This window comes from Triticum urartu, chromosome 2A (assembly GCF_056163025.1).
Source record: "Triticum urartu cultivar PI428250 chromosome 2A, HENAU_Tu73, whole genome shotgun sequence".
Taxonomy (NCBI): Eukaryota; Viridiplantae; Streptophyta; class Magnoliopsida; order Poales; family Poaceae; genus Triticum; species Triticum urartu.
The window spans coordinates 750,619,235-750,686,189 of record NC_141874.1 but is presented as its reverse complement, the minus strand read 5'-3'; the positions used below and the strand labels follow the sequence as shown (position 1 = coordinate 750,686,189).

The following is a 66,955-nucleotide window of genomic DNA, read 5'->3' as shown; positions in this document are numbered from 1 at the left end:
CTACATTATATGCTGCGTCAGCCCAAACAACAGTCAATTGCCAAGAATCATACCTACACATGACACGACGCATGGACTACAGAGTGGGAGAAATAATTGGCTTTTCAAAGCAAGCTATTCTGTTTTGGAGCCTTTTTATTCAGTTTGTATATGCTCAGTTATGTGTACAACTCCCGGGACTGGATCGTTTTTTCACATGCATGGGACTATATTGTAGATGATATATTTCATCTGATTATTTTTCTGATTTTCAGCTGCACCTATTTTAATGGTTATATGGATTGGATACAATTTGCTATAGGGCCTCTTTCATAGGCAAGGAAATGTCTAGAGCATGCAACCATTAAAATATTGACAATACTTTCAAGGATGTGTGGGGAAGGTGCATGCAGATTGGTGTTTTATTGACACAATTTTTCAACCTTGCCAACCCTGATTCATGCCAGTTGGTGTTTACTCTAGCAGAAGTGTGCGGAAGGTGCATGCGCTTGATGAAACAGGGTGATGCCCACCATCATTATAAGTCCACAAGTCGGTACATGGAGGGGAGCAAAAGCGGCGTGCTAGAGTGTGATGACATAGCCTTGGGATGGATCATGTTTTGTTGTGACTGTGGATAACGTGACCACCGTCGACGATAATGGCGAAAAGGAGAAGTGGCAACATGGATGAGGCGGAGCATGCAAGGATTTGTTTTTCCAGTTGCAACGCACGGGTACATTTGCTAGTAGGTACCAATGAAGTATTCGGGAGCGAGCACTTAATCCCCAAGGCAACGGTGCTGCCTTTCATTGGCAGCTACTACGTCGTCATAGGTCTCGAGGACGAGGAGCATTCCAACCTACCCACGCCTGCTAGGCAGAGCAACCCATTTGTACATTATATGTTTCACTAATGATGAAACCACCCTCCCATCCACGCCAAATTCATGAAGGGTACTGGCACTTGAGCTCATTATTCTTCATATCGTGTTCCTTCAAATAGTAGTATCCTCGACGCAGCGATGCACATTCAGAAAGTAGTAGTGCGCCGAGGGAGCCCCCTGATGCATCTCATAGCTTCGAGGCATTTGACAATTGAGCTAGAGTTTTAATACGGTTGCTCTCTTATATAACTCAAGTTGGTTTACATATCCTGGAGGCGGACACTTCCTCTTCCCATTGCAGAGGTGTGTATGTTTACCATCGTAATTAGAGTTAGTTAGAATCGGCTCGTTTTACCTTCTCGTTTGCAAGTTCAAATTCAGATTTGGAGTGGGAATCACGTGTGTTGGACTTGGGACTGTCTTTGAGCATGTCATGTGCTGCCCGGCCTGCTGCAAAATTTCTTCATGACTTGGTAACTCCAATATGTATAGTAGTTCAGAACTACTCGTGCTAAATTTCCTTTTGAGCTGTGCTCCTGCTAAATTTCAAAGTGCACAAAGGGACCCAACAATGGCTGATTAAGATGCAAATTGTTCCAAGAACTCTACATCCTGTACAGTTAAAAAACAGAACTTTGTAGTCAGTCTCAAACAATGATTGTTTGATTTTCTTTCTTAACAAAATCTCTTTTGTTTGATTATAATGCAATTTTATACCCATAATAGTATTGGAGCACATGGATTAGTATCAAACAGATATGCATGGCAACTGATCACTTTGGGGCATTTGACCTTGAACTATATATAGTCAATACCGCATCTGATACCTTGGAGATGTTATACCACTGCAAATGTGCTCAAAGTTCATGGTCCATCTCTAATCATACAGAGGAAATAACCACATCGCTCTACTACCAACCACTAAACCTGCAACACGGCATAAATCGGCACCAGCAGCTACACCGCTTCCATCATATGTCATCGAGCCACCCCTTGATCAGCCTCATACCAGATCGATTGAAATCATGGCAAGAGCCGATGAGCTGCACTACTCGCAGCAAGCTCCGTCAATATAGTACAATATTCCTTTTGCATGTCCACTGGGAGGGCTGTGAGGAATCTCATTCGGCGATTGTCGCTGGCAAGAACTCTGTGGGCTCTCAACATATCATCATGAGACATGGCAGGTATCCCCTGAATCGCTGCTGAGATCTCCCTCTCCTCCTCATCACGAGTTGTCGATGGCACCCTGCAGGTGTCTTCATGGAGGCTTGCTGATGTGTGGTCGCTTGCCGTGCTGACGGCACGGGAAGCATTGAAGTAGTTGGAGACCTTGCTGGGAAGGAGAGCTTGGTTCCAACGGTGCCGATTATTGTTGTCCGCCGGGTATCGCTGGACCGACCGCAACGCCTTCCTTCTGGTGTCAATGGCGAGGAGCCACGCCGTCCTGTCCCCCTCGCCATGAGGGTGGTGCCTGGACTCACACGCAAGGAAGCAGAACACGTCGGGGTCATCAAGGCTGACGATGGGGAACTCCAGCCGGACACGTGGGATGACAAGCGCCACCACGGCCCAGACCTCCTCACTGTCTATGTCGTCCTCCTCCCATGTCATGACGTCCATCCTCAGGGTCCACGTGGTGATGGTAAAGGCGTGTCTAGAGCGCGTGCACCATGTCACGCCAGGCTCGCCGCAACAGCAACGAGGCGAGATCCTGATGAACTTCACCACTGAGCCATCACCGGTGACGCACACGCTCCGGGAGGCATCGGGTATGGGTATCCCGTCCTTGCGGCGGCGGTCGCGGTCGTGGTCAACGAGCACAGGGTCAGTTGGCAGAGGCACGTACCACACCTCGGGGCTCTGTGCAGTCAGGTCGGAGAAGATGATGCCCTCGGGGCTCTGTGCAGTCAGGTCGGAGAAGATGATGCCCTGGGACTGATCGATCCAGTACAGGAACCGTTCACCGACGGGGATGACCTCGCCGGTCTCCCAGCGGGAGAGCTGCGTCTCCTGGCCATTGGCGTTGCGGACGGGGAGGAAATCCGTGAACTCCCACTCGCGCCTGTCGGAGCGGAGCATGTGCAGCCTTGTTTTCACGAACCCGCCGTACGTGTACGTGAGGTCCAGGCTCGCCACAACGAACTCGCCGCCGCCGCCGCACAGTCTCAGGATGCCGGTGCTTGTATGGTAAACATTCCTGCCGCAAGGAGGAAGAAGCGAAAGGGACGGCGGCCGGGCGGCGCCGTCACCGGCGTTGTAGACGAATAGGTCGGGCGGTTGGTACAAGTGAATGAGCACAGAGTCCCCATGGGCCGCGACGACGAATGGAGTCGCCCAGGAACTCTCCCCGATATCCGCGATTTCGACGTGCAGGGTCGACACCGCCGGCGGCGCGGCAAGACTGAAGGAGGCCTGGACAGGACGGCGGGTGGAGCTAAGGCAGCGCGCCCCCGTACGGGCGTCGGCGGTGGAGGGATCCTGGCATCCGCTTCCGCGGTCGAGCATCACCCAGCGAGGGTAGTTGCCGGCGGCGGACGAGGGCTGGGGCTGGGTTTCCATGTAGGTTGTGGATTCAGAATTCTAGATCGGGGTAGGCCAGGGACGTCGTTCGTTTTTTTTATCATCCAGCGCTGTACATCCAACAGTGATTAGTCAATTCAGAATATAACCAACACGGCACTAGCAAAAAAAAAGAAACACTAACGCCCACACGTGTGGACGTTTGCATCTTGCCCACATCATAGTTCCGCGTCCGTTTATGGGTGCATGAATCTTGGCATGTTTATGATGCCACGTGGATGGCAATAGGTACCCATTACCCGCGTACCTTGCGGGTAAAAAAGTACCCATGAGTCCATAAACATGAAAATTTCATACTCATCGGGTATAGTGGGTATGGGTATGGTTTAGTATAACCCATACCATGTATCCATGTACCCGCATATATTCTGACAAATAGACCTTATGTGTTATTATCCATAAATTAAACATATTATATGCCCTGTTCAAGAATTCATCCGATTAACCAGTTAACTTGCCGATTAATCCCTACTCGTAGGGTCACCGAGTAGCCGATAAACTAAAAAATCGTCCGATTAATTGATTAAATGGCCGATTAACTTGCCGATTAGTCGATTAATCCCCTACTCACCAGCCAACTGAGCAGCTACCAGTTAACGATTTCCTCAACAATGATTATATGTACATAAATCCAACAGCCCTAACAAGACCTTATCATGCATTCATGTTAGGCCGCCGCACCACAATAGCTAGCCCACAAACGAGAATGCATTGATGTAATGATGTGTTGTTTTTTATCAATTATTGTTATAAGTTGTTGTTTATGACTATGTAATGCTCAAATTGGTGTGCTGTAAATCTGGGTAATTTTACCCGCGAGCACCCACTTACCTGATGGGTGACGGGTATGGGAAAAAATTGTACTCATCAATGGGTATGGGTACGGGTGATGGGTAAGGTTTGGGATGATGGGTAAGGGTATGGGATGGCTCCACCCATACCTAAACCCTGCGGGTGCCATCCCTACGTAGGACTGGGCTGGTGTGTGGGCATTCACCCAGTCGCCCACACCAGTTTTCACTAACGCACAAGGGCTGGCGTGTGAGCATTTGCCATCTCGCCCACACGCCCGTCTCCTCTCCCACACCCAAGCTGCCAGTTGCCATGCGTGTTGCAGTGTACATGGCAACTGCCCTAGTGTGCTTGCAAGAAGATGGCAACTCTCTCTTTTTTTTACCCAAACATGTCAGTTGCCATATGTTTTGCAGGGTACACGGCAACTGCTCCTAGTGTGTTTGTAAGCAGATGGCAACTCTCTTTTTTTACCCGAACATGTTGTTTTGCCATGTCTCTTTGTAGCGCTACACGGCAACTGCCTAGTGCTAATAGGTGGCAACTCCTAAGGTTTTTAAATCATGGCAACTGTAGTAAACCAGACCATACATGGCAACTGCTTAGTGTTAGTAGGTGGCAACCTCTAAAATTTTCAAATCATGGCAACTATAGTAAACCAGACCATATATGGCAACAACCGCAATTGTCTAAAATGGAATCTGGCACTTGACCTGAGATGGCAACTGCAGTTGAGCAACCATGGCAACTGTAGTTGTCTGACATGACAACTGTAGTTCAACGACATGGCAACTGCAGGTAAACGTGCATTGAAGAGGGTCCGAACCATGGCAACTGCGGGGACGCATGGTGACTGTCACGCTGGGCATACGGGGCCGTGAGGTAGGTGGCTGAGAGAGGTCGTGTGGACGTTATGCATTTTGCCCACACGTAGGCGTGTGAGAGGGACCGCAAGAGAAAAAAGAGGTGTGTGGACCCAAAAGAAACGAAAAAAAGTAACAATGCGAACAGTGATGGATCAACGAAAACGAAGAAGACCCGCAACTGATGCGCCCACCGGAGAATTCCACCACACTCCAAGCGCTTCGGACCGCCGCATACCAAGCAACACCTTCAAGAAGGATCGCGGCGCCGACGACGCTGCTGCCTGGACAAGTCCTTGGGTTTCCCCCGGTACGCAGAGGGGTGCGGGGGAAGGTGTAAACCCGACGCCGTTCAGGAAGGCATGGCGGCGCCCACAGGCGTCACCGCGTTCGAACACTAGGTCTCATTGACTACTGAATTCAACAAAGTTTGATTCTCTATATATAGGTTTGTGCTAATGGCTTGGGGTCTGTTTGGATCTTATTTCCGAGCTGCCGAGCCAAAAAGATGTCAACGAGGGTCAGTTGTTTTTGTCGCCAATTTTTTGGCTCGCTGATGCTTTGGCACGGCCACCGTGGGTTGCATGCAAACGCACCGTTCGTGGTCACTGCTATTGTCTTCTTCACCTTTGGTTCTTTGATGATACGACTCAATGAACAATAACGGGGATTTGGTGATGGAGAAAATCTCCTTTCGATTTGGTTGTATTTCCATCTTTAGTCAAGGTATTCTCTACAATTTAGGGATAGATATCACATATGTGGATTTAACCAAGGTAACAATCAAGTGAGTTAGAGATGACAGCTGAATGTGTATACATAGATGAAGAACAGTCCTATGCCGGAAGACCTAGCGGTTCTGTTGCTGTACTGAACTTGCAATCGTACAAAAATAATGGGACCACTGATTTATCATTTGGCTGAAAAAAAATTCATTTCCAATCGACCCGCTCTCCACAACCGGCCTCCCCCGTCCTTCGCCAACCGTTGCCAACGTCACCAAGCTGCCCCATGGTGTCAAATCTTCATCTCCGTTGAGCCGTCACCATTCCCACCATCCCTCTAGCTCATTTCCCTCCATCTACACACATACCCACAACATCAACCCTTGAACTCGTCTTCCTGGCTCATCCTTCCCCGCCTCCATGAGTGACGTCGTGGCCGGCCATGTCGTTTGTGTCTCTGGCTTGTTCCTGCCTTGCCTCCACTTGTGACCCCGCAGCCAACACTGTCATCATGTCTCTAGCGCATCTTCCATGTCCCCTCCGCGCCCTGCCGCATCATCCCTATCTTGGGGTTCGTTGTTCGTGCACGAGTAGCAGCAGGTGCATCTAGGATCAAGGAGGCAGAAGCCCATGTTGTAGGCGGCCTTGCGATGCGAGGCCTCTAGCTAGCAAGAGTGCAAGAGTGACACCACCTTGATGGCCAAGATCAGCTTATCTAGCGTCTCCTTCAAGATCCTCGTGGTCATCTTGAACTGCTCGTAGGTGAACTGACTAGCACCGCAAACGCCGCTGAGGATGTTCGGAATGAACACTATGTGTCTGTGTCTAGATTATACTGCTTCGAGAGCCAACCTCTCTATACTGAGGTGGTCTCTAAATACTAGGCGGTTTACATAGCGTAGTCTCATGACTAAAAGGCAAGCAATTTCTTATATGTTGAACCACCAAAGGGATGTTCACCATCGCGAGGAGACTTGGTTAAACCCTTTCATGATCAAATGACTTAGCCTTTTGCATGTATCGGATTTGCACATAGAGCTGACCAAAGTGTGAGGTGGATGACCCACCATTCAATTGTGAGTTGCCATTGCTTATCACAGTCTTACAGACAATATTGTATGTAAGGCACATAGAAAATTTTAGCTGATAAGAAATTCAATACATGAAGCTGGGAAGGCAAAAAGTACGTATGTACATGGTTGACCTGACCGTGAGGAAACAACTGAAAATGGCGATGAAGTAGTGTCATTTCCATAAATAGCTAAAAAAAACAATGTCACACTCACAATTGGAGACATAACTAATGGCATTGACATAAATTTCCCTAAATATATCTGTTGGTTATTATGCTTGGATAATACCATTACGATCTAATTTCATGCTTAAAGCATTCCCACATATAAGAATGTCATTTGATTAGTACACTGTGAATTCTAGCTTGTTCTAATCTTGTCATTTAGCAGCCTCAGATTTTGTTCAAGCTCCGTGACTAGCATGCAATATTCCTCTCATCGCCATGATGCACTTGGGACGTTCTCATCGTCAACCATGCCGATGGTTTGGGTAGTTCGTATGATGCTGTACTACCTGGCAAAATCCCACGCCGCACGTCGGTTGATTTCCCTGGTCACTTTGTGAATTAAGACCAGATATTCCTCTTGTGAACAAAGATGGTGTGTTGATGTTACATAAAGCTGGAGAGCATAAAAATATATACACTGTGATCATCAACAACAGGGTTTTCCAGGATAAGTCAGCCCCGCCGAAAGTGTGTTGTTCATGCTATCAATGGTTTAAGGCCGGGGCAATTTGCTTTTCACGGGATGTTTGTTTAGGGTTTTGGCTAGTCGTTGGTATTTTTGTTTATTTTTGGTTCGTTGCATTGTGGTCGTCTTTCATTGTGGTTGTATCTGTGACTTTAATTGTACCCTGTGGTCGATCTAGTACATGAGTCGGTCGCCGACAGGGACGACACTGTAGGCCGTCCAGTTTGACAGCTCTGCCTCCTGGCCCTCAGCGTGGCGGATGGGGGGACAACTCCAGTGCTCCCACTTGCACCTTTCGGAGCGGAGCATAAAGAGCTCGGCTTTCACCGGACGTTTCGTGAGCGTGAGGACCAAGCTCGCCACCAAGAACTCATCGCCGCAGATGCGGCGCACAATGCCGGTGCCTGTCTCGGTCATATTTGGGAGCACGTCGCAAGGAGGAAGAAGCGACAGGTCGGCGGCCGGGCGGCGCCGTCGCCAGCATTGTAGACCAAATAGTCCGGCGGCTAGTTGTAGGGCAAGACGGCAAGTTGTAGGCGCGGGCGTCGTAGATCAAGCGGACGAGGACGGAGTCTCCATGGGCCGCGAGGAGCTTGTGGTGCGTTCCCCCGTTGAACCTCCCGCCCGGCAACGGTGGCGGCAGGCCGACGTGGACGTGCAGGTTTCATAGAAGATAGGTTTGTGCGACAGGTTTCCTCACCTGTAAAATGATATGTTTTTCATCATAAAGCCGGAAGAGACCTTTGATGTTTGTACGGTACACAATGACAAGCATTTCATCGTAATCAATATCATCACTTGTGCTTCTTTTATTCAACATGTAATTTCTGAAAAAAAATTCAATTCGATTAGTACATCCCGTGCCATGCTAGACCATATGTATTGGAAAAGCTTAGTTTTGGTTTAGATGACTTTGAGAATGTGGAGACGAGGAGGCTCACTTAAGAACTAAACATGGTTATGAGTTTCGGGTTAAGCTATACAATGCGGTCAATCACTCCCATTTCGGTTGCTCTAAATGGGAAGCTCTCTGCAAGGCATATGGATTTGAGGAGGGAATGCAAATAAGATTTAATATTCGTCCCGAATATTATGATGATGATGATAATATCGACATCTGAGTGGATGTGGATATGCCTCTAGTTTTGCCTAGATGTGAGTTTGTCAAACTATTTTGTTAAGTTTAGTAATTTATATTGTTAATTTAAAAATGTTTACTGTTCGTCGGTACTAAACTTATTTATTTATAATTGTCAACTTATTTCTTATTTTCAAGAAATATTCGGAAGGTTGTAGACAACACATACTACAGCTATGACTCCGAGTTTAATTGTGAGAAGAAAGGTTATCTTGTCTCATTCATAGAAGATGTTGAGGCCTTCAAAACCAATCACTCTATCAGCCCGAATTACACTAGATACGTGCCACTAGTCCATAAATTGCTTGATGGTAACTTTATTGCCAAAAACTTGGTAAGATTTTGTTAATGATGGTAACTTCATTGCATACATTATTCTTAAGTAAACTACATTGCTAACTATATATGTTACTATTACGTTTTTGAACAAAGACTTCCAAAGGAGGTTGTGCCTGACATGCTATTTACCGAAGGTGATATGCATATGGTTAGCTTACGGCCAACTCCTTCGAAGGTTTACCATACTGCATACTCAATTTTTTCAAATGATGGAAGGCTCAAAATGAAAGAATGGAGCAAAGTGATGAATGCGAACACGCAACTAATTGGAGACAAAATGAATGTGCGCAAGCCACAAGTTGGAGATAGGTTTATGTCAATTCTCCATTATGGAGATGGACCGGTTTATCTGTTTTATGGTATTTTATCTAGGAGAGAGGAGTAGGTCCTAGGTATTAAGAACAATTAGTTAGTGTTGATTATATATGACTATGATGATGATGAGAAGTTTTTATTATAACTAGTGACCAAGTTGTTATTTGATGTCTCATGGACGAAAATGATGATGAGGAGGAGTTGTTATATGACAATGATATATTATGATAATAAGTTGTTAATGATATGATGATGATGATGATGATGATGATGATGATGATGATGATGATGATGATGATGATGATGAGTTATTATGTCATTGGGTGAAAGAACCGCGGATTAGTTTCAAGTGGATGTATCCAAAGTGACCATTGGTTACTTTGGATCCATGCACTTGAAACTAATTCACGGTTCTTTCACCCAATGATATAATAACTCATTATGATGTAAAAACAATCTCTAAATTGCTACTGTATGAAAACTTATATAATGATGTATGAATACGACATAAAATAAAAAAGAAATACGTAATAATAGTAGTAGCGCTTTCTACCAAAAGCGCTCCTGCTAAGCATGTATAGCAGTAGCGCGGGTAAACACACGCTACTGCTGCACTTTAGCTGTAGCGCCGTAGCAGTAGCATGGTGCCCCGCGCTATTGCTAGGCTTTTTCCTAGTAGTGTCAGCGCACCGTAATTTGGAGTGTGCTTCACTAGCTTTAATCTCCGTCAAATTCAACTTCTATTGCAAGTGCGCAGGTACAAGAAAATCATGACCAGTAGTTGATGAATAGGTCAAGCTACATGGAATCTTTTATCTTTAGCTCTTCAACGTTACTTTGAGATCCATACTCTCTAACTAACTTGCAAGAAGAAGATTTCTATTTTTTGTTTCTCTCAAATGAAAGAACATATGGACTTCAAACTTTGCAGATGAGACAAACTTTACAACTTCAATGTGTGGAAAAACTTTCAGATTATTTGGACCAACATAAATTCCAAATGAGGATTTTTATGATTAAAAAAATAATTTTTAGCATTTTAAATGCATGAAAAAATCTGAAAGTTTTCCACATGTTTAATTAGAATGTTTTGTTGTCCTGAAAAGTTTGAAATTTATACGTTGTTTCGTTTGAGAGAAACAAAAATGACAAATGTGCCCGCACGGATCGCGATGTAAAAATGTATGGCTAAGATAAGGGGTATCATATAGCTCAAGCTAAACAAAACCACACTCTTGCCGGTAAAGTTCCTCTGTCATTAGCATGCAATACTCCTTCCTCATGTCCACCGGTAGCGCCGCGAGAACAAGAAGTTTGTGCGCTCTCACCATCTCATCACGAGCCATGCCGGGTATCTCCTCAATCGCCGTGGAGATCACCCTCTCCTTCTTGTCACGAGTTGCCGCCGCCGGCACCACTGTGTCTTCGTGGCCACTTGCACAGCAAGCGTTGAAGTAGCTAGAGACCTTGCTTGTAAGAAGAGCTCGGTTCCATTGTGTCTTGTCCTTCACGCGGCAGGCCGATGTCATCTTCTTCCTCCTTGTGTCTATGGTAACCAGCCACGCCGTATCGTTGATGTTGACAAATGCAATTTTCATGAGCCCCCGACCTCTCTCCCTCGAGGCGGCAGCGCCGCGCCGCCCCCAGGGAGTCCCTGTCCACACCGCCCTCAGCCCTCCCCCTCCACCGCCTCCCACTACCGCTGCCGTCGCTGAGGACACTGCGGGGCGAAGCCCCTGTGGTGAGGAGGCGGCGGTGGCGCAGTCCTCGACCGGCGGTAACGCGTGGGGGCAGTGGCGTTCATCTCCCTCCTCCTCCAACGGCAGTGCGCAGCGGGTTGGCGGTGACCAAGAGATCTCCGGCGGCCGTTTGGCGGATGAGATGTTGGCTGCGATGAGATCTGATCTGGGCCCGAGGGGTTTAGATATAGATCCACTGCGGTTGTGCCTCGTCTCGACAACGGCAAGAGGAGATCCCCCTGGGTAATCTTCGCGGCACGAGGACGTCTGGGTCTCTTGGCCCGGGCATGGTGGTGGTGGCTGCCTTCTCCACCGAAGGCGGTTGGCCAGGCTGGTAGTGACAGATCTTGGATCCCACTATTAGCACCGGCGGCGAGTTGGGGAGACATAGTCGCCGGTGAAAACCGAGCCGACTCCGGTCATGGCGAGCGATGGCAGCGTCTACGTCGTTACCTTGATGAAGGCATCGTCAAGCAACTATCATCAACCTGCTCGTGTCGCTCCGGGAGAAATCCTAAGATCACCGGATCGGACGATGGCGGCGCTGTGGTGCCGTGTTCCCTATTGGGGGCATCGTTTGTGGAGCGGCGCAGGATGGAAGAGGCGTGAGGTGGTGTGACGTGCCTTCTCTCGCGTCGAGGACGGCGGGTCTCGGCGGCATGGAGCAGCGGGGTCTCGTCAGTGGGCGTGTGATGATGGACGAGCGCAGAATGATGGCGTTGTCTGGCATCGTGATGGCATCGATGGCAGCTAGACCGGGTAAGGTAGATGTAGCAGTACTTCACTGAAGATGGATTGGTGGCAGGTGGCTGCGCTGGCCTCATAGTCGACAGGCGTCCTGGTTAAAGAGTACGCCAAACTGGTGGGTGCCCCATATCCGGCAGGCGTCCTGGTTGGGACCTCAGGTCTTAGATGTTAGGTTTGGTTGTGAGATCTGTTTAGTATTAGGCCCAGACTATTAGCATCCATACATCAACTGGATAGAAGTAGTGATAGAAGTTGCCTAGACGACGATGGCTTTAGACTTACTGTTGTATGACTTTATAAAGTTATGTGTGAATAATTAATAAAGTGGTTGTATGTCGTCTTGATGCAGAGGCAGGGGTCCTCATTCTTTTCTAAAGAAAAAAGTAGAGCCTAGGCTCACGGGACAGCAGGAAGATAACGCCGGGGTTGTCGAAGGTGACAATGGAGAGCTGTAGACGGAAGCGTAGGACAACAGGCGGCGCCAGTGCCCAGACCTCGTCGTTGTCGATCAAGCCGTTCTCCTCCCACGTCATGTCGTCGGTCCTCAATGTCCAGGTGGTGATGGTGAATGCGTGCTGGGAGCGCGTGCACTCTGTGGAACCAGGGCCACCGCAGCAGCAGCGAGGCGAAACCCTGACGAATTGCATTGCCGTGTCGTCGCCGGTGACTCACACGTTCTGCCAGACCATGTTGGCAACATGCAGGGGGTCGGCGGGCAGAGGCACGTACCGCAACTCAGGATTCTCCGTCGGCAGATCGGAGATGATGATGCCATGGCAGTTGGACAAATCGATCCAGTATAGGAACCGGTCACCGACGGGGATGACAGCATCGGTCTGCCAGTGGAAGAGGCCGTAGAGTTCCGTCTCCTGACCGTTGGCGTGGCTAACGGGTAGGACGCCTGTGAAATCCCACTCGCACCTGGAGGAACGAAGCATGTAGAGCCTGGCTTCCACCACCGCGTCTTTCGACTTGTCGCTGTAATACTCGGGCTTGAGGTTCAGGCTCTCCACCACGAACTGGTGGCCGTCGCTGCCTAGGCGCAGGATGCCGGAGTTTGCGTGGACCATATTCTTGTCAAAAGGAGTAAGAAGTGACAGGAACGGTGCCCGGGCGGCGCCGTTGCCGGCGTTGCAGACAAAAAGTTCGGGCGGCTGGCGGTCATGGTGCCAGTGACTGTTAAGGTCGTTGAGGAAGATCAACTCCATGAGGACGGAGTCTCCATGGGCTGTCATGACTGTGTGATGTGTTCTGTAAATCTTCCCGACCCCTACTATCATGTTCAGGGTCGAGAGCGCCGGGGGGCCGAGGCGGCTGAAGGAGACCTCGCGGGACGGCCGCCCGAGTTAAGGCAGCGCCCCAGCGTACGGGCATCGCCGGTACCGGTGGAGGAATCCTGAGATCCCCTTCGGCGGTGGAGCTTTACCCAGGACTGTACTTTAAATCGGAAACACATCTAAAATCTGTGGACAACAAATACCAGTATACAAACGAAACTAGCAAACTACGACAATGTAACATCCTTGTGAGTTAAGCTGAGAGACGAGTATGTACTTTTCACCGCAAAACAAAGGCGAGTATGTACTACTTTTTTTTTGTTTGCAAAAATAAATGTTTTTTATGGAATACATTAGTAAGCATTTAAGTAAAAAATGAAAGAATAATAAGAAAAATTCAGAAAAATAATATATCTGATTTTTATTATACATCCATGGCCTTTTTTTCCCTTATATCAAATTCGAATAGGATTGCAAAGAATAGCAGCTAAAATTTACTTCGTGTGTGTGTGTGGGGGGGGGGTCGCCGGCGGCGGACGAAGACTGGGTTCCCATGTCAGTTGTGGATTCAGAATTTCAGATCGATCGGGGCACTAGGATGGTGTTCATCTTTTATCATCCAGTGCTGTAGTGTACATCCAACGATGGTTAATTATAACCTTCTGCGTAAAAAGTATGTAAAACCTATCCATGGCCGTCGGTGTAAAAATTACTCTATCTGTAAAGTAATATAAAAGTGTTTATAGATCACTAAAGACGTAAAACCTAGCACTGCTCAGTAAGAATTGTCTCTCCCCCTCCATGGCCGCCGCCACCCGGATCCCGCCAACCCTCCCCGAGTGCAACGATTACGACGGCGCCATCCTTCTGGACCTACGGTGCTACATAGCCGACCTTCCCAACGCCACAACCGCATCGAGTGCCACGAGCAGGAGCCTGCCGATCCAGGTGACCTTCCGCGCTGCCCCCCCGCCGCTCCTCTCCCACTTGTGCATCCACTGCCCCGGCCTGGGTTTGATCTTCCGCCACTCGGTGCCCAGAGTCGTCGCAACGGACGCCGATCTCGTGCTCCTCCGGGTCCCCATGAACATCAACGCGTCTCTTGATGTACAGTCCTGGGACTACTTCGTATACAGGCCGCGAGTCCATCGCCTGGATCTGCTCCCTAACCCGTACCCCATGTGCTTCCGCGACAATGAAGCCGCCCTGCTCAGCCGCGAAGACGGCGCCTCGTACGCCGTCGCTGCCATCAGCAGCTGGTGCCCAGTTTACGAGGGCGACAACAAGGACTCCATCATTAGATGGGACTTCCGCCTCCACCTGTACCGCTCCTCCGATTCAGAGGGGTGGATCACCATGCCCATGTCATTGCAGGACCTTGCGAGGGACAAGCTTCTCCCGTTACCGGCTGCTGCCGACACGGAGGACGACGACCACATGCCGCTGTACCACAAGGCATCCAAGACGCTTGCAATCGGCGGCAAGCGCGGCACCGTCGCCTGGGTGGACCTCTGGCGTGGCATACTCCTCTCTGACGTGCTCGGGGAGCGACCAATGATGGTGTTTCAAGACATCCCATTGCCCATGCCAGCAAGAGGAAACAGGGGTCGCTTCCTCCGGCAATGTGAGCCCAACTATATCCGGGATGTTGCCATCACTCGGCACAAAGACACGATCAAGTTCGTCGAGATGGAAATCTGGCCACCAAAAAAGCAGACCCAGCAGGTCATCCCTGCTGGATGGAAGGCCACAACATGGAGCATGCCAATACCAGCATTAACGGTTGTTGGTTCATTCACAGCAGACTGGCAGTGTGACTGTGAAGCTCAAGTGGGAGATGTCACCGGCGACCCACACCATTGGAACCTGCTGTCTAAGCTGAGCGGGAGCAACATCACGCCAACATTGCAGAAAGTTTTCACGGCATACCCCATCACCTCTACTCCTAAGAAAGCAGTTGGTAGTCTCGCTTTCAGGTTTTTTTTAGTCCCATCTCCCACGGTTTATTTTGGTACCTCCTCCTACCTCTGACTAAGCCACCACAAACCGAAAAAACCTGCTCCTGAGTCCCAAACCCGCACCATTACACGTGCGAACCTCAATAGACGTTCAAAGGAAAACGTGCGACAAAAAAACCTACGACGGTTAACCAGCAATAGGAAAACCGTGCGGCCGCACGTAGGAGCGAGTCCTGTTATCGAGCTAGGTCTCCCTTGGTGGCCGCCCAACATCCCTGCGCCGCCTCGCTTCAGTCGCAACCCTACATCCTCGCCGCCCTACATCCTCGCCGCCCTCCATCCTGGTCGACGTCCCCGCCCCGCATCACTCGCCTTCCTCCATCCGCGTCCATCCTGGACAAGGTCGCCGCTGCCCTCCATCAATTCGCCGCCGAGTTCAACACCTCGACGATCCGGCGCTAATCCGCGCTGGTCCTGGATTAGGTCGCCGACGCCATCCATCACTTCGCCGCCGCGCTGGATACAAGATTCGGCGCTGATCCTGGACGCGGATACGCGGACACGTCCAGGACCCGGCCAAAACACGTCCTGGATCCGAAAAATAGGTATACAAACAATCTCAAACGTCAATCGCATCTAATACATCTCAAATTCCATACATAACTACCATACAATCGCATCTCATCCAGCCATGGCAAGTGCTTTGACATGGGATGAATCCGCCTGCATGATTGATTTGTGTTCTACACAGTTTAGGTTTTTTTTCATGTTAATAATAGTCTCAAGTACACATGTTTAAATATCCTGCATCCTGCATTTGTATAAATATGGCAAGAAAGAAAACACAGACCATACTGGACCAAAGAGTATGTTTCCAAGAAAGTACAGAGATGTAGAACACGTCCTGGATCCGAAAAATAGGTATACAAACCATCTCAAACGTCAATCGCATCTAATACATCTCAAATTCTATACATAACTACCATACAATCGCATCTCATCCAGCCATGGCAAGTGCTTTGACATGGGATGAATCCGCCTGTATGATTGATTTCTATTCTACACAGTTTAGGTTTTTTTTTCATGTTAATAATAGTCTCAAGTACACATGTTTAAATATCCTGCATCCTGCATTTGTATAAATATGGCAAGAAAGAAAAGACAGACCATACTGGACCACAGAGTATGTTTCGAAGATAGTACAGAGATGTAGAAGATGCAGATGAAAGTGCCATTGCATTATATATGTAGAATAAAAAACCATTTCTGTCTTCATGTTTTTTGCCATTCAATAGTTGCATATGGGGAATTCAAAAAGCACAGCGGGCGAACATCAACCAGAAGACGACGTAACTACAGGTATGCTGCAGTCTACCATGTTTCCTTTTAGTCGTGAGACCTGAATATCTAACAGGTGACAGACTATATGCATAACGTCTTCCAGGTCTTACATGTGGGAGTAGTGATGCAGACCACAATGCGAGCATCATACCCGTAGCTGATAATGTTGATAACATTTACACGACGGAGTCAGGTATAATGCAAACTTCATCCCCTTACATGCAAGTATAAGACTGTGTCAACATTGCTGATAATGTTTCGTGCATAATATATTTTGTTGATTGCTAAGCTGTAGGGCGGGAAACTTCAAACGACGGGATTCCGTCGTATTCTGAGAATAATATGGATGGTACAACTAAGCTACAAGATGATACTCAAGGTATTCACAGGCATGCTTATACAGCTTCCAAATAGACATCTTCGGTAGGGGATCAGAGAGGTTAAGTCCATGTTCCCAGATGAGCTTAATGGGCTTTGTGGTTTTTACGCTTAACGTAATGCAGATGACAAAACTTGCGAGCAGCATGCAACAGTATGCATATTTAATGAAGAGAATCAAATAGTTGGCGAAACAAGGGACCAGTTCAACACACAGAGGCGTGAATCTTATCGGAAGAAAAAAGAGGAGGATATGGTCAGATTACAAAAAGATTATCAGCCATCCCTTACAAAGTCTGGTAAGTATTTAAGCGTGATTGTGCTCACTAATCTTGGTGTTTTCTGAATACCTATAGTATGCAACTTAATCGTTATGGTAACCTGACTTCATAGATGTTCCCCGTGTTGGTTTCATAGATTTTGCATCAACATATATCTAATTGATTTGTACGTACCTTTGTTGTTCTCTAACTGTCATCCATGTTGTAACAGTGGTAGACAATAGGGATCTTATCAACGCGTGGAGGCGGGCATCTTATCGCACTAAGAAGGCAGATGGTTTTATAAACCAGACAGACGATGGGACGATTGTTCACCGCCGTACTCTATGTGATATCACAAATGTTCAACAACCTTCATATGTGATCCCTGGTACAATGTCGTTAGTTATATGTGTGTATTTGATAATCATACTGTTTGTGATTATGTTTAACTTATCTTTGCTTTCTGAACGCCTGTGCTGGATTACAATAGGAACTAATGTTGGGGCAGATCATATTTTGGGGCAGCCAATCAAACCCACGCGAGATGATAAGCACCGGAAAGATGATCTTCGTCCCCTTTGTAATTCAAGTAATATTATTTTATGTTACATCCTAGCATTCATGGTTCAGCCATTTTAATAAGTAGTAACCTAACATTTTATATCAGATGACCCTGCAAGCTCGGTTGATACATCAATCTTGCATAATGAATCAACATATCCACCTAAAGCTACGAGCACGTCGGATGTAATTGCAGATAAAAATATAGAAGGTAAAATGATTGAGCTATTTCCATACTCGTTTGCTGTCATGTTGTTTTTACCTTTCGTTTTTGAGATAATGACATGGAAGACATCAGTAGATGACTTGAATGATACCACAGAAAATACGCAAGTAACAGAAGAAGAACGCAAAAGAGATCGTAAAAATGCCTTGAGGAGAGCTGCATATCGGCAGAGAAAAGATCGGAATCTGCAAGATCAACATGCACATGCTATTAATTTATCTGGTAACCTCTAACGGTTTTTACCATTATAGTCAGTACCCGACTTCATGTCTTAACGATTGTTTAACCGATTTGTTGATCCGATTTGTTTAACCAGACAACCCAACTAGCTCCAACTATACATCATTTTCGGTTGATGCGACAACATTTCATGCTACTACTACAGTCACATCTGGTCTCAATGATGACAAAGAAGTACAAGGTAATCCATTTGTGCGTACTCCATTCGGTTGATCCGATTTCATGCTGTCATTGTTATGATTTATTGTCTAATGTCCTGATCGACATCAGATGTGATCTTCAATGACACACTAGAAACAAAGCAAAAAACCGACGAAGAACTCAAGAGAGATCGTAGAAACGCACTGCGGAGAGCTGCTTACAAGAGGAGAAAGGATAAGCTTATCCATGATGAAAACCTACGTCCACTTTCGTTATCAGGTAAAACATGATCTATATTTTCACCATGAATTACATATCTTCTTGTAATGTTCATAGGTAAATGTTCTTTTAGCCACCATCATGCTCTTGGCCTACATTTTATTGCGGCATATTAATGCACCATCATGGTTTTTTTTGGTAAAGACGTCTTAAATAATATTGGTTCTAACTATGTTTTCAAATCAACACGAAACCAGCCAACCCTAATAGCTCCAGCTATATTGAATTCGAGGGTGACGCAGCAATAATTCCCCATTCAACATTAGACGTGTCTGTTGTCACTCATGACAATGATCTAGCTAGGAGGAGAAAGGATAAGCTTATCCATGATGAAAACCTACGTCCACTTTCGTTATCAGGTAAAACATGATCTATATTTTCATCATGAATTAGATATCTTCTTGTAATGTTCATATGTAATGTTCTTTTAGCCAAAATCATGCTATTCGCGTACAGTTTATTGCAGCATATTATTAATTTATCTGGTAACCTCTAACGGTTTTTACCATTATATTTAGTACCCGACTTCATGTATTAACGATTGTTTAACCGATTTGTTGATCCGATTTGTTTAACCAGACAACCCAACTAGCTCCAACTATACATCATTTTCGGTTGATGCGACAACATTTCATGCTACTACTACAGTCACATCTGGTCTCAATAATGACAAAGAAGTACAAGGTAATCCATTTGTGCGTACTCCATTCGGTTGATCCGATTTCATGCTGTCATTGTTATGATTTATTGTCTAATGTCCTGATCGACATCAGATGTGATCTTCAATGACACACTAGAAACAAAGCAAAAAACCGACGAAGAACTCAAGAGAGATCGTAGAAACGCACTGCGGAGAGCTGCTTACAAGAGGAGAAAGGATAAGCTTATCCATGATGAAAACCTACGTCCACTTTCGTTATCAGGTAAAACATGATCTATATTTTCACCATGAATTACATATCTTCTTGTAATGTTCATAGGTAAATGTTCTTTTAGCCACCATCATGCTCTTGGCCTACATTTTATTGCGGCATATTAATGCACCATCATGGTTTTTTTTGGTAAAGACGTCTTAAATAATATTGGTTCTAACTATGTTTTCAAATCAACACGAAACCAGCCAACCCTAATAGCTCCAGCTATATTGAATTCGAGGGTGACGCAGCAATAATTCCCCATTCAACATTAGACGCGTCTGTTGTCACTCATGACAATGATCTAGCTAGGAGGAGAAAGGATAAGCTTATCCATGATGAAAACCTACGTCCACTTTCGTTATCAGGTAAAACATGATCTATATTTTCATCATGAATTAGATATCTTCTTGTAATGTTCATATGTAAATGTTCTTTTAGCCAAAATCATGCTATTCGCCTACAGTTTATTGCAGCATATTAATACAACATCATGGTTTTTTTCCTAAAGACGTCTAAAATAATATTGGTTTTAACTATGTTTTCAAATCAACATGAAACCAGACAACCCTAATAGCTCCAGCTATATTGAATTCGAGGGTGACGCAGCAATATTTCCCTATTCAACATTAGACGCGTCTGTTGTCACTCATGACAATGATCTAGCTAGGAGGCAACGTGATAATGAGCGGAAAAGAAATTTAACAAACGAGCAAAGGGAGCAAATAAACACACAGAGGCGTGCAGATTATCAACGGAATAAGGAAGATGTATCCGTTGATGTCAGAGAAACAGTGAATGAAAAAGTACGAGAGAAGCGAATGCAACGTCGCAAAAGCATGTCAGTGATTGAGAAGGGGGAGTCAAGTGCTCGGAGGAAGGCCAATTATGCCAGAAGAAAAAACACCCCATGCAACGAATCCATCGCGCTCCCACGTCCAGACCTAGCAAACTCAACCTCTGAATGTCCCACTTTAATCTGTCGTGCATCAGCCGTCTCTCGGGTGGCCGAAGATGATACATCTGATGGCGACCCTCCGATGAACAAGACGAATTACATTGATGGTATCGAAGGTATGAAGTTGCTACTGTCAATTTCGTGTTGTCATTATCATCAACCATCTTCTAACATGATTTTATCTATGGTGACATTCGCAATGACACATTCGCAATGACGAATGTCCAGAGGACATCGAATTTTTTCAAAGCGGCATCATGGGCGATGAGCCGACAGCAGCCGAATTGATGGATGAGGAGTACTACATGTTCCGCAACGAAGGTATGAACAGATATGAAGTACGACGGCGTGCAGCTATATTGTAGTTAAATTTTTTATGTAATTATTATTTTGAACGTTATGTTTCAACAAATGCACGTAGGGTCCGATGATGATAACATGGATGCTGACGAGGAAGAAAGCATGTCGTTTGCTATACCTAGCGAGGTTGATCCATTAGAATTTGTTTACACAAACATCCCAGACACCACTCACATCCTGAAGCTCGACGCAAACTGCAAACACTGCAAGGCCAAAAAGTTTGTGTCTGAGACCGACGGGTTCTGCTGTCGCAATGGCCAAATCGAACTTAAACAACCGGAACCAATCCCAGAGCTGATGAGGCTATGGTCAAGCATGGATGCAGATTGTAGACATTTTCGGGAGAACATACGGTTCTTCAACGGGCATTTCGCCTTCACAACCCTTGGCGTCAGCCTTGATGAGAACTACACAAACATGAAGTCTGGGGTGTACACATTCCGTGCCCATGGCTCCATCTACCACAATGTACATTCGTTCGGGCCTAGCTCCCGTCCAGAACATCTGCAGTTGTACTTCTATGATGACGACCCAACCATAACTCATCGTAAGGTGGCCACCAAGCAATTAGACCAGGATGTCGTGAAGAAGTTAGTAGACATACTCAAAGAAAACCCGTACTCTCAGCAATTTAGGAGTTTGGGTGCACACAAGGACAACCTTGACGATTATAGGATAGACCTAAACACCGACAAGAGGCTTGACCAAAGAAGATATAATAGACCGTTGTCATCTGAGGTCGCTGCAATTTGGGTTGAGGGCAACGACCTAGCAAAAAGATTTGACAGGAGGATAACACTTTGTGGTAACAACAACGAAAGGCACAGTATACGTGTGACCTCCGGAGCATATGACCCGTTGTCTTATCCCCTATTCTATCCAAGGGGGGAGCTAGGTTGGCATCCAAAGCTACTTAAACGTAATGTTCCGGATGAGGTTGTACTACATCCTCAACTGGTCCATGATGATGATGAGGATGCAGGTATGCCGTCTGCGTCCCATTTTGCTACAAATAATGTCTTATTTCTCGAATATATCCTCATTTTGATTGTACTTAATCATGTGTAGAGGGCAACAACAGGTTGTGCGTCTCTGTCAGAGACTACTACTGTTACATGCTGCAGACACGGCCTGGAATCTTCAATGCCATACTCTATGGAGCACGCCTCTTGCAGCAATGGGCGGTCGACATGTACGTCAAGATTGAAAGTTGTCGGTTGAGGTGGTACAGGAAAAACCAGACGCAGATTCGTGCCGACTTGTATAAAGGAGTTGTTGATGCAATAACATCGGGGGAGACCCGAGCAAGCGCTGTTGGGGTAAGAATAGTGCTCCCTGGAACATACCCTGGTGGCGACCGCGACATGAAGAAGAGGCATATGGATGCCATGGCAATTGTTCATACATACGGGAAGCCTGACATCTTCTTGACGATGACTTGCAATCCTAAATGGGAAGAGATAACGAATGAGTTGCTGCCTGGTCAGACGGCACAAGACCGACCTGATATTGTGGCTCGCGTGTTCTACGGCAAGCTAGAGGCTATGAAGGACATGTTGTTCAAGAAGCACATCCTGGGTGTGGTTGTCGCATATGTATACGTAGTCGAGTTCCAAAAAAGGGGCCTCCCCCATGCACATTTTTTGTTGATCATGGACTCTAAATATAAGCTTATCGTCCCGGAGCAGTATGACCGACTCATTTCTGCAGAGCTCCCAGACAAGCATAAGTATCCGGAATTGTATGCTATGGTGGTAAAACATATGATGCACGGACCGTGCGGTGCTCTCAACCCGAAGAATGTTTGCATGCAAGAAAACGGATGCAAATGCAGATACCCACGTCCGTTCAATGAAAACACATCACAAGGGAAGGACTCGTACCCAATTTATCGGCGTAGAGATGATGGAAGGCGTGCTAAGGTCCGAGGGAAGATGTTGGACAACAGATGGGTTGTGCCATATAACCCATACCTTCTGCGGATGTTCAATTGCCACATCAACGTTGAGGTCTGCTCCAGCATAAAGGCCGTCAAATATCTTTATAAGTACATTTACAAGGGCCATGATAAGGCTTCTTTCAGCATCGACCAGCCCAACGCCGATGGTAACATTGATGAGATCAAGAGATACATTGATGCAAGGTGGATCACCCCTCCGGAGGCTATGTGGAGGATATTTGGCTTTCCACTTTGCGCCAATTACCCGCCTGTCTTGCAGTTGCCTCTTCATCTCCCGAATATGCACAGGGTCGCATTCAATGCGCAGGCTGACTTGAATAATGTTGTCGCATCTGAAAATAATTCAAAATCCATGTTAACGGAGTATTTCAAGGCTAACCAGGAACACCCTCGGGCTAGGCATATATTGTACAAGGATTTTCCCGGAACCTTCACGTGGCAGAAGAAAAAGAAGTTTTGGAAGCCGCGCGTTGAGCGTTTTCAAATAGGTCGCATCGTGTCTGCCAATCCTGCCGAGGGTGACCGATACTACCTGCGTGTGTTGCTAAACCATGTTACGGGCAAAACATCCTTCGACGACTTGCTCACCGTGGATGGCGTTCTATGTGGGAGCTTTAGAGAGGCTGCTGAAAGGTTGGGAATCATCGAGGCAGACAACACGCTAGACGACTGTCTTACTGAGGCTGAGCAGTGGGCGATGCCATGTTCTCTTAGGAGGCTCTTCGCAACCATCTTGGTGCACTGCGAGCCAGGCGACGTCCGTGGTTTATGGCATAGGCACCTCGATCCTATGTCAGATGACTATCGTCGATCACGCACGTCCCCTATCGAGGTGGAGCAGATGGTGTTGCTTGACATTAGGGGTATGTTGCAATCCATGGGTAAAGACATTGTTGATTTCGCTCTTCCAAGCATAGATGATGCGTTTGACCCAACCGAGGGTGAGGCAAGAGAGGTCATCGAGGAATCAACCGTTGAGTTTGACGTGCATGACACTAATTTGGCATCTTCCCTGAACTTGGAGCAGAGGGCCGCATACGACGAGATACTAGCGACTGTTGAACGCGGTGATGGGGGTGTATTCTTTGTTGATGGCCCTGGAGGTACAGGGAAGACCTTTCTATACAGGGCGATTCTTGCCAAGGTGAGGAGCGATGGCAAGATTGGTATCGCTACCGCGACGTCGGGCGTCGCCGCTTCTATCATGCCTGGCGGCAGGACTGCCCACTCGAGGTTCAAGATCCCATTGAGTTGCGATGATGGAGCCTCGTGCAGCTTCACGAAGCAGAGTGGGACCGCCAAGTTGCTTAGGATGGCCTCATTGATAATATGGGACGAGGCCAGCATGACGAAACGACAAGCGGTCGAGGCATTGGATAATAGCATGCGCGACATCATGGGAATACGCGACCGACCCTTTGGAGGAAAGACTGTTGTTTTTGGCGGGGACTTTAGGCAGGTGCTTCCGGTCGTCAGAAGGGGGTCGCGGGGCCAGATAATTGATGCAACCCTACGAAGTTCTCATCTATGGAAGGGTATGCGGCAGCTTCGGCTCATCACCAACATGAGGGCTCATAATGACACGTGGTTTGCAAATTACTTGCTAAGGGTCGGCAATGGCACTGAGGAAGTCGACGATCAAGGCAACATACTACTCCCTGAAGACATTTGTCTGCCGTCTACAGGCGAGGCTGACGACCTGGAGAAGCTTATTCACCATGTGTTTCCGAGTCTAGATGACAACATGTCTGATTCAAATTACATGACATCTCGAGCAATCCTTTCCACGACAAACGACAATGTCGACAAGATAAACATACGCATGATAGAGCGTTTTCAGGGAGATGAAGTAATATACCATAGCTTTGACAGTGCGGAGGACGACCCATATGGCTACTACGCTCAGGAATTTCTGAATGGATTGACTCCTAACGGTCTTCCTCCGCATGCACTCAAGCTAAAGCTGAACTGCCCTGTCATACTTCTAAGGAACATTGATCCAGCAAATGGATTGTGTAATGGCAGTAGGCTTGTTGTTAGAGGTTTTGAGAGGAACACCATTGATGCCGAAATCGTGATTGGACAACACGCTGGCAGGAGGGTCTTCCTTCCTCGAATACCTCTCTGCCCATCTAAAAATGACATGTTTCCGTTCAAGTTTAAGAGGAAGCAATTTCCTATAAGGCTTAGCTTTGCTATGACCATTAACAAGTCTCAAGGGCAGACAATCCCGATTGTTGGTGTCTACCTACCCAATCCCGTGTTCTCTCATGGTCAGCTCTATGTTGCTTTGTCTCGAGCCACCGCAAAGAGAAACATAAAGATACTCATTCAGAAGGAGAAGCCGAAGGAGAAGTCCAACAAGCAAAAGGACAATCCAGAGAAGCGAAAAAGTTCGACCGTGTCCTTACTGACCTCGATGAAGAACATCGTCTACAAGGAAGTCCTTACAGGCTGAAGTCCGGTCTTAATAGACCGGCAGGTTATGTAATGACGCAACATTTACTCTTGTGATGGTCAAGATTTATTGTAATTCGTTTTTTACATATATCCTTTTTATTTGGTATTTTGATAGTTGGATGTATACTCCATTTAGTTGAGCTACTAAATGCATTTCAATAATCAGCCGTCATGTTGGCACCATCATCGCTGTTATATATTTTCTACTATCGCAATGTTTCTGGCAGTGTACATGTCACCCACCGTAGTATTTCATGTGTGATATGTGATTCAGATATAATGATTGGCTTGAAAAATACATGGAACATGCAATGAAACTTTTGTGTTACGGCAAGTGATCATATCCATTGTTATTATTTTGGTATTTTGATAGTATGATTGAATGTAAATTTATTGGCGTCCTTATTAGCCCTGTATTATTCTGATATGTCAGAAGTACAGGACTATGATTTGTCTGAATTATAAGACCAACACACGCAGAAGGGAAGTTTGTGTAGCTTTTCAAGATATATTTTGCATATGTACATCTAATAAACAATAAAATGGTAGCCTGCGTACTTGCAAATATGTTCAAATGGACGTGCTACTCTGGAGAATGTGACAATGCACGTGTCTGATCGCTGAAGTGTGCAGTATTTTGGAAAAAAGATTTATTATCTGTACTTTCACGTATCTAAACTAATTATTTATCAGTTCAGCTCAAGTTTCATTTTAATTTCTTGCGTTGGCTCATGTACCTTCATGAGTTTAATGCCGATCTGAAAGAGTTCTAACATAAAAAATTGTAGAAGGCTGCATTAATCTAGGACCTGGCGAGTATTGGTTCAGAGAGGAAGCATCGTTCTGTAGTATTTTAATGATGCTGGTTGGGCTGAGGGTCGTCGACTTAAAGGTTGCACCCAGCCAAGACGTTTGTCTGTGCAGGTATCAACTGTTTAAATGTTCATCAAAATGTGTATCCTTTTCTAGATGCCATTTAATACTAGGTTTCTCTATTTACCTTCTGATCATAGCATGCACCAGATTATATTCTTTTGGGTACGTCCGTAGCAACTAGCATGGCGACTAAGGCTCTTAGCTAATTATCTAGAGCAAGCTTCTATATTACTTATGGATTTTCTGGTGCAACATGATTCAAACCCGGGCAACAAGAATCAAATAAATAAATTATTAGAGATTGATAACTCCTAAAAGATAAGCTTGGAGGACTTTCTCTGGCCTCAGCCACGGAGATTTATCCAGCTTCCCCTTTGTGACCTACCCGTTTGTGACAGGGTTGCCATGTGGTAGTGGCCATAGTGTCCAAAAGTGTGTCTGTAACAGGAGACTTCAGCCTGCAAAATTATTCATGTGCTCCGGCAGTGATTTCTAACATCCTATACGGAGCAGTCAGCTGATTGAACCATAACTGTACTGCTTAGAAGATGGTAGCTGAAAATGTTTGAATTTGTTTCCTGCTCTTAGGCTACCTTTGTAGATGCATATCCTCTGCTCTCACTTACCTTTTCAACCCATTTTAATAATTTGAACAGACGCTTGCATCTAGAGTAGCTGAAGAAGTTGGTGTGGAACTTGGAGAAGAAGTACGATATACAATAAGATTTGAGGATGAAACAAACCCTGTATGATATAAGTTTTTATCCTTTCACTGATTTTCTTTGTCTGAATTCTACAGCGTGGAACACATTTTTGTACTAATTTGTTTAATGTCATGTACTCTGCTTATGCCTACATCGTTTGACACGGCATGACCATGATCATATTGCCTACATCCGCGCGTTTGCGTGGCCGCCGAGGCTGGATACCTGGAGCTGCTAGAAGGATGGTGGCATCGGCCGCTGCTGGAGGGGATCAGTTCGTTTCGAGTTGTAGGGAGAGAATAGAGGGACGGATGGAGGAAGGCGAGTCCATGGGCTTGCTGGCTTCTGCTGCTCCTTTCGGGAGAGAGAGCGAGAGATGAGCCATTTTTTTGACCGAATGATGTCGCTCATGTGCTGCTTCTGCTAATGCATGGACAGAGAGTGGCATCTGTCTAATACCGTTGCTGCTAATGCATTGACATAGATAGACAAAATTATGTTTATCATTTGTACGTATGTGTGTTGTACATATTGTTATGATGAAAAAGAACAAACAATATGATCTTTTGCAAATCTTTGTTTGACAGAAATATTTGTAGTCCAATAATATTTTTGGATATACATTAGGATCGTAAATTTATTGTGTTATACATGATTTATTTGAAAATACTAAAATTAACATTTGTCCCGTAGCTACGCACGGGCAATAACCTATAACATAATTAAAGATATCATCAAGGTAATGGAAAATAACATAATAGAAGGGAAAACAATAAATAAATTAATGTGATTATCATAAAGGTTAAGAAATATTCATATAGAAGAAAATTAATTTTTCATAGGCAACTGAAAAATCAGATACGTTTTCATAGGCAAGTGATCATAAATCACAAATTTGCATTAATGAAATATAATATGAATCATTACGAAGGATCATGGCCCGATTTTGAGATGTCTGTTTCCTTGTTTAATAGACAATTTTTAATAGGCTGCCAAATATTAAATATCTTAATATAGATATGTCACCCACGGGGGCGTAGCCAGCCAAAAACAAATTTTCATCACTATTTCGTTTTCCCGCCGCCCTATGCTTATATAAAAAAAGCCCCGCTGCACCATATTTATCACCATCTTTATGTAGAGGAGAAGTCATCGCCTCCACGACTACAATGGTAATCTCATACGGATCGTTCACCTCTAAGAGGGTGATGGCGTCGCCGCCAGTTCCTGTCATCAGTCAACCCATCACCCCTCCGATTAACAGGCAAGATAGAATAATCTTTTTGTACGTATAGTTGCCATCACTAGATAATGTGTTATTTTATTGAAATAATCACCATTGTTTGGCCACTAGAATGTTATGTTCGTTGTTTGGTTATTTTTATCCTCCCCTTGCAAAATAATTTTACCTCATCCTTTTGTTTTTATTCTACGCACAGGAACTTGAATTTTCATCGCGTCCAAATGGAGCACATATATCAGAATTGCTGGATTATTCAAGCTAGGGTCATGTGGAAGGCTCACATCAAAGAGAATGCCATGGGAAACTTGTACCTTCAGTTCATACTACTTGATCGGCTGGTAAGGCATTAATCATCTACTTGATAGCCCGCATTTTCAAAATACAATATTGATAAACATGTATTTTTTTGCTCATAGTTGTTATGATTCATAAATATATATTAGGGAACAAAGTTGGAAGCGATTGCGTACAACAGGCAGGCAATCCGTTTCAACAGCATACTACAAACCGGTAGGACCTATGATTTCAATCGCGTCGGGTTCAACCCCACAGATTTGCCAGATGGACATTTCTGGTACCTAGCCATGGACTTTGTCACCACACTAACTGCTACGACTGAGGTTAGGATGTCGGCACAGCAAATAACGCCGACAATTTTCCCACCGTGCTTCCCACAGTTTGGAGAAATATTTGAGCTACGGGACAAAACCATCACTGGTGCATCATCTTTATATTTGTTCTTGCATATTAATCCGTACAACTCAGTGCCTCATTGTTATTTCAAATTTGCAATTTCAAATTTGCAGATGTGGTTGCTATCCTTGCCTACGTTGGTCAGATAGAATATAAGTGGGATTCAATATATGAACGCCGCGTCCCTTCACTCGAGATTGGCCTCATGAACTTTCAGTAAGCGCCATTTATGATTTGAGATTTTCATATGCTTTTTTTTGTAATTTTATTGTTGCAATGATAGACTAACATTTGTATTTGTCTGTAGACGGCAGATAATTTTCTTACGTGTACGTGAAGAGCACGTTGGGCGACACTTCTGCCACTTGCAATGCACTGGCAAGCTGTTCGAGAAGCTTGTTGTTACTTACATTCAGGTAAATCGAAGGCAGCGATGCTTTCAAACTATGAGGGAGAGCACATTCTTCTTCTCTCCTAACATTAATGATGATCATCATTATCTACAAGGTAGGGGTTGCGTTCTATTTTAAATTTGTTGTCAATGTATTTTTTATGTACTACTATGTCACTACTATATAACACTGATTTTTGTCGTAGATATCCATGAAGCCAGCCTCATGACACTTGATGAAACACGTGCGTACGTCAATGGTGTTGTTCAAGCTAGGAACAATGGAGGCTAGAATTATATTTGTACACAAGTGCACAATTTGTCTTAGATATAAAAATGTATGAACGCTTTGCATGCAACATTTTGTTGCCAATTGTCACATTATGAAGTGTTCGATTATGTCTTGGAGGTTTAATAATATGTGATATTCAATAAAAAAAATCTATCTAACAGTGTCGTCATATTTCAGAGCCATATAATGTGAAGTTCTGAACTATATATTTGACTAATATATATTTGATGACCAAACTGTCCATAATGGACTTCAAATGGTAGCCTGTCTACTCTCATTTGAGCTACACGTACGAATCTCTTTCAGTCTAGGTTCAAATTTGTTAATATACAGTGCAGCGCAAAAAGAAAAATATGTTTACCTTGACAGATGCTATCGCATGCTATCATGCATTATGACATACCAAAGATAATATAATTAATTTTGTACATGGAATCAAGGACTGCCATATGCCCATGCGTTGTGTTTTTTTCTACACACGGAAACAATAGTTCTTCAAGTGACGCGGGCTCTTTGATCGTGGTGAGGAGGACAAAAATATAAGAAGAAAAACTTTGTGTTTCTTTATATTTCTCGGACGCCCGTGTTTGACGTATATTTGGGAAATAAACTAATTGTTTCTTTTTATATATCTGGAGGCAAAGTTTGGAAAGGAGTCATAAATTAGGAAATATATAATCCGGCGTTGATACATTTGCCAGGTGGAGCATGCAACGAAAATAATTTTATACCATGTTTTCCTATAGTTTTTGTTATGGAATATTGCCATTACGGAAGGATATGGGCCACCTTCCGAGTACATGCCCATGATTCCTCCCGGCGAGGATATGTCAATTAGAATTATAATTATCATTAAAGTCATTTCCTTCCAAAATGTTATATTGTCCAATCTCCCGGTCCGGCCTACCATACGTTCAATGGGTTTCCCAGTGTGGCCATTAATATTCCCTTAATCGGATATGTTTATAAGGAAAGTTATATTAGGCTTCTTCCGATCGGGAAAGAGAGACATATATAATAGATATATAATCCGGCGTATATTTATTTGCCCAGTGGAGTTTGGAAGAAAAATATATGCTTGTCCTTTTATTACCAAGGATCTATAATGGAAACGTGCACGGATGGAATAATAAAGGGCACCTTCCAATCCATACAACATGCTAATGCGTCACCGACCTGGTGCCGGACACTCATATATACTCATATATATGGTCCGGCTGTGAGTCCACCGTTGTCCACTGCCCCCTCGCTCGCTCGTCTTGGTGCTAAGATGACTTTCTGCCCGTGCCAATGGCTGCAATGCCGATTTTTGATGGAGTGAATGACGCAGTCGAGTACATATACAACTACGTCATGCTTTCCTCAGTCGAGGAGCAGTTAGAGTTTGTTCTGGCAGCCCTAAACTCTATCTATAATTTATTTGCAATTATTAGCTGCAGATCAGTACCATTATATTATGCATTATCGCCATCTTATTTTGAACCCGAGTAAAAATTTGTTCTTCCACATAACCCACGTCGATGAGTTGGTCACGCTCATAAGTTGTTGCATGGATGCACTGGTTAGGATCATGCGATCGTTTCTAAGTCCATACGGTTCTTAAGATCTGCAAAAATCTGTTCATGCGCTAATATTATCCTTTTACATTACGCCATGTTAGTACCATCCACAGCACGTTATTTTAAACTACAAATTTTCAATGAACTGTAGTATATTGCAACGGGTCCTGGTGCATGATACATGTACCATTTATAGTTTTTATCATATCTGTAATAGGAATAAGTTGCAACCGAACATATCATAATAGATTTGGTTATCTTATGAAATAGTATTTATTTTCCTCAAATGACATGACAACTCCAATTTTTAGGTACATACATTTCAGACCTTTCTAGAGTTATGAATACTAAGTATTGTTTGCCCACATATTGAAGTACAATATTTTTATGATACCCTGATTTTATCATGCCGGTTTATTTGCAGCACAATATGGATAAGGAGCCCTCGTCCATTCATGATCGAGTTAAGTCTACGGACTATCCAAGACACCATGCGAGGTGATACATGGATCAATCCGAGCTGCTTCGATCTTGCAGTGCGTAAGCTTAGTAGCGACGCGATACAGAGGAACGCAGGAACATACTTTGTTGGCTCCACGCATATGTTTGATTTGCAATTCCATGGCCTAGCACGGGTGCTGAGTCAGACTAGCTTATGCCAAGCTGAACGCACCAACTTGTTGATTAACAATGTCATTGTACGGCCTTTGCTGAAATACAACGTGCTCATGACCCCTTCCATTGTAAGGATTTTCCTTTTAAAATTTGGTGTGTATACTATCTGTTCACCATTAACTTTGTATACTTATTGCAGTACCTATTGCCGTTGTATTTGGTGGATTCCTCGTACGGCCTCCTTGCAATTAATATTGAAAATAGGAGGACTCTCCTGATTGATCATTCTAACGAGTCATTCCTAGGCTCAGAGGACTTTCATGACAAGGAACTTAAGAAGGAAGCCCTGATAGTTCTGCAAGAATTTGGCAGTGTATTGCAACAGGAGAGGCCTCGTTTGAATCCCCAACTCGTGGATTGGCCACAAGATCATACCTATATTACAGCCCCGCGGTAAATGTTTTAATTGGTCATGCACATTATAGCCTCACTGGTATAGGTTCTAACATATGGAGTTTTTTTGTCACAGCCTGGACTCTGGATTCAAACTCCTACAAGAGATGGCTCACCAAGATGATACTCTCGGGCATAACATTTCCAGGACTTCGGTAGGTGCATATATAACAAGTTTCTCTCTTCCATATATTTGTTGAATATAAATTTTTGTTCTTCCACTCACATAGGTTTGTTGTGCAATTCATTCTTTAGCAATTTATTTCCTACATATATATAACAATTCATTTTTTTATGTTTTCTAGGATGCAATACAGCTCAGAAAGAACTTGCTGGTCCAGATGCTGACGATCAAAGGCAATGAAGCAGCTGGAAACATCCCAGCTGAAATTACAGCGGCCTTGATGTTTTTGGACGAATGAATATGGACTGATGCATATTCAAATGTCGCAGATATAATAAGCCAATATAGCTTTGTTAGGGATAAAATATCAGATTTATCCTTTTGGCAATATGAATAATGTATTGGATTATATATATGTAGGGAATAAATGCTTCGATGGCACCCTCTAGCGTCGTCTTCGCTTCAACGTTGTCTGCTTGTTTTGGTTCTATCTATATAATTTGGCTTCTATGTATATTTTGTACTATAATACCGGTGCGGTCAGGAGCAGGTTTGTTGCTCCCGGTGAACCGGAGGCATTTTGGAACGGACCATGGCAGGTTCAGCCGGCAAATGAGGTTTTCAGTCATCCCTCACATCATATATCGTGTAACTCCATCCATACACGCTCTGCTATACGTTACAAGGGTCGGAAATTGTCACATGCCAGCTATGGAATAGCCAACTAAAAAACATGATGGTTATAAGGCACGTTGCTTCCATTCCCTTTAATCTTAAGTTCTCACGTTATCCAGCATTTTCCGACAAACAGTATACGTGACCAACAGTTTTATAATTTGATGTGGGGAGAAGAAAATTATTATTAAGCTACTCTAATGGAGTCACATCTTTTTCAATCAAATATAATATAATCGAAAATAATTTGTGTTCTATGTATGAACTTTCTCTAAACAAAATAGCCATGTATTCCTACATATGACGTTAAATAACAATAAAATAATAAAATAAAGGAGGCACCAATAACTGATTCAGAGGACGAAAAAATAGGTGTCTTTTTCAAACAGGAAAGAGATAATCAAAAAATGTGCGTGGATTTGGGAAATAAATAAACTAAATTGTTTTATCAAGTTTGGATCTTTTACATATTCTCTAATTTATTAGCAGATGCATTCCGTTGCAATCCTTCGGTGTATATACATTAATATGAGTTCATACATTAAATATTTCATTTGTCTCGGATAGAAAAATAAGATTGTATTAAATCTAGAGATATGATTTTCCTAATAAATAAATAATGCTTGTACATGTAAAGGAAGTGGGCTGAAATAATGGATATGGGAAGATATTATCTAATATTGGGAGATATATAAGATCCGTCCACAATTAATAATAATTTCTACAAGGAAATGAATGACGGCATTAATTAAACGGCGTTCAACATTTGGAAGGCAATATCAACTCTCCAATATATTAGATGTCACGGTAACAAAATGATATTCTCCATCTGCCTACTATTTCACCATCCACCCAAGTTCACATATGTCCCATCAGCAATTTCCGATCAAGAACGAATTTTATATCACATGGAGGCGATCATTGGGAACGCTGCGCATGCACCCCAAGAGGGTGCGCCCGCGCCCCAGGAGGATGTTCCCGGGCCCCAGGAGGATGTGCCTGCGCCCATGGATCATCTGCCTCCACCAATGCATGCCGTGGAAGATGCACTCGAATACATATTTCACTTTATCATGGGCATTCGAGACCAAGATACATTAAAGTAAGTTGTCTTTTGCTACATACAAAACATGTTGGAACACTCTGCTACACATCAAGGAAAGATAGCTAGACTGGCAATCCTAAAACATTCATAGGTACATGTATACGTTTTTTAGTTGATTTGATACGTGTAGATACGTGTAGATGAGGACAATGTGACCTCATGCAATGTCATGCAAACGCCATGAATTCAGATTCTAGATTTGATACGTGTAGATACATCTAGGTGAGGACAATCTGACCTCGTGCAATGTCATGCAATCTAAACATGAATTCGGTTTATAGGTTAATGTAGACAAAGTTAAACTAGAAGAGGACCATTTATGTCTTTTGCTATATGTTGTTGTGGATTTTTTTCAGCTCAATATGGATAAAAAGCACCCGGCCGTACCAGATCGAAATCAGCCTCCGAATGATCCAGGACACCCTTTTTTTTCATAAGAAACTTCATCCCGAATGTTTCAACCTTGTTGTTCGTAACCTTGCGAGCGCTGAAGTAGAGAGGACCGCAGGCACCAACTGGGTTGGAAGCAAACATTATTTCGACTTGCAGTTTCATGCTCAGTCACAGGCTCTTAGTTACTCCTGGATGACGCAAGGAGAGCGCATCATGACGCTGATTAACTATGTTTTGGTCCAACCTCTTCCTAAATACGATGTGTTCAACTCTATAATTGTAAGAGACGCTCGTTATTAAAGTTAGTTTTTATTATTATAATAGTAATTGACATGTGTCGACCTGCCACAGTATCTACTACCATTGAAACTTTCGGATTCCTCGTACGGGTTACTTGTAGTCAACCGGCTGAGGAGGAGGGTTGTCGTGATGGATCCATCCTTCAACACGTTTGATCCTGAAGATAGCACTCATAACATATTGATGAGGAAGGAAATCACTTTGCTCAAGGAAGAATTCAACAATGTGTTGCAGACTAGGATCCCGGGTTGGAATACCCAAATCATGGATTGGGAACAAGAAACCATGTCTTCTGCTGGTCGTAGGTAATGGACTAAATTGATCGCATACATAAGATGCAGACCATTATAATGTTTAATATTTAATTTTTGTGTTGCAGCAAACACTCTGGCTTATTTGTCCTACAGGAGATGGCCCACCAGATAGGTCGTTTGCGTAGCATGGGCTGGATGAACACTAGCGTAAGTACATATACGATGACTTGCTGTGTGCTAATTATTATCCAACCAATTTATTAAATGATTGAGATTTTGCACCTTTCATAGGATCCAATACAGCTCAGACACCAAGTTACGGTCCAGATGCTAATGGTCAAAGACAATGAAACAGCTGCAAACATCCCGCAAGAGATTAGAGCGGCCTTGAGGGTTATAAGCAACTGAAGACGGACTAATGCATGCAGATATGCCAAAAAAATACTATACTTCAGCTTTGTTAGGGATCGATTTGATAATTATTTATTTTTGATATGAATAGTTAGATAATTACTTTATGGGGTCTTCTATACACGTACGTTTAAAAATTTTATGATGTTTTGGTATTATCAAACTATCCAAACTTTATGGTGTTCTGGTATTGTTGAAGTTTGGTTTTACTACAATATTGTTGGATTATTAATTGATTTTGTTGCAACGTCATGAACGAATCATTCGTTTGTCTGCCATGAAGTAGCAGTGAGACCCATTTGGGAAGCTGTACAGGGCTAATATGGTTTGACGCAATATGAGATGAGTCGCCAGGATTTATTAGACGAAAGGCACATTCATCCTATACGAGGTTTTCTTCATCGGAAATAATCACATTCCATCTAGAGAATAGTCAACAAACATATGACGGTCATACAGGCACCATATACTACCTCGTATAGTATAACTCCATCCATACACGCACTGTTATACTATACGAGGTTTTCTTAGTCCGAAATAATCACATTCCATATGACGGTCATACGGCACGTACCTTGCATGTATTCTTAAATATTGAAGGTGTCCTTGATCTTGCTCTCTCGCCGTTGCCTTTAATTCCAGCTAGCGAATAAACGCTTATTATCTTTTGTGTGCTCCTGAATAGAGTAAAAAAATGAGAGAGGAATAGTTTTTCTTATTGATCAGTACCTACAATAAAAAAGTAAAACCATGGTAACAGTAGATATGTTAGTGTGCAGGCTGTGAATTTTAATGAGTTGCATACAAATCAATGATAAGTTCATAATTTAATGAGTTACATACACCACAGGTGCCTCGGTGTAAAATACGTCCTCAAACCCGTTGCAAGTTGTGAGCAAGTTAGCTAAATTCATCAGCGTGGCACTGACTGAAGAGGAGGATAGAGCTCTGGTGTTGCTAAAGAGGTGGTGAGACTCTCCAGTTTTGTGACACTTACCAGCCTATAAGTTAACCAGGTTGGTGCCGTTAGCCACGGAAACAAAGTTTACTTTGGTAATTCCTGGTTTATACAATGGACAGTAACATGATCAAAAGTATGGATAGGACAGTAAGGACAATCAGCACAACACCTACTGAAATAGACATTCAGATCAAAAAGAATATGCCCCAAATTATATGTGTTTTTGAAAAATGTTCATCATGTATTCAAAAAAAGAAAAAATCTATCTTAAAAATTGAACATGTAATAAAAATAAAATGTGTAAAATTATTCGTACATTTATACAAACACGTTGGACATGTTTTAACTTATTTATAGTATATCTTAGGGGTAAGAATAATTTTATTATTAAGCTACTCTAATGGAACCACGTCTTTTCCTAACATATAAGATAGTTGAGAATATCTTGCATACGCAGGTGAAAATAATTCATACTAGGAAATGAATAATGGAAAGCATGCACGTATGGAAAGATATGGGGCACCTTCCATCTGCCTGAGCGACCATGTCCTGTCAGTCTTTAATGCCCCCGATGTTGAAAATCAGGTGGAATCAAAAGTTTGCTTATTATTTGGCTTTTAAAAATGGAAGTTGCCTTATTATTTTGAAGGCACTTAAGTCTTGAAGATGCATCTGTCAATCAGGACGTGATCCCTTCTTATAACCTTCGACGAGCTCCGGTTTCAACACCTTGGACGTGGTCTCTTCACCAATTTCCGATCACTCACCACTCCCATCAATGGAGGCTGTGCACGGAGCAATTGGTTTTCAGGTCGCACCACAAGAAGCTTTGCCCGCCCCTCAGGAAGATGCGACCAACGTTAATGCCCTAGCAGATGCCGTTGAATACATTTTTCAATCTATCATTGCTGTCCAAGACGATGAGGCACTGAAGTAAGTAGTATTGCTCTGCGTAATATTTGGTTTCAATATGCTTGGCTTCTGATTGCATAGTGATAATTATATAATCTAAGTGTTGAAGTCATGTACAGGTAAAACATATTTATTGCATCATTAGCTATTCATCTAGACTTGTGTAGTACTGACTATTAGGAATATGTTGATGACTGCTACAATTTGTTTGTTGCTTTTACCTTAATTGATTACTTCTAATTATAACTCCTTAGATTAATGTTGCTTTACCTTGAGTGTTCATTGTCTCCTACACTTTGTTACCTATGGTACATGTTGCCATGTTAATTTTGTACACAAAAAATTGCAACAAATTATCACAAAGGAGTTAGCATGTTTTTAATTAAATAATTTTTATCACTGATCCTTATTATACAAAAGAGTTAAACAATATGTGATGTTTATTGGTAAAGATTGGTCTGTATTTTTTTGTCAGCACAATTTGGATTAGAAGCGTACGACCGTATCAGATTGAAATCAGCCTACGGATGCTCCAGGAAACAATTTTGCTTTTTGGACAATTTCATCCCGAATGCTTCAATCTTGCAGTTTGTAAGCTTGCGAGTGCTGAAGTAGAGAGCACTGCAGGTACAAGAATGCTTGGAAACAAACATTTTTTCGACTTGCAGTTTCATTCTCAGGCACGGGCCCTCAGACACTCTTGGATGAATCAAGAATCACGCACCGCAGTGCTGATTGACAATGTCGTTGTCCGGCCATTTCCTAAATATGATGTGTTCAACTCTAACATTGTAAGAGACTCATTCTTATCATTTATTTTTCTTATTATATTAGCTACTAACATGTGTCTATTTACCGTAGTATCTACTACCATTTGTTTCGGTGGATTCTTCATACGGACTATTTGTAGTCAACATGGGAAGTAGGAGGGTTCTCCCAATTGATCCATGTATCGACGCCTATGGTGGACCATACAGCTTTCATAGCACTGAAACGAGGAAGGAAGTCACAATGTTGAAGCAAGAGTTCAACAATGTGTTGCAGATGAGGATCCCTGGTTGGAATACCAATCTCATGGACTGGTCAGTGAACGGCAAGTCTTCTAATGGCAGGCGGTAATATACTAAATTTATCACATACTTTATAAGCACACAGTTATAGTTTTAATATAGTTACCTTTTTGTAACAGCAAAGACTCCGCTTTCCTTGTCCTACATGAGATGGCCCACCAGAATGGTACTGCTCATTCTGGTAGGATGACCACTCGCGTAAGTACATAATAACAAGGTTTGTCATGCAATTTATTTTCCAGCAAGTTATTAAATTTTTTTTTCATTTTTATAGGATTCAATACAGCTCAGAAAGAACCTGTTGGTCCAGATGCTGACGATAAAAAACAATGAAGCAGCTGGAAACATACCGGCTGGAGTTAGAGCGGCCTTGAGGGTTTTAAATGACTGAATATGGATCGATGCATATTCATATGTCATAAATAAAATTCCCGTGCTACAGCTATCTTAGGGATTGAAGTGAGAATTATCTATTTGGCAATACGAATAACTTTATAATGCATTGGATTATATATACATATAGGTTTAAATACTTTTTGGTGTTTTGGATATATTAAACGTTGGTTTTGCGACGCACCCTATAATTCCCTGTATCGTATAACTCGATCCAAGATATGTGAACTATAACTCGAAATATCACGTCAATGAGTACAATAAAGTCATGCATTATTTTGAAGGCGGTAAGGCGAGGCAAGGCGCCGGAGGGGGGGCCTCACCGCCTAATCGGTAAGGCATAAGGTAACGCGGACGCGTTAGATAGTTCTAAGCAGTAGAATGAAGTAGAATTTGTTAGGCAACTAGGCATAAACACTACACATCTTGCACTTGCTGCTGGTTGTAGAGCGCATATAGGATCCATCCTCTTTGCACTTTCTCTTCTCCCCAACATAACCACTATAACAGAGGCAGTGAGCAACCAGCAAAGCAGCTAGCGCAAAGCAGTGAGGAACCAACAAACTAGGAAACAATGAACAACTGAAAACAACAAGCAATTAACAACTTAACATGGAAGATACAGAGCAGAGGATGGTGGGGGAGATTGGGGAGGCAGAGGTGTTGTCTCCTTGCTGTTGCTGGTTGCTGTTGTACTGAAGAGGAGGAGGATGAGCTACTGGAGAGGAGGAGGATGAAGAGCTGCTGGAGAGGAGGGGATGAGGATCTTTGTATTGTATGGAGAGGATCCAGAGAAGGAGGAGGATGTGTGTGTGGATTGACGGTTGTTTCTCCCTCTCTTTCACCCCTCTTACTTGTTGACGCCAACAGCATCTCTGTTTCCCACCAGAAGACTGTTTCCCACCTTAAACTACTTCCCTGCCTGGCTGGCAAGCTCAAGGCGTCCAATGATGTCACGAACTATATCTTTGGCAATAAGAACTATATATAACTATCACGTCAATGCCTACTTATCAAAATCAGCACTAAAAGAAAAGTAGTTGTCGTAAATCATAGTTTGATGGAAAGTATGTACCTCATGTTCAAGTCCCTCTGAAATCCAACGATCATTTTCTGCATGTTTTGCCTGCAAATTAAAGTGTAACTTGACCCTATTAGAATGAATTAATGGACTCACTTATCAAAATTTAGTTGAGCATACTCTTACATGATAAGGCTTCAAGGATGTTCCTGATTGTACATTCACCAAGTTTAGTTTATCAAGGAACACATTTGCACTGAAAACAAACATTTGTACAGGGAAATCAATGAGCCACCACGACACCAAAGTATATTCATGAGAATTTTGATTATAAAAAGAGACTGATAGTAAACGGCCAAATACATTGGAACTTATAAATTGAGCGTAGTAATATTAATATTTCAAATGAGGAAATCATCAAGCAATTTAGGTTTTATTTCTCATTTAATTAAATTCATAGTGCTTGTTATAAATTATTTGGAAACCCATAATATCTATGGATCTTATTACTAAACAGACTAGCCTGGTACTGTTTTATATATGAAATTTGGGTTGGCTAATTGGATCCTAGCCTACCAAGACGACGATGCATTTTGCTTCACACGTGAAAGAAAAAATAACAAATCAAACAGTTTGTTTGTCTTACACAGATTGTGCAAATATCATCAAGCTTAACATATATAAGACCACTCACAATATCACAGACCCCCACACATATATAACCCCAGGCTTGCATATCCGGTGCAGTGAATATTCGACATAAACTTGCGAGTAGAGGAACCTACTACTACTAAGCTACTATACTAATCAAGTCACATTTTGTTCAATTTGCTACCGTGTAGTTGTGTAGAGGATGTACCTGGTTGGGCAAAGTCGCTCGAGTCTGCTCTGTCTCACCATCAAAAATCACCACCGTGGCCGTGTCTTGGCCGTCGGGGATACATCTTCGCCCTGGCCCTGCCTGTGAGGCCGGGTCATGTCTCCTCGATACATCAGCGAGGAGGATATCAGGTCATGGAAGCATAAAGGAAGAATTTTCTTCAAGTTGCTACCATGTATCGGATGTACCTAAAATGGGCTAATTCGCAGGAGTCTGCTCTGTCACAGATGGGCTGCAGCAGTTCCACGCCCCCTTGTGACCTATGGCCGCTCGTACTTAGTCGATGTCGACCTTGCAAAAGATCGATGATGCATTAGGTGCATTTTGTGTTTTGATTGTGCAAACAACAAAATCTGAAGGCTGCTAATTGCCATATTTCAGAAACAAAACATTTAAGATTGTTTGTTTGTTAATTTAACTTGATTTATAGTACATGTTGAACTCATTAAATACACATAAATTATATATAAAGTTCATGTTTACCCCTTCAAATTGAACAATATTAACAAAAGAATAAATATTTAAATAGACAAATAAGATATTTCATTTTTATATATGGGAAAATTTTATACCTCATAAGAACTAATAAGTAACTTAGTGGCATGCAATCAATGATAAGTTGTTTATTTAATTAATACAACAATTTAATTCTTTAGTAAGTTCTGATTTCTGACATATTTTCTAATTAATTAAGATGTGTGCGTTTGATGAAAAAAGCAAAGATATCTGACCATACAGAAGTACATATCTGAAAAAGGAAAGATATTTGCACCATACATAAGTATATATCTGAAAAAAGGAAAGATATCTGCTACCCAGCCTTCCCCTGCATGGCCTACCTATATATTTTAACCTCATGTGCCATCCCTCACCCCCTCCTTACTCTCCCTTCCCCCATCACAGATATCAAAGGATCAAAATACCCATACTTGGACGACAAATTCCCGAGGAGTACCTTCAGTAAGCATGGGGCATCAAGAAGGCGAGTTCCTCTAGGTATGCAACTTTCTGGATCTTTCTCTTCTGTAAAAGGGTAACAGGTGTTAGATTAGGATCATGTTTGGTCAGGCATACCATCAAATTCCAAAAAAAACACCAGTGGAGATAGTGCCATCTTATAAAAAGATCATAGCCAATACAATTGATTGTAGATCTAATCAAGCAGTCCTATTAGGTGGGCTACAACTGAATACAAACAGTTCTTTCAGATATTATAGGCTAACAGTCTATTCTGGACATCGCACGTGCGTCATACACCTAAATTTTTAAGTCATGACCATAGTTGACTGCCTAACTTTTTAATGTAATCTCATATATATATTCGAGCCAGAAAAACAAACAAATAACTTATTAAGTGTTTCAACATGCCAGAAAACAAACAAATAGAATAGGACTGCTTGAAGATATATATCATCAGAGTCATAATATTAAGTCATTACATGTAACAGAAATTGCATGAGGACAAAATGCTTCGATGGAATAGTCTAAAATTATTCACAATGGATATGTAATACTCTAATACAAACTATATCCCAACCGAATGAATCTACATTCTCAAGATAGAGCAAGTAATACAATGAATATAACAACTATATCCGGAAAGTGTCAAAGCACAACATCTGGACAAGCAAGCAATAAAAGCAAAGTTGGGCAGGAAGATCTATTACTGTATGATGCAGTACGTAGAAGGTTGCATATTCAAATTAAAATAAACTACCACTGGTTTTGAACAGAAAAACTATACAGAAGTCAAGGGGAGTAATTGTATATGACATAAATAAAAGAATATATAAGGAATACAAATTCAGCCATAAGTTCCAGGTAAGCATGGTACTAAAGTATAGAAAACAAGATAATATGCTGCTCATAAAATTATATACAATTTACCTGCTTTCCAATTATTTGTGAACTGTTCTCTTTCACTTTAAGTACTTTTTGAACTCTTTGTACAGCAGCTCTAGCATTTTCAATCTCCATGTGTGCATTAGTTCGTTCTTCGTCAACAATTCTAATAGCATCTTCAGAAGCCTGTGAACGACATAGAAAGAGTGATTTGTGAAAATCAAAAAATGGCAATATACCAAGATTAAGCATACTTGATATGGATAAATTATGTTTATAAAAAATACTAATGATTGTCAATCCAAGAGGAATTGGAACATGCTTTACGCACAAATCATTGCCAGCATGTTATTTTCTTAACCATGTTAAGAAAATCAGGCAGAACTCCTAAAAATTTGTTGTTCAACAAACCATTGGCAGGCCCCTGAAAATTTGTTGTGCATTTGCAAGAAAAGAAAACCATTTCAAATTTGTAGTACTGTTTGATAGTCTGTTTCATAACTCCCAACAAAGGCAAAACTTCACCTTGCCTTGCTTAATCATGGCAGATAATTAACATTTAAAAACGACAGAACTAAGTTTTCCTCCAAAGCCCTAGCAAACATCTAGCAAGCATCTACACAAACATATGGAAACTAAAATGCTCAATATTCAGTGGAACATCTGCACAAACCCTACAAAATAGAGCTAAGGATGCAGAGATGCTGCCACAGATTAAGGATTAATTTGCTTACCATCAGATAAGCGGGATCCGTGCGAGCTAGCTGTTGCTAAGAGGGAGTTGCTGCCGAGGGGTGCAACAGCATGAGGCGGGCACAGAGCGATGTCCTGTGGCCGGCAGGCTGGAGCGGTGGGGATGTGGACGGGTGGCCAGCCGCGCCGTTGGTTGAGGTGGCTGTGTCCCCGCGGCGCGTCGGTCGGCGCACAATGTGCTGAGTGCTTGTGCATGTCATCGCTCCTCGCCGAGGGCGTCGGCGTCGGCAAGCAGTAGTCGTCTCGGGTCAGAGGTAGCAAGAGCATGTAGAACACTACTTTAGTGATCTAAACTCTCTTTTATTACCTTACGGAGGGAGTAAGTAATAATAATGTGCCTCCTATACTCTTGTATTACAAACAATTGATAAAGGAACTACGTAAAGACGGGAAAATAAATAAATCAAAGAAGCCTTTTCATGTTCACGTATCATCAAGATAGACAAATTAACTGTTGCCTAGAAAAACAAACTGAAAGAGAGATCTAGGCTTGCAACTGACTAAACAAACTGAAAGAGAGATCCAGGCTTGCGACTGACGAGAGGTTATTTTGTACGAGTATAGAGAATTACAACAAGAGCACACATTCCGTTGAAGCTAAATCGATGTTCTTCCTATAAATAAGCTATAAATGGATGCTTTCTTCGAACTAAGCTAAAGAGATGTTTCAGCAAACCAAGACTAGAAGATTCAAGCTTGCAGGCACAAATAATAGGCTAAATTGATGTTTCAGCACAACAAGACTAGAAGATTCAAGCTTGCAGGCACAAATTACAGCTATACGTAAAAGCTATACTGTAAAAACTGGAGCTAGCATAACACACAATTACGTAAGTGTTACATAGAATTTTCCGGCCATCCTGTTCTTTTACTATGAAACTTAAAAGGTTGGGAATGTATAGAAAGAATGGAGAAAAGTTTATCCTACAATACAATGGCATGGTGTGAACATTATTGACAATGCAACCTTGCAGGACACAAGTTTGAACCCAAAGCACATAACTGCAGCCTACATGTATAAATCAAGATTCATTACTCACAGATTCATTTTATAAGAACAATGTGAGTTGTAATATCAAGGACGATTCTATCAGAAGAACTCATTATTAGGAAGGCATTAGGCTCTACATTTCTTAGTTTTGCTTGACAAACAGTTTTACTCTACCAAAGTAGACAATGATAGTTATATGAACATAACTAGGCAGGGCAGGGCAGGGAGGAATGCTCTTGAACTCACCAAAACGAACATGGGCAGCATTCTCCCTTGGATAACACTGAGAATTATCCGCAAACCCAGCATTGCGCTTGGCATAGTCACTGATCCGAGCAGGAGACAAGATTTCCACATCGTCATCGTCGTCCTCTGATGTCGCTGGTTTCTCCATATCGATCATACGGCGGTAACCAGACCTCCCCTGTACACCACCATCATCAGGTTTTCTCCTGACTGAGCCCTCAGCACCAAATTTTCCTGCAACCCCGTTGCCACACCAAATGGCCTGCTTGCCTCGTAGCTCATGAGAAGAAGCACCCAGCAGATCCGGATCAATCTGTGGCAGCAAAGCAGAGAGACTTGTTGATTTAGATTGTAGCAATAGGAATTTGGGGAAAGTTTAGATGATTCCTGTTTGGCCTGAATAGCGTAGCTCACCATGTCGGATTGGGAGGAAGTAGCCATGGGCATGGAATGGGTGGGATAGAGGACATCATGGGATTGCTCCCAGAAGGGCACATCAGGCCTGAGATTCCTCTGCGCCCAATACAGCCTATGCAGTTCCTCGACCTACAAACACCAAATCAGATGCAACCACATGAGCAAGGGAAATATTTCACAGCACAAACAAATTAGCTTTACGTCTACCGAATCTGGCGAAGAAATTGCGAAAACAATTGACTTTTATTCGTGGCTATATATTATTTTTAATCGTGATTTACACGGGCTGGCTTGTGAGGAAAGAAGAGATTTTTGCGGGGAGCAAGTAGGTAAGCAGGGGAAGGCACCTGGTGGCGGTAGGCGTGTTCTTGGCGGAGCATTGCGTGGCCGAGGCGGTGGTCCTGGGGCGCGGGCTCTGGCGACGGCGGCGCGCAGTTGAGATCCAAATCCATGACAGCGTATATGATCTGCCCCCTCCCTGGATTGGACTGTACCCAACAACATGCAACCGAGCAAGCAACAGAGAATCTAATTGAGATCAAACGAACAAATCGACCGGCAGGAGGAAAGGCAACCAAATATACTAAATAAACAACGGATTAAAACAAGAAAATATAGGCCAAGATTTTACTTACCTAGGCGAGGCAAAACATTTGGCTTCCGATGCAGGGGAGGAAGCTAGCTAGCTACTGGTCTCCTCCTCCTTTCTGCATGCTTTTCTTGTGATGTTTTCCCCTCCCCCAGCAATCGTTGCCCTCGCCGTCCATGTGAGGTTTTCTCATGGCGCGGCGGCACAGAGAGAACAGATAAGGAATTCAGTGGCTAAGAAGACGAGGAGGGGCGGATCTGAGCAGCCCGCGTTGAATGGATTTGCCAGGCATGGGTAGTGGCTTACCGGAGTTGTGTCATTGCAGGTAGTGACGCGTCGTTGCGGATCCAGCTGCGACATCGCGGGAGAGTAGCGCCGCCGCGGATCCGACCGGAGCGGGACCGCATCCATCACCCGCAGGTGCTCCAGGAAGCGCGCCCCGTCCGTCCCGCTCGGTCGCGCAGCCCACAGCAGGCAGCCCCAAGGTCAGTGGATGTAGGAGACCGATGTGGTGGCCGGCGGAGGGGAGAGTTGGGCTTCCTGCTCGTCGACGCGGGCGGCGATGCGGCGGGGGGAGGGGAAAGGGCAAGAGGGTTTGTGTGAGTGAGAGACGATAGGAGATGAGAGAGTGAGCGAGACGAGAGGATAGGTAGAATGCGGCGGGGGGAGGGGAACGGGCGACGCCGCGTCGCTTTAGTTCTACTGCCGCCCTAGCGGCCTGCATGCCAGGTGGGCCATGCTGGCGGGCCGCGCAACAGGCCCGTCGTGGCGGGCCTGGCTTTCTTTTTTCTTTTCCTTTTTCTCTTTATTTTTTTGGGTTTCTGTTAATATTTTATTTCCTATACTTTTTTATTCTTTAGTTACATTGTTTTGTTTATATTATAAAATACAGCGTTCGTTGCATGTCACAAAAGTGTTCAATAGTATTAATGAAATGTTCATGGGTTTTTTCAACAGTTCATCATCCATAACAAAATTGTTCAACATTTATTATAAAATGTAAAATGAATATATAATCAATGTGTTTTTTAAATTTGTAACGGTATATTACAACAAATTCAAATATGTATTCAAAAATTGTTCAAATTATATTACAAAAATATATAATCATTGTGTTTATTTGTTTATTTTCTTGTCCTTTTATCTTTCTTTTATTTTTTTGTTTATATTTTTATCCTATACTCTTTTATTCTTTATTTATAATGTTTTATTTTTATTATAATATACAGAGTTCAATGCATGTCACAAAAGTGTTCAACGGTATTAAGGAAATGTTCATGTTTTTTTGAAAAGTTCATCGTCCAATACAAAATTGTTCAATATTTATTATAAAATGTTAAGTGAATATATAATCACTGTGTTTTTTAAATTTGTTAAGTGTATATTACAAAAAAATGAAATATATATTAAAAAATTGTTCAACTTATATTACACAAATATTGAACAATTTTTGTTTTTTGTTTATTTTCTTTTCAATTTTCTCTGTTTTTTCTGTTTATAATTTTTTCCAATACTTTTCTATTCTTTATTTATATTGTTTCGTTTTTATTATAATATAGAGAGTTCATTGCATGACACAACAGTGTTCAATGGTATTAAGGAAATGTTCATGGTTTTTTACAATAGTTCATCATCCATTACAAAAAAATTCAACATTTATTATAAAATGTTAAGTGAATATATAAAAATTATTGAACATTTATGATAAATTGTTCAACTGTGTTTTTGAAATTGGTTAAGTGTATATTACAATAATTTGAAAACTGTATTAAAAAATTGTTCAACTTACATTACAATATTTATCATCACTATGCATTTTTTGAGTTTTTTCAAAATAAGTTTGATACTTAATATGTCGCTCCGCAATATTTTTTTGCGGGTTACAAGAGTTCCTTAGATGTTTTTTAAGATTTATTACATGTTGTTAGTTTGTAGCCAGTTTTCTACACGGCTGGAGCTCGTTACATCCAAATGGGCCATCCCAGTCGCCCCCTGCCATGCTTAAAGGCTCCCGTGTTTTGCTTACCGCATGTTAACCTGGCCGGACTGTGATTATTCTTATTACATATACTAAGAGGAACAAAAAAATAGAAAAAACACATATACTTGGTTAATGCTGGTTAGTTAGCATGTTTTTGTTTGTTTCTCAAATTTCAATAGCATATGTAATTAATTTAAAATCATTTAAGCAATTTCAGATGACCACTTACTTATATATGAACATTATAATTTGTTGTTTCCTTCAATTGCTGTATTGGTAAAATGATCTGAATTGCATATTTTCTAATATAATCATAAGCATTTTTTATCACAGCTAAAATAGTTGTGTTAATTTCACATTATATGATGCATAAATAAATCCTATTTATATTTCTGCATAGATATAAAGTGATGGGTTCCGACATACGCACTGATGTAACGATGACCGCACTGATACACCACGAGAAGAGGTGCATATAGCTAACCTTACTCTGTATGTATATTATAGATGATAATATGAATGGTCTATTTATATTCTTGTTTAATCAGAATATAGGAGAAATGGATATGGACTTCGGAGATGCACGAAAAGAATCCATGGAGGTTTCAGATGCAATGTCGCTGGAAGGGGCCGGACATTCACAACATAATAACGTCGAAGAGGTTATATCTCATAACAAACCAAAAAAGGATGCTAAATTGCATGTTATCCCACAAGGTATATGTTTATATTATTATCTATCTTATTTTTGTGATCTTGCCTTTTGTATTCAACTAATTTGGTTATTTTTTTGTGTTACTAAGTTGTCTCACTTTTTATGAATTTGACAGACTATGTTTGTACCCCTAGAGATATTACAGTCATCGAATCAATAAAGTCTGCCCCCAAGAATACCCAGTTCGTGGACATTGGAGATGCCTTGTTAGCAACCGACGATTTGAAATGCCTTATAAAAAATGATATGTTCTTACATGACGGTGTAAGACCAATTGCACAAACTTTGTAATCAATAATATGATCAATATATAATATCATAAAATATTAATATATTCTAAATGTTGTTTACAGGTGATAAATGCTTACATATATTGCATGCTTGATCACGACCATCTACAAGACAGAGCGGGTGAAAAGGTACACATTATTAGCACGTTTGTATCTGGCCAGATAAAAGAAGACGATGAAAGAGACATCGACCCATCAAAATATCGTCGCATCGTGCGTCATGTTAATACTTATATACAGCAAGATATGGTTAGTTTTTGTCTTATGGAATGTTTTTTAGTTCATATGTGTGATTATATATTAATAATTATATCTAATTTTGATTGTGATTTGTATGATATTTACACCAGTTATTCATTCCGATTAACGTGCCGGGCTACCATTGGTATCTAGCAGTTGCCAATGCCAAAAAACGAGAGATCCAAGTATTGGACTCACTTGGTGAGAATGTCAAACGCAATGACCTTGCTACTACGGTAACTATATATTTTTTACTCATCTTAACATTTGTTTTGTTTGACTTCATCCCTAACATTTCTCATATGATAGTTACGGGGGCTCGAGAAATGGCTGAAACTTGCAGAGCAGAGTCCGGAGTTTATCAGAGGTGATAAGTGGCCCGATCTCAATGTTACAAAATGGACGGTTGAAGAGCAAGTTCAGGAGGCAATACAAACCGATGGGTAAGCAATTGTTAAAATGGTTTGTTTATTTGATTCATCTCTATGATATTCTAAAGCATTATTTTATAATATTATAGCGTATCATGTAGATTGTTTATGCTAAATTATATGGAATATTGGACATCACATGGACTGTCAGACCAGTTCACCTAGGTATTTCATTTTTATACATTATCTTGTTATTTTATATGAAAATATTATATATATTTTTTGTATAAATTTTTTGTAGGAGGATATGAAATATTTTCGTCAAAAATTAGCAGTCATTTTGCTCGATTCAGAGCTTAATAAGCTAAAAGGATGTCCCATATACCATCAACCTGTCAGCGAAGAAACTTTAGGTAATTCTGATATCGAGATCCTGGATAATCACTATCATTCCCACGGACCAACGTCAAATAATTGCCGACCTCTGCAAGTACATCATGTCGATCGATGATGCCGGGTGTTTGGAGTAAGTATCATGTATCAATATTTAATGTGCGGATGTATATTATTGTTCTTCTTACCATCCAAATTACAGGAAGGTATGGGTCCTGACCTGCACACCCGATCCAATGAGCTTAAGTCTTAAGAAACTTCAGTGCATACTTAAGATGGAGCAGCCTATGGACAATGATTGCTTCAACACTGCCGTGCGTATGCTGGCATGTGATGAGGGAGTATTGTTCACAGACCCTCCTATACACTACATGGATCTACGATTTTGTGTAAGTTATCGTAACTCTTCATTCTATGTGACATTAGTATCAACATGTTTAAACAATATTTCTTCTTTTACTTAGTCCATGATGCTAGAGTCAACACGAGGTCAGAAGTTTTGTGAGAAGGAAACTATCCAGACGTTGGCAACATTATTTGATAGCTGGCCTGGGATGGAGATCGACATCTCATCTTGCAATAAGGTAAATAAAATATTTTGTCCATCGTTATCATGGTTTATTGTTGTTTCTAATAACTCCACTTGTAGATTTATCTTCCCTATGCATCCATCGGCCGATACATCTTGTACGTCATCGACAAAGAGGCACGTCGTCTATATATTATGGATCCTATTCAAACATCACAATCGTCAGAGGATAACAACTTGAGGCATTCACTGAAATTAAAAAGTTTTGCAAGGGATTTCAAAGAAGCACTCGGAATAAAGATTCCCGGTTGGAATTATGATATATCTAAATGGCAACGTTTATTTCCGTTCGGTGTTCCAACGAGTGTGGACGGGTAATGAATTCATAACAAGAATATTTACTTTTGTTATCACTATATTTTTTACATTATTAATTCAAATTTTTGCAGGAATGTGTCTGGCTATTTTGTTTTCCATTTTATGCTCTAGTGGAATGGTAAAGAATTGGTGAAGCCGATTTGCGCGGTGAGTATTGTGCGTTACATGTGTTAAGACCTTCGGCGTGAAATTGTCATACTAACTACATGTCTTGTTTCTGCAGGATGGGTATGAATTGAGGAAGCATTTTTTATTATACTTACTAAAACATCGTGGGAATGAAGCTAGAGGAAACTTTCCTGATATTGTGAAAGAATTTCTTAAACGCATTATGTAGATATTAATAGTTTTGTAATAGATGTTCAGTTGGAACATCACTCAGCTTGTTACATGGACATGTCGTTAATTTTTCTTTTATGTTATCCAATTACATTGCAATAATGGACTTCAGTTGTTAAGTAATTGTGTTTGTGTTATATTCTTTGTACATGTGGAATTTAACATGTAACTTTTGTAAACTATTTCAAGAGCCCGTGGCAACGCACGGGCATTCTACTAGTAAGCATAGATGACGACGATATTGTCTACTTTGCTCATAGTAACAACATCGGGCTCCTCAAAAGATTGGAGTTGGTGATTGCGGTCAATGTAAGGAACAAAACCCTGCGAGGAGTAGCTGAGATGGATGTCCAGAAGAAGAACTTCATCCTCATGCCCGTATTCTGCACGAGTGACATTTGCAGACATCTGAGGAAGACTATTGCAGTCTCATCTCAGTAGAGCTTAATCCAACTGAAAATAAGCTGGCAAGCCAACTCACAAAGAAGACTATAAACCAACTAGGGCAGTGGCGGAGCTAGCATTTGAGAACAGGGTGGTCCGCCCTAAAGGAAAAAAATTGATAACAAATACTATGACAAATGATCTAACTAATTACCCGTATCACACAAAAATAGATCAATATGGTCTGACAAACACACTAAATTCTCAATTAAGTCTAAGTTTAACATAAATAAGCCTACATAGTACATACTACATGGACCATTGTAAGTACATACCTTAAGTTCAAAAAGATTATGTTTCTTCCCTTTCTTCACAACTTCTCTCTGAAAAAGGGAAACAATGTCTTCGGTCCTCCCTCTTCATTCTTCGAACAATTCTGCAATAAGAATTTTTCTATCAATAAAGCTATTTGGGGAAGAATTGATGCACAGAATTATGTTGTTGGTCGGTTCATCTATAGGATAGATAGCATAGCAAAAAAACCTAAATCAAAAATAAAATTGGGTATTTGAGACCTTAAATCAGGCTCACCTGCTGAGGTGCTGCCGCCGGACTGGGGCAATGGGCAGCCGCTGCCGGCTTTGCACGGGCATCAGGCGGCCGCGCGGGGTAGGGGTGCAGCCACGCAGAGCAGGGGCACACTCAGCTCGCAAGGGGGAGAAGAGGAGGCAGGCGGAACCTCCTCAGCAGCTGGGCGCCGGCGACCGCCACTGGGGAGGCGGGAGGGGCTCTGCGACTGCAAGGGCATCGGGACTAGGGACGAGGCGGCTCCGTGGCTGGTTTTGCTAACGCAATCCATTGCCTCAATGTAGATGACGAAGTGGCCGTGGGCTGTGGCTGCATTCATAACACGTAAGTGTTTTGGGCCATTATCTTTTATCTGGCCCAGTCAACAATCCATAGGTATATGGGCTGACCAAAAATCCCAGGGTGGGCCGCGGCCCACCCTGGTCACCCTGTAGCTCCGCCACTGAACTAGGGTGCATGCAATGCAATGCTGGTGAAAGAAACTGACCTTCAGAAGGCGGCTTATAAATAAGAAGAGGGTACTGGATATTGTCGAGAAAACAAATGAAACTACCTGCTGGTGAACAGCGTTCCTATCTGCATCACATGGGTACTTGATTTTTGGGGATTAAATCATGTGGAACTTGTGTAGGCTCTGTTCACTAGAGGTGACCTTGTCAGGTCGTTATAACCCGAGCAAGGATCTCAACTTTGTTCTAGTTTATTAAATAAAAACAAAAATTCAGAATTGTTTGGCTTAAAAGTGAGTGTCTAGAGCAACTTCAACGGGCCAACTCAAATGGACGGCGCATTTGTCCGCTTTTTGTCCGTTTGGGTCGGCCGCCCGCCCGGCGTCCGCCCAGTTTTGCATTTGGGTCGGCAGTGCGCCCAACGCGCCGACCTATTTCATGTCCGCATCAACTTAAAAAAAGGGTTGCGGCCGATCATGCCAGCGGCCATGTCTCACCATGCCAGCGCCGGCATACAATGTCGGCTTCAGAATCACCACAGTTCCTGCTGCCGCACTCGCCAGCCGGCCAGAACACATGCCAACACACAAAAAAGGGTGGGACTTGAGTTCGACCACGCCATCGCGGCCCCTGTTGTCATGCCAGCACACATGCCGGCATACAAAAAAGACGGCGCTTGCCGGCATAGATCACTCGTCGTCGAACTTGAGCATGACGGGCACAGGCTCGCAAGCCGACGCGCGGGGCGAGTCGGGCAGCACCATCCAAGGAAACGGCCGATGAGCCGGTGCTGGCCGCGGCGACGGCGGCGTTGAGGAGGCCGTGCTGGCCAGCGTTTAACCCTAGCATGTAGAGCGCCTCCCTCGTTGCCGCCGCGACGTGGGCGTTGGTAACCTCCTGCTGCACGGTGGCGGCCACGGCGGCCTGAGCGGCGGCCTCATCCCTTGCATCCGCGGCGTGCCTCCGGTCCTTTCTCTTGGCCGACTCCCTTGCCCGCTTTGCGGGCGTCAGCGGATTCTTTGGCTTCGCCGCGGCAGCGATCTTGCGTGGGGCACGAGGCTTGCCTTTCCCGGCGGGGGCGGGGGCGCCAGATGAGGAGAGGGAGGCGAGGCCGGCGGCGGCGTCGAGATCGATGGCGTCCTCCATGGCGGGGTGCGGGGCGGGAGCGCGCGGGCGGGAGGGTTTTGGGGGGGGGAATGGGGGTGGCTGCCACCGACCGGTGGGCCCGGGAAGAGGAGTAGGCGCGCGCGTGTCTGTCTCGTGTCCGCGTCGACGCAAATCCGGCTCAAAAATGGGTCGGGAATCGGCAGGCGGACGCCAAGCGAACGCATGTCCGTTTGGGTCGGCGTGTTAGGCCGACTGTTGTGTCCGCGCCGACCCAAATGGACGTCAACAGATGAAATGGTCACCCCATTGGAGTTACTCTTAGTGCATGCTAGCTGAATGCATGTGCGTTGCCACCGGATAATTTTTGTTTTAATGAGATACCTATAAAGAGCTGGTAATATTCAGACAAATCCAAACATATGGTTTTTAGTTAACAAACCACGTCATTGTTCTTCATCCAGCCGAAGTTCACCTTGTAGAAAAATATGTCATTCGCCCTGCTCATTGGCTTTGTCGCTACTAGTATGTATAGTTTCAAAAGTTCATAATTGTTTGGATTAATAGTTCAGAATTCCCCCGCAAAAAAATAATAGTTTAGAATTGTTGGTCGTATCTCATTAAAATGGCCATTAAAAATCACCTTCCATTCTACAAACATGCTATTTCCACCACGAACAAACAAGCGGGCCTAGCATCGACGTGAATCTTTGGGTCTTGGGTGCCGATGCACCTGAATTGAAAAATAATAATTTACTCATACTAAATCATCGTCAATTAATATGGATCGTTACAAAATTCAAAAAGAGTCAAAATTTTCTTCCCTGCAAAAAAAAATTTCTGAAACTTTTTGAAGTCAAACATGATCAGGGGTTACACTCGTGTGAAAAGTTTCGTGAATGAATGACTTTTGTGGTTTTCTAGGCGGGGAAAAACAAAATCAAGAGTTCAAGACTATAGAAAAGTTACTACTCACGCTTTGGTACTAACAATTTTGTTTTCTTGGCCACGGAGTCGGTCGAAGCTATTTCTTCCGAAACTTTTCACACGAGTGTAATACGTGATGAGTGTCAGGGACAGGGTGATGCGCGTTTAACTGAAGAATGGAAGAATCTGACAAGGCCGGCCCTAGGGAGGGGCAGGGGGGGCGGCCGCCCCGGGCCCCCAAAGTTAAGGGGCCCCTCCCCAGGTATGTACATACATAGGCTATATGTCCAGCGAGGCAGAAAAAAATGCCCTATCGGGCTGGCCGGCTGGGCCTCACACAGCGGGCCAGCGAGGCACAGCGGCAGCAATTATTTCTTTCCTTTTTTTTCCACTTAAAAATAGGAGTGATTGATCCCTTCCTATTTCATCTCGCATTGACGCGGTGATTTTTAGCGGCCGCCGAGGCTTTGATTGTTCGCCACTGCGTGTGCGACGCTTCTTTCTCCTTTTCTCCTAATCCTAATTTAGATCGTTAGTCCCTCGCCGCCAATTTCAATTCGCCGGGGCCCCATCGTAATCCGGCTTTGGTTTCCATCCATCGCTGATTCGGCCATTCGAGGTATAACATGTATTCTTATTGTGGTTCTGTAGATGCATAGCCGGCCCAGTGGCACTGTTCAACAATTAATGATATTTTTTCAGCATTGTGTCATCATATCATCTGGAAGAAAATATGCATCTGTTAGCGATAAAAGGAAAAGAAAGAAAATACAAGGTATAACACAATATTTTAAGATGTATATATAGAGATGAGGGGTTTTCTGCTAGTTTGATAATTGCCAAAGTTATTACAAATGAAATCAGTGTAGGTCCATTGTTTCCAGTAAGACGTCATGTTACGAGGAAGAAACAATTTGACGAAAGTGATTGTTGAGAAGAAATTCTAGAATTTGAGAAGGCTGTCCAAGTTATAAAAAAATTGTTTTGGTCGATAGCGATCAATTCTTTGAAGGGTAGATTTAAAGAACCTATGGTGTTTAAAGATATATTTGGATTTTTGTTTTAGCTCGGAAACTATGAAGTCATTGATGATAATGAACTTGAAGAGTGGCAGAAACTTTCTCTCTTCATAGTTCATGTGATGTTGAGGTATATGATCTTATTTCTGAATTGAAAATTGCGGGATTCACTTTGCCAGAGATTTCGAGCATGTCAAGAGAAGTTGGTTGTTATCCTAATATCTCCATTGCTTATTGCATCTTATTTACTATACTTATGACTATCGTATAGGCCAGAAGAAGCTTTTTGAAGTTGAAATTATTGATGAACTATCTGAGGTCACCAATGACCCAAGAGAGGTTATATAGTTTGGCAACATTTGGAATCGAGAAGAAATTATTGGATGATATTGACAATGACCCCATCATAAGTGATTTTGCATTAAGGAATGTTAGAATTATTATTAAAGGTAATGTTTATAAAGTATTTGATATGCATACTCCCTCCGTCACGGTTTAGAAGGCACAGTTAAATTTGCGTGTGTTTCCTCAATAGACAAGGTTTAGGGCGATGCTCAAAAAAAAGACAAGGTTTAGAGCGCATTGCATTTATTTCTAGTAGCTAATTAGTACTCCGATATACTATTTCTATATGCATGCGTAGTGTGAATGCTATTTTTTCGCCCATTTCATAACCAATAGATAATCACCTAGGTCCCAAAGAATTTCCAAGCGCGTCTTCTAAACCGTGACGGAGGTAGTACTAGTATTGGATGCATTTAAGTGCTTGATAATACATGTATCTATATTCAATGTTATTGTTAAGATGTTTATATTAAGGGCCCCAAATTTTACTCTGGCCCCGGGCCCCCAAAATCTTAGGACCGGCCTCTAAAGGATGCGGAGACGAGACGTACAGCATGCTGCGATTTATTTTTTCTTTTCTTTTTTTTTTTGAGGGAAACACACTGATCTGTTGGAAAACTCCTCCACGCGAAGCAGCGCCCGTCTAACCTAGCGTGCGCGCGTGATGGAAAACTAAATTTTGAGGTCGACCGGCCCGTACATACATAGGTGAAGACGATCCATGCCGTCACAGATTAATCAATCATCCTTGTGTAACACCAATCAATTTTGAGGCCATCTCTTGCGATCTGGATCCGATCGACCGCCATGGAAACCCTGCCCTCCGCCGCCGACTTCCTCCTTGTGGCGTGCTCCTGAATATGAGCGAGACAGGCACCGACATCGTGCGCCGCATCGCAGGCGGCGAGTTCGTGGTGGCGAGCTTGGTCCTCACGCTCACAAAACGTCCGGTGAAATCCGAGCTGTCTGTGCTTCGCTCCGAAAGGTGCAACTGGGAGCACTCGAGTTGTCTTCCCATCCGCCACGCCGAAGGCCAAGAGGCGGAGCTGTCCAACTGGACGACCTAGTGTCGTCCCTGTCGGCGACCGGGTCATGTATTGGATCGACGTGCCCTCCGGCATCATCTTCTCTGATGTGACGACGGAGAGCCCCGCCCGAGTTGCACTACCTGCCTCTGCCCAGCAACCCTCTGCTCACCACCTGTGACCGTGATGGATGCACGTGGGCTCTAATGTGTGCGTCACCGGTGGGGGCTCTGCGGTGAAGTTCGTTAGAGTCTCTCCTCGCTGTTGCTGCGGCAGCCCAGGCGTCACCTCGTGCGCACGCTCCCAGTGGACGCAACCTGGACCCTGAGGACGAACGACTTGACATGGGAGGAGGACTGCATGGTCGACAGTGGTGAGGTCTGGGCCATGGCGGCGCCCATCATCCCACGTATACGGCTAATGTTCCCCATTGTCAGTCTCGACGACCCTGACGTGGTTTGCTTTCTGGCACGCGAGTCTGCATGGCTGGTCAAAATCGACACACGCAGGAAGGTGCTGCTATCAGTCCGTCCCTACCCGCCGGTTAAGGACGGGGAGTACCGTTGGTGCCAACTTCTCCTTCCCAGCGAGTTTTCCGGCTACTTCAACACGTGTCATGGAGGCAGAAACAATCACGCACGGGCAAGCGATGATAAGACATCGAGGTACCGGTGGTGGTGGCACCAAACCGTGTTGCCTCTTCGAACGACAAGGAGAGGGAAGTGCTGGCCGTGATTCAGGAGATCCCCTGCATGACTCGTGAGGAGATGTTGAGAGCGCACGACGTTCTTGCCAGTGACGATCGCCGGGTGAGAATTCTCATGGCGCTACTGGTTGGCATGAGGAAAGAATATTGTATGCTAATTGCGAAGCTCGAAAGAAATCAAGATAATGAATAAAGTGTAGTATTATTTTTACGAATCTAGCATAACCAAGATACATTTTTGGTTGACCACGGCAGTACTTAAATTAACGGTGCCAACTCCGGTTGACTCCTTCAAAATTAATGTGAATGCAAACTTCTTTGCTGATGCTGGCTCAGTTAGTGTGGGGGTTGTGTCGCGACTTGCGAGGCTCCTGAGGTTATTCGGTCGTCATGCGATTTTCTTCTTGTCTGTTTAAGTGTATCACAAGCTGAACCTATTTTTGTTGAGATTGACTGTAAGCGCATAAATACGTGGCTGGTGTGTTGCACTTCTTTTTTCTTAGTTCATTAGACTAGAGAGAGATTTACGTCAAATTAACTTCATTTTTCGAAACATGCAGCAGAACTACATGTGATCAATATAGAAGAAAGATACGGTACGAAGTCACAGATACAACCACAACGAAAGACGACCACAATGGAACGACCAAAGAAATAAAGAAAAATACCAAAGGAAGCTACCAACGACTAGCCAAAACCCTAAACAATCATCCCCTCAAAAGCAAATTGCCCCAGCCTTAAACCATTCTAAGGTTGCACATTCTGCAGGGCTGACTTATCCTGGAAAACCCTGTTGTTGATGAGCACAGTGTATATATTTTTATGCTCTCCAGCTCTATGTACACCAACACACCATCTTTGTTCACAAGAGAAATATCTGGTCTTAATTTACAAAGAGGACAGGGAAATCAACCGAGTGCGGCGTGGGATTTTGCCAGGTAGTACAGCATCATATGAACTACCCAAACCATCGTCATGGTTCACGATGAGAACGTCCCAGGTGCATCAAAATGACAAGAGGAATATTGCATGCTAGTGACGGAGCTTGAACAAAATCTCAGGCTGTAAATGACAAGATTAGAACAAGTTAGAATTCGCAGTGTACTAATCAAATGACATTCTTATATGTGGGAATGCTTCAAGCATGAAATTATATCGTATGGTATTGTCCAAGCATAATAACCAACATATATATTTAGGGAAATTTATGTCAATGCCATTAGTTATGTCTCCAATTGTGAGCCTGACATTGTTGTTTTAGCTATTTATGAAAATGGCACTACTTTATCGTCATTTTCAGCTGTTACCTCACAGTCAGGCCAACCATGTCCATATATACTTTTTGCCTTCCCAGCTTCATGTAATAAGATTGCTTATCAGCTAAAATTTTCTTTGTGCCTTGGAGCATCTACAACCGGACTTAGCAAATCTGACCCCTCAAACGCCTGCAGACGTGTGGCATGTCCACGGGCACTGACCGGACATCCGTCATATTTGCCAATCTGCATCTGCATATCTCGTATCCGGCGCCTTATATCCATACTACCCATGCACACATTGATCTATCCTACGTGATTAGACGACGGATAACAAAATTGAGATGCAAAGGAACACAAGATCCGCTGCAAACAGACGTAAACATAATTCACCACATCCAAAAAATCATAGTTCGTCCACGGACAAGTTCATAAACTTCTACAACTAAAAACGATATAAACATTGAGGAGGAGGGGGGCTGGAATCACCACTCCCTCGTCGGGCCTTTGCCCTTCCGGTCGCTAGTGCAGCTGTAGGCATCCGCGGCTGGTGGAGGGTCTTGGTCGTCAGACGAGGAGGTGCAGTTGTCGCCGTCGTTGGAGTCGGAGTCGGAGAGGATGGTGAGCCCCTACATCCGACGGGCCGACCTGTCCTGCTCCCGCTTCAGCCTTGCCACCCGAGCCTTCTCCGCCGCTGCCTCCTTCGCCTCGCGCTCTAACTGCTCAATAGCTAGCCGGAGTGCCTTGGCGTTCTTCCGTCGGAGGCGGCGAGCGTCCATCTCCGCTGTCGTGAGGGAGCGACGGTACACCCAGGCGAGGAGACGCGCGTCCTCGTCGGCACCTGGCTCCGTGCTCCGTCGCCTCCCTCTCCCGTGCATGCTGTCTCTCACGGTGCGTGGTGCGCGCCTCCGACTCCGGAGTGCGCGTGCGGGCCGGAGGCATGGGCACAAGCACCCAGCGCTAGCCGCGTGTAGGAGCGGCCGGCGGGGGGAGGAGACGACGTGGGGCCGGCTGGACTGTGCTAACCGGGCATTGCTACGCGCGGCCGGTAGGGTCCAGCTCCAGCGTCCGCGATGCACCGGCGCGGGAGGTGCGGCAACGCTCCAGATCCGGAGTTGCCGGCGGTCTCCACCTTCGACCGCTCCAGCACAATGCGGAGGGCCATCTCCTCCTAGTCGACCTCCGAGCCGGACTCGCTGTCGGAGCTGCTCATCGTGATGGATGGGATCGGAACCGAAGAGAGAGAGGAGTGGACGGACGGAGCGACAGAGGGAGAGACTGGGCTAGGGTTTGAGCTCACCGCCCGGATTGGGGTTTTTTGTGGGGTCCGTGGTGAGCCAGGTCAGTCAAGCAGACGCACCTGGGCGTGCCCGGGCCGCCCCATATTCGCCCTATCTTTAGGCTGGATACAAGGGGTGTCGGTCAGCCCGGGCGTTTGTCCGCAGTTTGAGAGGTCTGGTTGGGTTAATTTTTTGTGACTAGTCACTGACCGGACAGCCTGTCGGGTGTTTGAGATGGGTATGAGAGGCCCGGCTGTAGATGCCCTTACGTACAACATTGTTTGTGAGACTATGATAAGCAATGGCAACTGACAATTGAATGGTAGGTCATCCACCTCGCACTTTGGTCAGCTCTATGTGCAAATCCGATACATGAAAAAGGTAAGTCATTTGATCATGAAAGGGTTTAACTAAGTCTCCTCGCAATGGTGAACATCCCTGTGGTGGTTCAACTTATAAGAAATTGCCCGCCTATTTGTCATGAGACTATGCTGTGTAAACCACGTGGTATTTAGAGACCAACCCAGTATAGAGAGGTTGGCTCTCGATGCAGTATAATCTAGACACACACACACATAGTGTTCATCCCGAATGTCCTCAACGGCGTCTGCAGTGCTAGTCAGTTCACCTACGAGCAGTTCGAGATGACAACGAGGATCTGCAACGAGATGCAGGATAAGCTGATATTGGCCCTCAGGCGGTGTCACCCTTGCTAGAGGCCTCGCATCACAAGACCGCCTACAACAAGGGCTTCTACCTCCTTGATCCTAGATGCACCCGTTGCTACTTGTGCATGAACAACGAACCCCAAGATAGGGATGATGCGGTGCGAGGAGGAGACAAGGAAGGATGAGCTAGAGACGAGACGACACCGTTAGCCGCGGAGTCACAAGCGGAGGCACTGCAGGAACGAGCCAGAGATACATACGACATGGCCGGCTGCGACATCACTCATGGAGACGAGGGGAAGGAATGAGCCAGGAAGACGAGTTCAAGGGTTCATGTTGTGGGTATGCGTGTAGATGCAGGGAAGTGAGGTAAAGGGATGGTGGGAGTGGTGACGGCTCGACGGAGATGAAGATTTGGCACCATGGGGCAGCTAGGTTACGTTGGCAACGGTTGGCCAAAGACGGGCTAAGCCGGTTGTGGAGAGCGGGTCGACTGGAAATGATATTTTTTTTCAACCACTTGATACATCAGTGGTCCCATTATTTTTATATGATTGCAAGTTCAGTACACCAACAGAACCATTATCTCTTTTGTTGTTCTTCATCTATGTATACATATTCAGCTCTCGGCTCTAATTCACTCGATTGTTACCTTGGTTACATCCACACATGGGATAACTGTCCCTAAATTGCAGAGAATACCTTGATTAAAGATGGAAATACAACCAAATCAAAAGGAGATTTTCTCCATCACCAAATCCCCGCTATTGTTCATTGAGTTGTCGAATCATCAAAACACCAAACGTTTTTTTTCGAAAAAGGGACTCCCCGGCCTCTGCATCAAAACGATGCATACGGCCAAAATTAATAAATAAGCAAACAAGGTTCAACAAGGTCTTAAAGTCTCAAAAGTAAAAAGGAGAAATGCTCACAAAGAGCCAAATAGCTAGAGACAAACTAGCCATAAAAAGCGACAACCGGCTGGCATAAGAGAGATGGGTAAACTAATTGCATGACCGCCATTCAAACCGGTTGAATATATCCCATGCTACCATCTCCCAGCGGATAGATCCAGTAACCAAACGCTCCCTGGCCTCCGACGGAGTGAGTAGCGACCACATACGGATCAACGCAGTGGCTCGGAAGATAACCCGCAAAAAATGAATATTTGTTGTTCTGTTAAAAACCAAATCATTTCTGCAGTTCCAGACTGCCCACAATAAAGCACATACTCCTACTCGAATATGTCTCGCTAGTTCGGACTCTATCCCGTTAAGCCACGTTCCAAATAACGTGCTGACAGAACTCGGAGGAGTAATATTAAACGCAATATGGACCGTACGCCATAAAACTTTGGCCAACGGGCAATCAAGAAAAAAGGTGTTTGATAGTTTCATCCCGATCACAGAAACTACACCTAGTAGGTCTTGTCCAATTACTTTGCCAAGTTATCTTTGGTTAATATTACTTGTTTATGTATCAACCACATAAACATTTTAATTTTCAAAGGCACTTTGACCTTCCAAACGTGTTTGGATCTAGGAATAGAGCTTGAATTGATAACATCAATATACATTGATTTAATTGTAAACTCTCCAGACCTAGTAAGCTTCCAGCGTAATTTATCGGGCTGTTGAGACAGCTGAACCTCCATCAGTCTACTCACTAGATGAAGTCACTGTTCCCAACGATTGCCAGCTAGCGTTCTCCTAAACTGAATATTAAAGGGAATAGATTGTAGTACCGTTGCAACGAAGACATCACATCGTTGAACAATACCATAAAGAAACGGATATTGAATCGCAAGGGGGTCTCTCCTAGCCAAGTATCCTTCCAGAATCGTGTGGTAGCTCCGGTACCAATAACAAACTTTGTCCTATTAACGAAGGCTACTTTGACTCTCATAAGACCTTTCCAAAAAGGTGAGTCAGTCGGCCTCGCAATCACCTGGAACAAAATTTTGAAGTGAAGATACTTGCTACGGAGAATCTGCGCCCAAGTGGCATCGATCTCGACGGATAGCTTCGATGGCCATTTGCCGAGAACTATAGATCAGCGTAGTTTAATAACCTCGATCACTATGCGGTTCTACTAAACTAGTAGTAGAACCGTACAGTGATCGAGGTTATTAAACTATATACGTTACATGTCAGGTGTTTCTTTAATTGCTGGTGTATCAAATGTACGAATAATTCTACTTCCAGCTTTCATTTCCGGTAGGACTACAAACTTGTTCAAATATAATAATGAATTGCCGTCATTCTAACAGAAGACGGTTTCCACGCTACTGCAGGAGGCGCTTGATCTCACTAAGGCTAGTCATAGTGGGAGTAACTTAGCTAGTAACATAGCACACTTCAAGAAAATTTTGTTTATGTGGCAAGTAGTTAATGAGAAGTAGTAACATAATATGTTACTGTAACATAGCGTTTCCCAATACAAGATGAGTCTACAAGTTAATAAATGAAGTCATCTATGATACTAGTACTATATTACTTTGCATTATAAATGTGGTAACTTAGACTAGTGTCATATGCATGACACGTATAAGTTACTCCCCACTATGACCAGCCTAAAGTGGACTCCTCGGCTTACGCGGCTGTCATCGAAGACACAAAGTTCCAGTTAAAAGAAGTGGTTACCGAAACATGAGATTTCTGCTTCTTGTCGTAGGGCAAAGTCTATAGCACATGAACTAACTAGTCTGGGTCGTTTGTATATGGAGTGGGAGACTGGGAGTCAGATGTAGTTGCCCATGTTGCAGCTTGTGCTGAGGGTGATCTGCCCCGGCACGGTTAAGTTATAAAAGCTTTTGCTTTGCTTTCAAGAAAATTAAAAAAAATGACTCAACAAAAGAAAGATATTCGTATGCAATGAGTCAACCGAGAGACACCAAAAGCAACACTACACCGCAGCCGCGGGAGAAAAGATGTAATCTATCACGGCTAAATTCCATTACCTAGTACACCAAGCCATAGTAATATGAGGGAAAAGTCTTGTTTGAAATTCTAAATTAACCAGATAGCAATCATATCTGGACGAGTTTCCCCGTGGCTTCTCTCTTTCAACGAGAATTCTTCTTCGGCAGAAAAACATCCGTGAGGACGGTCAGAGAGTATCCCCAGCGCCTACATTCCAACACCGAGGGGAAAAAATCAGTCATCATTCAAATCTCCTGGAACAAATTGAAGCACACCACCTACCTCTTTCTGGCCGACCTTCACGGTCTTCTCTTGCAGTGTGTTGAGGTCCTTGACGCCACACTGCGCCAACTGCGGGAGGCCCAATAGCAAGATGGTCGTGAAAAAAGATGCTGGAGTCACCGAGAGGTCGTCCCCAACCGTGTACGTGGCCTTGGGTACTGATGTGGCCATGGCTGTTGCGCTATAGGGGGCGTTGGGCGTTGCCGAGGTAGTACAAGCTCAGCAGCTGCTGTAGGTGGTTGAGCGTGGTGGTGCCGACGGACGGGCTGAGGCGCGTCTGCTTGCTCTTGTAGTTGGCGTCCAGCTTCTCTACACTGCCGAGGACGTTGCTGATGCTATCGATCATGTTCTCCTTGGTCAGTAGATTGATGGCGGTGCCTAGCGGCAGGGACAAGAGGGCAGCGAGGAACTCCACAACTTCGCCGCTGGCCTCAACAAAGCTTACCTTCTGTGCATTGGTGTCGATCATGAGCTTGATCGACAACTCTTTTGTCCCCATGCTATTGATGTTACCTCTTCTAATCAAAGCTAGGCTTCTCAGGAATTGTTTGGTTTATGATACCTGCCACTAGCAAGATGAAGTCGGGTGAACTTCAATAGTTAAGTCAGCATTGTTAGAGTTAATTCGAACCCTGGCAGAAAATGTGTGTTTCTGCGTCACACGAAAATAGTACATTTTCAAAAAGATATCTATAGCAGAAAGAACAATGACCAAACAAATATATTTTACCCCAAGTGATCTTTTTTTCGCGGGATCTTAATGTGGGCAGACAACTTTAAATTAGAGAAAAATATAGAGGTAGGGCTTAAGACACCTGAGAAGACTCTCAGGCACCTGCGACCATTGAGGCCCGATTTTGGGATTTTTTTTACAAATATAAGCCTTTTCTATTTATTTTTAAACACAGTACAGACACAAGCACTCATATATACGTGTATACACTCACCTCTATGAACGCACACGCGCACACCCTATCTTTATGAGCATCTTTGGAAGACTGAGCTGACATGTCATCTTGAGATTTTACGAAGTTACCGTAGTCACCTCGTAGTTTAACGGAAACGTCTCCTCCCATTAAAAGCGTATAACCAGAAATCCTGACATAAATTTAGAATAATTGCGAGCACCTGGTGAGCTGGGACACAAAGGGTCTTCCTGTTGTATACCCAAGCAAGTTGGGTTCATACATCTCTCCGTGGAAATTAGAACCCCAAAGTGATGATTCTCAGGTGCGTGCAAAATCGAAAGCAGTAAAGCAACCTAAAAAATGCACATCAGTGCTATATCTCTCGCTAAATCAGGTCCATTAAAGGCCTGGACTTGTTGACCCAAACTGGCATGGCCCGGGTATCCACATCAGTGCTACACATCTATACCATGACATCGTAGCGTTTCCTACAGCCATCCCTGAAGTAGATCACGCCTAGTAGCGGTTTTGCGAAGCTTTTTTATTTTTATTTTTTGGTGGCGTCTAATAAGCTCTTCATGGGACCTTCTGCCCGGGTTTCACCGGTTTTGGGTAGGTTTTGTGGAGTCTTTCCTTTTTCTTTTCTGGGTTTTCCTCCATTATTATTATTTTTACTATTTTCACATTCATTTTATTTATATTTTTTCCTTTTACAAATAGATGTCGAACATTCATCCGAATACATAGTTGAACATTTTCAAAAACACACTGAATATTTTTTAAATAGAAAGTACACATTTTTAAACATACGTTGAACTGTTTTCTTAATATATTTGAAGCGTGCACACATTAGTTCAGTGTTACAACATTTTATTAATGATATGAATATATTTTTTGTATGCTATGAACAATTTTATAAAATTGTGGGAAAAATGTTACATTTCACGAATATTTTTTAAATATACAGACAAATGTTTTACATTTTCATGATTTGAAGTATCATGAAAAAAAATTATCATGTTAATATTTTTGAAATTTCACGAACACTTTTCTGAATGGTAGGAACATTTAAAAAAAGAGTGAATAGTTTTTAAAATTTGATGAATATTTTTTAATATGCGGTGAACATTTCTAAAAATTGAAGTAAAGTAATTTTGGAAATAAAAAAAGTTAAAGAGAAACGTAAAGGAATAAAATGAACGTAGCACTATTGAGCCGGCCCTACATGCTCTCCTGGAGGCGCCGCGACCATCTATGCAGTACGAAGGGAAAGGATGCAATCGATTTGGAGACAACAATGAAGAATATGAAGCTTAAGGGTGTGTTTTGATCTCCTCCAGTTTGTAACTCCACCAACTTCAAAATAGATTTTGACCCGAATGCTTTTACTGCAAGAAGCTAACTTCTCGAAGCTGAGCCAAATCACACTGCAAAAACTTGGAGCTCGGTAGGCCTAGGTTTACTGACTTGAAAGACAGAAGTTCACCCTATTTACAAGGAGTTGCCACCACCAAATATAATTGTTCGCTGCTCCCTCCTCAAAATATCGCTACATGAGCGATCCCCAACGAATCGCCAACCGTCTCTCCTCTTGAATAGGTGCACTGGGCCCGAATTGGGCTGCCTCCAACCGGCCCAATCTGCGCCAAACAGGGCGAATGGCCTCCTAGCTTGCTGCAGTGCGACAAGAAGTTGTCTATCGAAGTAGAATGGTTCTGGATCACTAACTGAAGTTAGAAGCCACGAAAAGAAGCTAAATTTATGAAGTTTTGTGAAGTTGGAGAAGTTCAGAACACGCCCTAAAAATAAAAATAGGGAGCTTGACGATGTGTTCCTTGGTGAAGAGGTGTTCTCCTAGTTGACAAAAGCAACAAGGGGCCTTATGTATTTATTTACATATAAAAATATGAAAATTATTGATAAACAGGTCACATCCATGTGCACGCGTCAAATATTTTGAAGTATTTACACTCCAAATTTATTTTCGAAATTTCAAATTCTCAGTTTCACTCAAACCTAGGGCCCAAAAGCATATTCGTGCACTTTACACCCAATCTAGCAATAGGTATAAAGTACCTTTCCAAAAGCTACTTTAATGAAATCGGGGAAATGTAACTAAAGTGTTGATTCACAAATATTATTATTAGATATAAACAACTATTCCCCGCGTGTTAGCAAAATCAACATGGTTGGCTGCTTGTTTTTCTGGAAAGCTGGCCAAGCTTGCTGCCTGGTAAATCAACATAGATCCTTTTTTCACACATCGTTATAATTTGTACCAAATACATATTAGTTTGTTTCGCGTGGAAAACACATTATTTTTAAAATATTCAGTATTTCCATGTACAAGAGTGTGGTGGTGATACCTTCTCTCGAAATAAATAAATGAAATTTACTCATCCCACAAGGAGAAAAAAAAGGCACCCTTTGTGAGAGCCTCTTCTGCCTCCTCGCGTCTCTCTCCATTCCGCTGCCGCCATCCAGATTCACCATCACTAGCAGCAGT

At 43.4% G+C, this 66,955-nt stretch overlaps 4 protein-coding genes and 1 pseudogene across 5 annotated transcripts in view; 3 read left to right on the top strand and 2 right to left on the bottom strand.

The window, feature by feature from the left end:
- The first annotated feature begins 13,950 nt into the window (after nt 1–13,950).
- On the top strand, nt 13,951–51,313 carry LOC125540419 (uncharacterized). Its single transcript, XM_048704036.2, has 2 exons — nt 13,951–15,109; nt 50,817–51,313. Exons 1-2 carry the CDS (start codon nt 13,951–13,953, stop codon nt 51,026–51,028), a joined length of 1,371 nt encoding a protein of 456 aa, XP_048559993.2. The 3' UTR covers nt 51,029–51,313.
- LOC147987728 (uncharacterized) lies at nt 20,677–21,841 on the top strand. The gene has a single exon (XM_087545437.1). The coding sequence runs from the start codon at nt 20,808–20,810 to the stop codon at nt 21,834–21,836; it is 1,029 nt and encodes a 342-aa protein (XP_087401563.1). The 5' UTR covers nt 20,677–20,807; the 3' UTR covers nt 21,837–21,841.
- Nucleotides 35,657–51,600, bottom strand: LOC125540420 (uncharacterized). Of its 2 annotated transcripts, XR_015617711.1 has the most exons (11): nt 51,563–51,600; nt 51,307–51,407; nt 45,110–45,250; nt 44,760–44,891; nt 43,090–44,658; nt 42,401–42,541; nt 41,469–41,536; nt 40,493–40,804; nt 39,820–39,889; nt 39,688–39,738; nt 35,657–35,953 (listed from the first exon to the last, which is right to left on the bottom strand). XR_015617711.1 is itself a non-coding variant. In XM_048704037.2 (4 exons), the coding sequence occupies exons 2-4, from the start codon at nt 45,212–45,214 to the stop codon at nt 44,242–44,244; spliced, it is 654 nt and encodes a 217-aa protein (XP_048559994.2). In that variant the 5' UTR covers nt 45,215–45,250; nt 45,398–46,319; the 3' UTR covers nt 43,798–44,241. The 2 variants fall into 2 exon arrangements, 1 of the variants encoding a protein (XP_048559994.2); XM_048704037.2 differs by lacking the exons at nt 35,657–35,953; nt 39,688–39,738; nt 39,820–39,889; ... (3 more) ...; nt 51,307–51,407; nt 51,563–51,600 and adding an exon at nt 45,398–46,319 and having other exon boundaries at nt 43,798–44,658.
- An 11,893-nt stretch (nt 51,601–63,493) lies between these two features.
- Nucleotides 63,494–64,040, bottom strand: LOC147987727 (uncharacterized; annotated as a pseudogene).
- A 2,794-nt stretch (nt 64,041–66,834) lies between these two features.
- The window catches only part of LOC125540412 (F-box/FBD/LRR-repeat protein At5g22660), a 2,692-nt gene continuing 2,571 nt past the window's right edge, over nt 66,835–66,955 (top strand). Inside the window, exon 1 of the mRNA XM_048704026.2 lies at nt 66,835–66,955. This exon is cut by the window's right edge and continues 1,183 nt beyond it. The gene's annotated coding sequence lies outside the window, so the exon portion shown is untranslated.

Excerpts from the sequence above, each read along its gene's own strand:
- LOC125540419 (XM_048704036.2), top strand. The coding sequence starts at position 13,951 with ATGGCCGCCGCCACCCGGATCCCGCCAACCCTCCCCGAGTGCAACGAT. Across the intron at positions 15,110-50,816 it reads TACTCCTAAGAAAGCAGTTG|ATGACGACGATATTGTCTAC; the intron begins GTAGTCTCGCTT and ends TAGTAAGCATAG.
- LOC147987728 (XM_087545437.1), top strand. The coding sequence starts at position 20,808 with ATGTTTCAACAAATGCACGTAGGGTCCGATGATGATAACATGGATGCT.
- LOC125540420 (XM_048704037.2), bottom strand. The coding sequence starts at position 45,214 with ATGGATTTGGATCTCAACTGCGCGCCGCCGTCGCCAGAGCCCGCGCCC. Across the intron at positions 44,892-45,109 it reads AACACGCCTACCGCCACCAG|GTCGAGGAACTGCATAGGCT; the intron begins GTGCCTTCCCCT and ends TGGTGTTTGTAG. Across the intron at positions 44,659-44,759 it reads CTTCCTCCCAATCCGACATG|ATTGATCCGGATCTGCTGGG; the intron begins GTGAGCTACGCT and ends TTGCTGCCACAG.